Genomic DNA, 72,089 nt, shown 5'->3' with positions numbered 1-72,089 from the left:
TTTTTAGACACGACAGTACAAACAAAACACTCACGTTTTCACCAGTCTCCTTTTAGGTTTGTTCTAACCATTTACAAAGGAATTCCCCATTATAAATCCCAAATATTGCATCTCTGTTTTGGCAAACGCACATTTTCTCAAGTTAGCTGTTCGCCGGGCTACACTTAGAGACAAGGATGGCCGTGATACTAGCCAAATGCTCTCGCCAGGTGGAGCTGTAAATAACTATATCGTCAATATATGCTGCCGCATATTCACGATGTGGATGTAAAACCTGGTTCATCCGTCTCTGAAAGGCAGTGGGCACACCATGAAGCCCAAATGGCATTGTGAAACTGGTGTTGAAAATGTGGTTTTCTCTCGGGATCTGCCAGTATCCCTTCGTCAGGTCCAGAGTAGAGATAAACCTAGCCGTTCCCAGTCTATCGAGAAGCCCGTCGACACGAGGCATGGGGTACGCATCAAACTTGGCAATAGCGTTTACCTTACGGAAATCAACGCAGATGCGGTTGGTGCCGTCCTTTTTGGCCACTATCACAATTTGACTGAACCACTCAATCCTGAAAGGCTCAATCACCCCAAGTTTGAACATCGCTCATACCTCTTTGCTAATGCCACTTCATCGACTTTCTGGGAATGGTAAGGTCTATCTCGCACCGTGACACCTGGGGGATAGACAATGGCATATTCAACAAGCTTAGTTCTACCGGGCAAGTCAGAAAAAACATAATTGAACTCCTCAATTAACTTACGCAGCTCACGTTGCTGATCAGGAAGTAACTGTTCCCCCATCGAAATGTCATTTGTGCTAGAGGTCTCTAGACCGGGGCCTAAATCATCCTCTACTTCGCCTGGGATGATAAATAAGGCCTCCCTTGTCTGCCAGGGCTTTAATACATTTATGTGATCAATTTTTCTTTATTTTGGCGATCGGGCTGTCTAATTTCATAATTCACCTTCCCTATAGCCCGAATCACTTCATATGGCCCCTGCCATTTAGCACATAGTTTCGATTCTGATGAAGGAAGCAGCAACATTACTTTGTCTCCCGGTCGAAAGGTTTGAATTCCTGCATTGTGATTGTAATGCTGCTGTTGCTGGTGCTGAGCCGATTTGAGATTTGTCCTGGGCCAAACGACCGACCAAATCTAGGCGATCTCTAAGTAGGAGCACATGCTGCACTACATTTTTGGACGGGCCTTTGTGCTCCTCCCACCCCTCTCTCAACAGATTAAGAATGCCGTGAGGCTGTCGGCCTTACAAGAGCTCGAAGGGGGAGAACCCTGTCGCCTGTGAGCCAGTGTACCATGTGGTCACAGAGCAGTTGCGCCACCACCCTGGGGCATGTATTCGGGGACCTTTTGTACTCCCTGAGCCTCACCCGGTGGGTTTCTTCCGTGATGTTCAGACGGCGGAGGATGGCTAGCTTCACCAGGTCATATTGAGCAGCGTCGTCATCCGACATAGCCTGGTAAGCTGCCTGTGCCTCTCCAATCAGGCAGGGTCCTAATTGGCTTGCCCAGAACTCTCGAGGCCATGACGCAGTGTTAGCCAACTGCTCAAATGCCACCAAGTATGCTTCTCGCCTTCAGGGCCGTCATGACAGGTACTGCTGCTGTCTGTGAGCCCAGTCCGACCCTCTCAATCAGTGCCGTGTACCTCTCCTCTATCCGTCTTTCCTCAGCCTCCCATCTGCTGTCCAGCTGCTCCAGCACCTCCGACAGTGCTGCGTAGTCCATCCCTCTTCTGACAACCAAGTGTGGCAAAGTGGTGAATGGTTACAGATGTGTGCAGTGCAGAACGGATACAAAATACACAATGATTTCCAGGTGTAAAAGTGTTTATTGTTTTTACAATGTCCAGAACCTTAGGGCAAACACCTGTAAACAATAAATATTGGAAGTGATACAGCGGCGTGTATCACTTCATTTGTAATTCTCGGGTTTGACCCGAAACCAATAACAAAAAGTCCCATTCTTTCCTCACTCACACGTAACACAGAACACAAAACACAGTGTTAATTTAGTGAGTTGAACTAGTGCTTGTGGTGAAAAGACGTTCGTTGTGAAACAGAGAAGTGCTGGTGTCCGGGTTTTTTGCTGGCCTGTGGCTGCAGCTCCGGATAGTGTTAGTAGTCTTTAGAAACAAAACAAACAGTTTTTACTTAGACAAAACAAACAAACACAACACTCACATTTTATTATCACAGCGGCCTCCTTCTAGGTTGTTCAGATCACTTACGCTATGTCCCCTATTTATATTCTCGCTCATGACCCCTAGGTTCCCTCAGATCGGCCCCTATAGGACGACAACGAGCTAGCGGAAGCTCTGCTCCAAGAACGTGAGAAAGAAAACAAAAGAAAAACAAAGAAAAGAGCAGAAAATATTGATAGCAGGGAAACCTTGGGAAAAATTGTATGAAAAGCAGGCTGAGAGAACGGTGGAGTGTAGGACGGAGACCCGGGTCATGCGGGTAGCGACGGTCGGGGAAACGCTGCAGAGTGCAGCAACTTTATTTTGTAGTTTTGTTAATAGTGTTTTATTTTCTCTTTTTCTTTGTACCTTCTGTTTTTGATTATTATTTGTTAGGCACCTGCGAGTGTCTATATAGTTGCCCTCTGTTACCATTGCTGGTATAGGGGAACGGCGGACCCACAGTGCCACCTGCCGGTAAAAAATAAATAGTGCACTCGTGTGGTGTTTGTAACTCCAACTTTCTGTCTCCTGTGTCAGTGAATTCCCCACCCTTCCACACGTGGTGTCAGAGTGGGATTCAGTGGCACTGCTCACAAAAATCAGAAATGGATGCCACCCAGTTTGCGGCGATGATGGACCTCTTACGCCAAACCCTAACTGCTGCCATGCAGGGCGCTGCTAGGCCGGCGGGACCAGATCCAAGGATGCAGAGGCCAACCAAGATGACGGAAGAGTATCGACCAGAAACCTACCTGGAGGTGTTTGAGGCAATGGCGACCTGTGCCGGTTGGGCCCAGACACAATGGGCTAGAACAAGCAGCAGCAACGATGCTGTCTCCCGAGAACATGATGAATTACGCCACGCTGAAGGCAACCATTCTTAATTGCGTTGGGGCCACTCCGGAGCAATACCGCTGAAAGTTTCGGTAGGAGGTCTTCTCGGCGGAGGAGCATCTCAGAACCATCGCGCATTGGCTGAAAGATTACGCCATGGGTTGGCTGAACCCAGATGTGACCACCAAAGCCAGGCTGGTGGAGGTGACCATGGTTGAGTGGTTTGTGGAGTGCTTGGCCCCAGGACCACAGCTATGGGTACAGTGACAGGCACCTGCCACTCTGGAGCAGGCGGTCGAATTGGCAGAGAAGTACCAGGCAGCAGAACCAACACCAGCTAGTTTGCCTGGAAAGAGTGCTACTACCGTATCACCCCCTCTACTGGACCTGGAGAGGGCGAAGGGACTGGGGGGAAGGGGTAGACAGGTTTTTGGACGGGGGGTGATGGCGGTAGCTCCTGGCCCGGTAACCGGGGCAAGGTGGGGTTACCCAAGGGCTGTTGAGGAGTCGGACTGGGGACTCGCGCGGCCACCTTATCATCAAGTCTGTTTGATGGCTCCAGTATTTACACCTCTTGCTGAAGCTCCAGGGCAAGAAACTAGTCCACAGAGGTGTTGGACGTGCAGGGAGCTGGGCCACATCACTCGGGATTGCCCCGTTGTGACGGGTTTTGTTATTCCTGTGTCAGTGGATGGTACACAAACCCAGGCTCTCTTGGATTCAGGGTGTGGTCAGTCCCTAATACAGGACGGGACGGGATTGTGGGCAGTTCAAAGATTAGTTGGCTGCCCTGACAGCCCCATCCTCCCTATTGGCTAAGAAAGAGGAAGTAATTGGAGAGATCTTCCCCTTTCGTGATCCGGAATGGTATTGTCACAAATTTAAACCCCTGATCCGATCCCGAGCTAGAAACCATGGGAGCTGAAATTGCTCGAGATCTCTTGTACCAAGAGAAATTACCCCAGACAGGGGAAGTGCATCACCAGTTGGTCATTCCTCAACCCTTTAGAAGGATTTGTTGCGGTTGACTCACGCTATTCCCCTGTCTGGTCATTTGGCAAGGGACAAGACTGCGCAGATTTATTGCTAGTGATGTGCATTACTGGGACCAGTTGATTCCTCCCCTTCTTTTTGCTATCAGAGAAGTACCCCAGGATTCGAGTTGCTGTATGGGCAGAGACCCCAGGTTGTACTTGATTTGATCAAAGAGATATGGGAGGAGCAGCAGGATAATTCGACCAATATTGTCTGGTATGTGTTAGACCTGCGCAAATGTCTTGAGTCTGTGGGGAAATGGGTGTGTGACAATTTGCAGCAGGGTCAGCAAAAACAGGAGACACACTACAGGAGCTTGGTTACACATTTCAGCCGGGGGATAAAGTGCTTCTATTGTTACCTAGCTCTGAGTCTAAACTTCTGGCGAAGTGGCAAGGACCTCTTGATGTTACACACCGGACTGGGAAGGTGGACTATGAGATCTGCCAGCCGGAGCGACGGAGGGAAAAGCACATTTATCATGTAAACCTCCTGAAGCCCTGGATGCAACAGGAGGCGTTGTTAGTGGTGCAGGCAGATGACGTCACAGACCTGGGACCTGATCTTTCTGTGTTGGCGAAAATAGGGTCGGTACAGATTGCAGACAATCTGACACCAACACAGAAATGTCAGGCTCGGGCACTGGTGATAGAATTTTCTGATGTGTTTTTTCCTGTCCCGGGGCAGACTCCAGTAGCCCACCATCACATTGAAGTTGATCCAGGAGCATCAGTTCGCCAGAGGCCGTACCACATACCTGAACGGAAAAGGCAGGTCATAAAAGCGAAAATTGATGACATGCTCTGGCTAGGGGTAATAGAAGAGTCCCAAAGTGACTGGAACGGTCCCAATGTTTTAGTGGATAAGCCAGACAGGTCCACTCAGTTTTGCATTGACTTCAGGCGAAATAATGAAAAATCGAAGTTTTATGCTTATCCCATGCCCCGGGTAGATGAGTTGCTGGAGCGTCTATGCACGGCTCATTTTATGATGACACTGGATTTAACAAAATGATAATGGCAGATACGGCGTTTTCGACTCCCTTTGGGTTGTACCAATTTAGGACCATGCCCTTTGGTTTGCACGGAGCACCAGCCACGTTCCAGTGGATGATGAATCGCATCTTGAGGCCCCATCAGCAGTACGCTTACATAGATGACGTGATTATCCACAGTGAGGATTGGCCGAGTCATCTGTGTAAGGTAGCGGTGGTGCTGCAATCCTTGCGGGAGGCTTGGCTCACTACTAACCCAAAGAAATGTGCCATTGAGAAGAGTGAGTTGGAATGGCCAGATCAGACCGCTGATTGCTAAGGTGAAAGCCTCTTTCTTGGGACTAGCGGGCTATTATAGGAAGGTCATCCTGAGCTTTGCCACGCTTGCTATGGTACTACCTCCTGGGGTGACACTTCACCCTAGTGAAAGAGCATGGTTTCATAGGATGAAAGATAACAACACCAGAATCACCCGGTGGTACTTGGCCCTGCAGACCTATGCTGTCAGGGCTGTCCACCGAGCAGGGAAACTGCATCAAAATGCAGATTTTTTCTCTCGGGAAGGCATTGGGGTGTAGGATTTTTGAATGGACCGGTGGTACCATTTTAAGGAGGAGGATAGGTAACACGGAGAGGTCTGTGCTGACTGTCTGGCGCATGCCTGGTTCTGTCTCCTCTGTCAGTGAATCCCCCCCCCCCCCTTCCACAGATGGTCTGTATTGTTTAAAGAGCCTACATTAAAGAATAGCTGCATAAGGAGGCCTGCATTCAATACAGATGGAAAACATAACAACGTGACAAGTTCTTATCTGCAAATATACCCTATGGTAGTGCCCATTAAAGGTGAAACTACTTCCTTTGTAAATATTTAATTTCTGGTCATCACTTGTAGGCAAATTTCCCGTCTTATAGACCATTGTTGTTTCAGCAAGTCTATAGGTTGTTGACAAATAGAATGTTGTACATATTATAAAACATGGACAGTACCTAGAATGACAGACTGGCTGTTGAAAAAGTCACTGTGCAGACCTCACTAAGGCATGACACTGTTATCACATACTGTACTGTACTGATCCCAATGACAACTGTAAACAGATCTGCTGATTACATGCAGCATAAGTCACTAAAGTTCAGCAAACATAGTAAACATATGCTTTAGTACAGTGATGGCCAATACACCAAACACTGCGATCCATTTTGGTGGATCTCTACAGGCTCCGCTATCCACCAGTAAACTATGACCAACAATTATTAGTGGGATTTAATATAATAGTGTCCAATATGTAATAGCAATAATAAAACAAAACAACCACAACAACAAAAACGTAACAGTCTACACTTTTTTAGGCACATGTGCGCACCTGAGTTTAAAAAAATAAAAATAAAAAGATAAACGTGCACTGAAACTTTTAGGGGCACACAAAAAAATTATAATAAACATTATTTTAACGTTGTCAAACTTAAGCAAGGGGAAATCTTTTAGCCACTGTTGGTTGAACTTGTATTTTACAACTGTGAACACGCTGTGACTAGCTTGAAGTTCCCTTTCATCTTCTGACACACCTGCACTGCTCATTTCTTGTAAAGACGCCGACATATGAGTTTGTTATTTTCCTCATCTTAGTTTGACAAACTGTCTGGAAACTAGCAGCCAGCGCATGAAATCAGTGAAATTGGCTGTGTATGGGATTTGTAGTTTTTAATGTGCGATTAACAGTGGGCAGTGGACACCAGTAAACTACATTCCCAGAGTACATTACGATTGAGCTATGAGTTTAGATCCGACTGTGAGGTTTTTTTTGTTTTATACTTTTCATCTGAAAAAATAAATCATGTTTACTGTTTATAGTCAACCTTTAGGAATTTCTAGTCGCATACGTGTGCCTAAATTAAAATGTACGTTCACACAAGCATTTTGTTAGTCTCATATGCAGAAACTGTTGGGATATTTTCATCTGTGCTACTGGACGACACAGAAGGCTCTGCCCATCGCCAAGACAAAAACTGTTGCATGCTTATATGCTAGTGCTTGTTCTGATTTGTCCAGAGATCCACCGAAAATCTTTTGCGATCCACGTATTGGCCACCGCTGCTTTAGTAGAATCTTGGTGTATTTCAGGGGGCTGGAGCCAGGACTCCTCCCCTGAGTCATCCCGCTAAAATATCTGTCAGAGCCACACTTGGATTGGGCGCTTGTGGAGTAACCCTAGGTGGGTGGGTGATGAAGCCGAGGACATCAGACCCAATAGTTTTTAACACAACATCAATTATACTGTGAACCCTTGTTGAACAGGGCCAGACAGTTGCAAATTGCAGCTACTCTGTCGTCCGACAGGTAGGCTTGCACTGTGTGGGCACTGCTCCTTCCTGCAACTGGGCAGATCAACCAGTCGTTCAGCTAATTCATCGGGGCCGGCGTTATTGGCTGAGCTAGGGCCACAGCAAGTCTCTTTCTTTTAAACTGCAACATTATTATTATTTTATTTCTTAGCAGACGCCCTTATCTAGGGTGACTTAATAGCAGAGGAAAACAGCAATCGCTGTAAGGCTTTCAGCAGACTGCAATCGCAAAGCGATGTAGGCTGTTACGCAGAAAAAAAAGAGCAAACACAGCGTAGTAACTGGACAGGGGTGTCTAGCCTGGACTACGTGCAGTCACACGACCGGGGCAACGTGTAGCCTACCACGGAGTGGAGCACCTTCTACAGGCAGAAGGCAACGAGGCACCTCATGCATCGAGCACCCGAGGGCGCTACGCGCCCTGATGTACTAAGCACCTGCCTACTGAGCACCATACATCCTGTGGGTATGATGCGTTGCGGGCCGTACAGGGAAGGGACCCTGATATGGTGCTGACTTTGTGCATTAGCACCGAGGCACTGCTCGCACAACGTTGAACACTGGTAAGTGTTAACGTAGTGTGTCCACTCACTAGCGTTACAGCAAGGTATGTTGAGCTCTATGCGCACCGAGTATTCTGTTTTCACAGATACTGTGCAGGACTTTTTTGACCTGAAAAAAGAAACAAGGACCAGGGGTCACAAATGGAGATTAGATAAAGGGGCATTCAGAACAGAAAATAGGAGGCACTTTTTTACACAGAGAATTGTGAGGGTCTGGAACCAACTCCCCAGTAATGTTGTTGAAGCTGACACCCTGGGATCCTTCAAGAAGCTGCTTGATGAGATTCTGGGATCAATAAGCTACTAACAACCAAACAAGCAAGATGGGCTGAATGGCCTCCTCTCGTTTGTAAACTTTCTTATGTTCTTATGTTCTTATGTTAATACCCACAAAGCTGGCCGTCAACTGGACCTCACCTTCTCCAGGGCCTGCTGCCCCTCCACCCTCTCTGTCACCCCCCTGGACCGCTCTGATCACTATTTCATCTCTTTTTCTCTCTCTCCCCTCTCTTCCTGCTCCTTTTACCCCCACTGTTACCTCTAGCCGTAACCTCCGCTCTCTCTCCCCCTCTGTCCTTGCCTCCAGTGCTCTCTCTCACCTCCCTCCTATCGACTCCTTCTCACAACTCTCTGTAGAATCTGCTACCTCCACCCTCTTCTCCTCCCTTAACTCCCTCTGTCGTCTCACCTCCCGACCTGTTCAAACTCTCCCCTCCCCAACCCTGGCTCTCCTTTGTGCTCCGCTCAGCAAGAATCACACTGCGATCTGCTGAAAAGAAATGGAAGAGAACCAAACTCTGTGCTGCCCTAGACCTCTACCACACTCTCCTCTCCTCCTTCTCCTCTACTCTCCTCTGCTAAATGTACTTATTTCCAATCTGTAATCCAAGCCTCCAATAACAACCCACGTAAACTATTCTCTACCTTCTCCTCCCTCCTACACCCTCCCCCATCCTCTTCCATCTCCTCTGATGACTTGCCTCTTCTCTTCTAAAATCTCTAATTTTTAACATCTCTCCCTACCCCGCACCCCCTCCTGCTCCAACCCCTACACACACTGCATCCCCTACTAACTCACCCTCCTTCTCCACCTTCTCTCCCCTCTCAGACTCTGACCTCTCCTCCTTGCTCTAGGGTCACAAACCCACCACGTGTGCCCTGGACCCCCTCCCCACTCACCTCTTTCAAGCTGCTGCTCCTGCTCTACTTCCCTTCATCTCCTCCATTCTCAACACCTCTCTCTTTTCTGGTCTCTTTCCCTCTGCCTTCAAGCCTCTATCACTCCCCTTCTCAGAAAACCTACCCTCGTCCTCACCTCCCTCCAGAGCTACCGTCCTGTCTCCCTCCTACCCTTCCTCTCCAAAACCCTCAAGCAGGCTGTACACCGCCAGCTCTCTGCTTTTTCTGTCCAACCACTCTCTGCTCGACGCTCTCCAATCTGGCTTCCGCTCTGCTCACTCCACTGAAACCGCCCTCCTGTCTGTCACCAACTCACTAAACTCTGCCCGAGCTGCCTCTCTCTCCTCTGTCCTAATTCTCCTCGACCTCTCTGCTGCCTTTGACACTGTCGATCACTCTATTCTACTATCCGCTGACCTGGGAATCTCTGGCACTGCTCTGGCCTGGTTCTCCTCCTACCTCTCCAACTGCACTTACCAGGTAACCTGGCAAGGAGCAACCTCCACACCTTGCCCTCTCTCAAGAGGAGTCCCCTAAGGGTCAGTCTTGGGTCCTCTCCTGTTCTCTCTCTACACCCACTCCCTGGGCCCCCTCATCGCATCCTATAGTTTCTCATACCATTTCTATGCTGATGATGCTCAGATTTTCCTCTCCTTCCCAACCTCTGACTCCACCATCTCCTCCCGTATCTCTACCTATCTGTCTGCTATCTCCTCCTGGATGCACTCGCATCACCTCAAACTCAACCTCTCTAAATCTGACCTCCTGTTCTTTCCCTCCTCCCCCTCCTCTGATCTCTCTATCTCCATTCCTCTGGAATCTACCACACTCTCTCCCTCCTCAGCTAAGAACCTCGGAGTCACCCTGGACCCCTGCCTCTCTTATTCCCAGCACATCTCCACTCTGGCACGCACTTGCCGATTCTTCCTGAGCAACATACGAAGAATCCGACCCTTCCTCACCAACTACGCCACCCAGCTCCTGGTCCAGACCCTGGTACTAAGGGCCAGCACTGAACCTGGAACAGCACTGCACTATTTTGTCACTCTTTAAACTTTATCACCCACCATGAGCACTACAGCATGCACCCAGGACTGGTGACCGTGGTTGTATATTGTGGGAGAGATACTGTGTTTATTGTTTAGGGCTGCAATCCCTGTTACTGTTCTCCGTGTTTTACGCATCGCTGTGTATAACTGGATTTTATTATTTGGTCACCAGACTAGGATTATAAAGAAAATAAAAGAACCCTTTTCCATACCGGATTACACAAATTCATGGCCGGTATGTGATTACTAAAATCCCCGTCTGTACAGAGCAGGGTTTAGGACCCAAGGGAGTCCTGTGGCAGGCATGCATTCAGTGCGCGAGGCAAGTTCACATACTAAGCCATGCACCTGCTCTCGATTTTGTATTTTCGAAAGTTGACAGGTATAAGATTTCAGTTTACCAAAGCTCCAGTATTTTGAAAACTCATGTTGACAGGTATGAGCAGGTTGTTTGAACCGAGGTAGCTGTGCTTGATTGTACATGTAGTGCTGATTTAACTGGGTACAACCAACACAGGAAAACCTTTTTGTCTGCGCTGACTTTCCAATTTGTTTTCTGAAAGCTGTTGTTTGTTTTACGTTCTGTTCAGCAGCCTCTGTAGTAGCCTTTTATTTAATGTGTGATTTTTAAGTTATGGTGATCGATCGTATTTTCTTTAAGTCACATTACAAAATGTGCAAAACAATTACCTCCATCTGCATGTACAGTTTCTTTGGGAAATGCCGAAATATACTTTTCTTGTTTTGTCGTCCATTTTTGGTATTTTACGTCTAGTGCTGAAAACTAGATTTTAGCAACCTAAATGAAAACAATGAAGCACTGACACCTGCTACGTACAGTACAGCGGCTCACAGAAAAGTCAGTACAGATGCACTGATAGGTTGATTAAAACACCATTGTCATCTGAACAGTAAACAAGAAAGTTAACCGCTTTGGAGAAATACGTTTTTGTTTTTGCCTAAGTGCAATGCACACAGGAAGGCGAAGGAATAAACCAATCCTATCTACAGAAGGAAGATACGTAGTTTGCGTCACTTGCGTTGTGCGGTAGTTCATGGGGTTTCTTTCCTCCCCACACCAACTGAAAGTGTCCCGATTTTTCACTCTTGCTATCTGGTCACCCTAACCACTCTCACAGAACTGCAGTCTGAAAAGCAAAGGGAAAATCACTGTGTGAAAAATGTGTCAACAGTACCCTCTAATGTTCATCTGTTACATCATCTAAAATCATGTGCCAGGGATAAAAGAAATAGTTTTTTTTCTAAAAATACTGCAAAAGTTAATCAATTAACAGAATCTGCCCACGTTAAATCAATATAAATTAATCTGTGTTCAGTTGAAACAACCGTGAGTGTTGTATAAAGAATTAATAAATATGTTCCAATAATAATAATTAAACCAACTGCCCAAATTCCAGTTTTAAACAAGAAAGCAACACGGTTAGTGCATCTACATACACCAAAACAGGTTCTGCCCAGAACAGACTGGCTGCTTTCCTTTTATACCCTGCACCTGGCTCTAATTTATAATAATCACCAGGTGCAGGGGATAATCACTAATAAAACAATTCAATTAAACAATTCAATTCAACCCATGTGCATTTGCACATGATTTTCATGCAGGGAAGATATTATATATATATGTATGGAAATCAGCTTGTTTCTTAAAGCACTGTGTCAAGAATTTTTGCAGCGTACTCTTTTTATTTATGTATATGCTGTGAGCACACTCTTAAACTCAGGGGAGTCGTTCAAGAGGACATAAAGATGTTTCGGACTCCGGTAGTGGTTTTGTTCGTGCATTGGGCTTGCAACGTATCCAGATGACTTTAATAATAAAGAAACACAGACTCGTTTAATTTGAAGTTTAACGAATCAGGGCAGTAGTAGTGCCCCTTTGGTTTATTAAATGCTTATGTTAAGAATTGGATTGGTTGGTTTCACAGACCACCGTTAATCCCAAGTAATAAGCAGTCCAGGCAATCTGGTGCCTTTACAGGTTTAACAGCATTAATACTTCAATACAGCAATACAAATATGGTTATTATGTATTTTGCCCTTAGGCTATGCATGCATAAAGCTAAAAATGCCCACCGCTAAATTCTCAAACATTCTATATATATCACTCTCTTAAGACTAAAACATAATTTCTACACCTTATAGCTTAAAGAGATATTAAATTCAAATATATGCTTACCTTCCAGTATATGGAAGTGTAGTGTAGGATATATTGACAAATAAGAACTGTCTTCAAAAGGTAGAGACTTGTGAATACGACCAAGCAGCAATCTTCAGAGCATGGACCACACAACTTGTAGTTAGCAAGTCGCGCGATATTGGACTGGGCTTTTACCTAGGTTTTTATAGGATTTTTCCTCCATTGAATACATCAGGAGCCCCAATTAAATCTAATCATCAATCTATACATCAGGAGTCCCAATTAAATCTAATCATCAATCTGCCTTGACATTTATTATCTTTAAGTTAATTATACATTCTAGAAGGATCTGGTCAACTCCTTTTTCAAAACTGATTGGATATAACTTCTTGCCAAAAAATATTGGAACATGATTTCATCACTCTCTTTTTCCAACTCCTCCTTCTTCTAAAAAGTCAGATGGACCAAAGTTCACAGAATCCTTGCAATAATATAATACAAGTATATGTGTATATATGAGAGATGTTTTTAATATGTAATACCAGCTCTATTTGATTATATTAAGCTGAGTCAAAAAATATATGTCCCTCCTAGCTGCATATTATTATTTATTTCTTAGCAGATGCCCTTATCCAGGGCGACTTACAATTGTTACAAGATATCACATTATTTTTACATACAATTACATTATTTTTTACACACAATTACCCATTTATACAGTTGGGTTTTTACTGCGGCAATCAAGGTAAAGTACCTTGCTGAAGGGTACAGCAGCAGTGTACCCCACCTGGGATTGAACCCACAACCCTTTGGGCAAGAGTCCAGAGCCCTAACCACTACTCCACACTGCTGCCCTATTATTATGTTACCTTTTCAGTGTGTTGTCAATGGGCCAGTTTAACTTCATATACAAATGTTAAAGTATTTGACAAAGACTGCCTTTGAATAAGCATACAGTGGTCAGTTCAATTAGTTTCATTTAAATTTAAGCTATAATAAACAGTATAACAGCCTTATTTAACTGTGCCATTCTCGGACTTTGCCTGACCTCTATCTGTTTCTAAAAGTTGCCTGCTCAAGCAGGATTCAGACACCCTGTTTTCTTGCCAAGACTATTGTTTTGATTAATATGAAACACCATTGTAAGCACTTCTCCAAATTCTGAACTGTGACTGGACACAACTCCCCTAATTCGTGGAATGCTCTCTTCTACTACAAGGTTTTCTTATTATAGAAAGACCTTGGATTCAAAACTGGACTACAAGTAAATCTCACTTTGACTGCCAAAAAGAACCTTCCATATCTAGCACCGCTCTGCTTGCAAGCAGATAAGGGCAAGGCTATTTTTCAGTAGGTTTTTTGTGTACTAAAATTATTGAATACAGTTTACACTTTATTTGTCTAATATTCCAACCGTTCCTGTTTTTTATTGCAGTGAAACCTTTATATATACTTAACATTTATATTCTTTAATGGATATTGTAATGTCTAAAAGATTTTTTGTTTAGTTGGAGAAAGAAAATGAACTAATTCTTAAATTGATTAAATTAAATGCTCGCTCCTGCTTTTACAGTCTATTTGTATTACAGTAGAGCCTTAAACAAGCAAAAACACTTGTTAGTTTAAATATTATGTTTCTTATTAGATCAAAATACTTAAAACATATTATTTCTCTTCAGAGAGTTTTGTCACTTTATTATTAGATCAGAATACTTTTTTTAAAAACCTCTATGCTTAGTAACAACATAATCAAATAAAATCAAATAGGTCTTTTTAGTTTCAAATATCATTCTGTCTAAAAAGGGTTAACCTTTTGTTTTTACTAATTTGAAATACCTAACCTCCTTTCAAGGTTACAGACTTCCATGAGTGTATGTGCACTAATAACAAAGGCACATAGACAAGCTTTCTTTCTAATATTAACACTTGTTCAGTTTTCTTAATTCAAATCTTTGTAACCTGTTCATAATTTGCTGCAATATTATGTATGCTGTTTTTATATTCTTTAAAACACAGTACAATTATTACAATATTCTGACAGTGTCAGTTAGTACTGAACTTCTTTCGTTTTTAACTGTAACAATACTGTTATTTGTATAACAGTTTAACTTTAAACGATTTTATAACATGTATTTCTAATTCAGTTACTTCAGTATAACAGTTGCTATTATTATTTTACTGAATTAAGTCTGACCCCTTTCTCTGTTCATACAAAATCCAGTTGAAGCAGGTGTTAAGACATCCTAGCCTTTTGCCAATTTTTTGGTGTTGATTAATATGAGACATGATGTAATGAAAGTTAAGTATCGAAAGAAGCTACTTTTTCTCATAAAACTGTAATATGTTAACAAGGCCTTATGATAAGAGCCTGACAAGTTTGACTCCTTCCAGCAGGTGCTTTCATAGACTGCACACAACAACTATCCATTGTTTTCTACTGAGTATGCAGATATTTTTTAAAGGAACATATACAGTATTATTGTAATTATTGACAAAGAGTATATCATATTATTTCAATCAATACAGGTCAGTTTAAATCATCCAATTCATGTCTAATAACTCAGCACGTTCCCAACAGGATTCGAACTCTGCACTAGGCTCAGCTCGGACTGGTTCAGCGAACACCACGACAGGCCTGTGCACATCTGCTAAAAATATTTTCTAAAACACATTACAGTCATTACAATATTTGTTGCAGTTTCACAAATGTTCAATTTGTTTCCCAAAGATCAGCCTGCTTCCAGTAGCTGTGACAGTCTTGGGTCAGTTTCTGCTCATAGGTGTGGGTGACAGTCTTTAAAAGCCTGATACCTGCAAAAACTTAAATCTTGTTAGCTGGGCTCCCATCTCTACATTTCCATTCCCATCATTAGTGGGAAGACTTCAAATAAATTAAACTGTTTCTATCAACGAGTTAGACATCTTTGCCGCATATACCTTTCACTCAAAAAAGGTGCTCGCACCTTGTACAAGGGAAGGGTTTTAGGGTCACTCCGTGACAGTTTTCTTTTAGAATCTATTGTTAATAACAATATTTTAATAGTACAGATAAACTCAATATGATGACATTTCCAAATGATAAAAATTGATGCAGTCATAAACTGAAGCAAGCCAAGATATTTCATGTTCCTGTATCATAGCAGGGCTTAATATCGTATATAGGGTGATTACTGGCAGCTCTGACTTTGAGTGGGTGAAAATCAGCCTGTATCTGACACAGCACCCTAAACTATATATACTTTTTATAATAAATAAGAATAATTAAATGGCTAATTTTAATATGATGTCATTTTCATCTGATACAAAGAACTTGCAGTTGGTTGTATAGTGTCAGTATCAGAGTCTAGTATTATCGAATTGTTTCTAAGGTAGTTGTATTGATATGCATACGTATGCATGAAGGGTCTGGCATCGCCGGTGTTCAAATAGAACTTCATGTTTTTAGTGCCAGCTAGTGCCTTGAATGTAATAGAGTGGTGACCCATCACAGGACAGCCTTCAGTGGGGCATGGGAAACACCTCCCCTGGGTGTCACAACAGTAGCATACTTTAGTTTATATCACTGTGTTGCTATTTAACAAATTCGGCTTCTCTAATTGTCTAATACAACCTGCTTTGACAAATGAATTCCAGTATAATTGACCTTATACAAATTACTATCATTTTATAGGGCTCACATGTTACTACATAAAAGATTATTTTCTTAACTTTATAACTAAGCTGTATGCTAAGATGCACTGGTATTTCTCATGCATGATTTATAATAAATACAATGTGTCGTGCTTATCATTGTCTCTGTCCCTGTGAAAATGTTTTTGTTTGCTTTTTCTTTGAATTGTGGCAAGAAATAACATTATAACATCAATGGCAAAAGTAGACAAATCATTAAAACGGGACAAAACACTTAAAACAATCAGAAAAACAGGAATACAACATAAAATCATAAAAATAGAACAATTCCTCCATGTAATTGAACTTTATTGCGAGTATCACAGAATACAGCTAAAGACACTACAAGCAAGTGGTCTGTACTATGAATAACAAATATATAAAATGATTACTTTTCACAAGTTTTTACAAAGGAGGATACGGACAATATGCCCCACATGTCGACTTGTTCCTATCCAGTTTTAAATAACTTCTATTATATGTAAACTTATGGAAACTATAATAAGATCCAAAATGGAAAATTACCTATATGGTAACAATATCCTGGGAGACAGCCAGCATGGTTTTAGGAAAGGGAGATCGTGTCTAACTAACCTGCTTGTTTTTTTTGAGGATGCAACATCGACAATGGATAATTGCAAAGCATACGACATAGTTTATTTAGATTTTCAGAAAGCTTTTGACAAAGTCCCGCATAAAAGATTAATTCTCAAACTGAACGCAGTAGGGATTCAAGGAAATGCATGCACGAGGATTATAGAGTGGATAACATGTAGAAAACAGAAAGTACTGATTAGAGTAGAAACCTCAAAATGGAGCGAGGTAACCAGTGGTGTACCACAGGGATCAGTATTAGGTCCTCTGCTATTCCTAATCTACATTCATGATTTAGATTCTGGTATAGTAAGCAAACTTGTTAAATTTGCAGACGACACAAAAATAGGAGTGGCAAACACTGTTGCAGCAGCAAAGGTCATTCAAAATGATCTAGACAGCATTCACTGGGCAGACACATGGCAAATGGCATTTAACCCTTTCCGGTCCTATGTCAGACCTGGTCCGACATTGCAATTTTCCCTTTCCAGTCTAATGTCGGACCCTGTCCGACATCATCAAAAAGACATAAAGTGGTTAGGGCTCTGGACTCTGGACTGGAGGATCGTGGGTTCAATCCCAGGTGGGGGACACTGCTGCCGTACCCTTGAGCAAGGTACTTTACCTAGATTGCTCCAGTAAAAACCCAACTGTATAAATGGGTAATTGTATGTAAAAATAATGTGTAAAAAATATAATTGTATGTAAAAATAATGTGATATCTTGTAACAATTTTAAGTCGCCCTGGATAAGGGCATCTGCTAAGAAATAAAATAATAATAATAATTCCAAATTCTAAAAGGTATTGACAATGTCGACCCGTGGGACTTTTTCGACCTGAAAAAAGAAACAAGGACCAGAGGTCACAAATGGAGATTAGATAAAGGGGCATTCAGAACAGAAAATAGGAGGCACTTTTTTACACAGAGAATTGTGAGGGTCTGGAACCAACTCCCCAGTAATGTTGTTGAAGCTGACACCCTGGGATCCTTCAAGAAGCTGCTTGATGAGATTCTGGGATCAATAAGTTACTAACAACCAAACGAGCAAGATGGGCCGAATGGCCTCCTCTCGTTTGTAAACTTTCTTATGTTCTTATGTTCTTATGAATATGGTAAGAGGTTTTAACACAAAACACTTTGATATATCTGTTGTATAAAAAACAGTATCAGGGAGAAGTCAAGCAAAATGCTAGTAACATGATTTATAAGTTTGAAATGGAGTGGAGGGGTACAAATGGGAGTCTAAATAGTCATTGATACTATGCAGCAAATAAATAAAGTAGCTGATTAAAATGACAGCTAGAAGAAACTGCTGGGGTCCCGCCCGAATCCTTCGGCACACATTGTGCGTGTGGGTGCAACTACAGTTAAGCCTTGCAGTGTATGTGTGGAAGATTCAATAAGATCATTAGTGGTTTTGTTTTTTAATTGTCCCTTGTGTCCTTGACATTAGGCTGGGAATTGCAAGTGTCACTTACAGAAGTCAGTGAAATGTAAATACCTTTAATGTGTAACAGGTGTGATTATTTCATTATTCAGAGTATACATAACTGCCCTTATCAAACCTGCACAGACAGCACACCTGCCACAAACAAACATAAAAATGTACAGTACCAATCTGTCCTGGAGTCGGACATGCTTGCTTTGATACCTGGACTACAACAGGATGGCGTGTGAGTTATCTTTCTTTTCTTTTTTCAATCAAACACTTGTTCGCTACCAAAAGAAAAAACTGTACCACAATGAAAATAATTTTGATCATTTTGGACAGACCTTAACCCCTTAAGCTACACAATGAATTGAGCGGTTGTTCAAATGGTTTCATTTTAAAATACATTTAAGAGTTACTCGGGCGTGTATCATGAGGAAACTGACCATTTGGATGACCAACAGATCCAACCTGTCATTTTGTATGTCTCATTGCAAAAATACAGCTTGGATAAAAAATAAATAAACACACACTGACCTTCCCAAATGCCATCCAAATCTACAATTTGTGAAATAATATTCTTATTACATCCTGGCATCTGTTCTCCTCCATTTGGATAGAAGTCAAGGTGGCCGACAGCTTGGGACATTCCCAATCCTACAATGCAGTAAGACATGTTACAACTAATGTTTCACAGGGTGTCACTATCAAACAGACAGTGACCCACAGCATGAGCATTGGAATTTGCTGAACAGGTTCCTTATGCCCCAGTGATTTATGGGGATTCATTTACACAGGATGATCTTTAAATACATTTCCAGCAGACTTTACCGTATAGAAATAAATATATTTATGTGACTTGTGGGAGTGAGCAATAACAAACATCCATTTCATAAAGCAGAAGTGATTTTGGAAATGTGTTAATATTTGATAAATGTAAGTATAATAATGAAATGATGCAAAAGATGTTATGATGAAGCTTATGATCCCTTCCCCAAGAAGGATGATGAGCCAATGGACAGAATTTTTGTAATAAAAATTGCTCCACTGAGACAAGTAGGAGACAAGGGCCTCGCATTGATCAGTACTTCTTAAGAAGTCAGTCAAGTCAGTCGAATGAAATCCAGCGACAGGAAGCAAACCACAGTTCGCAGGATAACAGCACCCCTGTCATAGACGTGAGGAGGACTTGCATGGACACAGTTAGTGATGAACCTAATGATCCTTGTGAACCTGGTCAGACAAACCAGCATAAGAGAGAAAAGAACCTGGAGTTAAATGGCCAAGAACTTGTGGGAAAACTGTATGGGACACAGTAAATACAGATCTCTGCTTTGCATTGGAAAGGTTAAGTGGAACAGTTGAAAAGAAGCTGGATAAATTTGGGGACATCATCTACGCATATGGAAGCGAGAGGTTTGGAGTTGAAAAAAAGGAAGGAAAAAGTACAAACTATTCCTGGAAAGTCTAGACGGCAGCAGGAGATTGAACGCTTAGTTAGAGAAAGGAGACAGCTGAGGAAGCAATGGAGAAGAGCAGAACAAAGTCAGAAGGATGGACTCAATCTTTTACAAAGGGTCATAAAAGATAAGCTTGCAACATTGCCCAGAGCTGAGCACCTACGGAAATGCTACAAAAAGAAGGAGCGTGCAAGAACTAACTTTTATAAAGACCCATTCAAATTTGTAAAGAAGTTATTTACCAGTGAGAAGAATGGCACACTAAAAGCATCTAAGTTTGTGCTGGAGAGATATTTGGAGGAAACACATACAGATTCAAAAAGGCAGGAGCCTATGTCAATTCCTTCAGACATCCCACCTATCAATCCACCACAATACCAAATGGGGGACTGTGCACCTAGGTGGAAAGAAGTAGAGCAAGCTGTGAAAAAAGCAAGGGCTTCATCATCACCAGGGCCTAATGGAGTTCCGTACAGAGTGTACAAGAGTGCTTCAGGAGTTCTATGAGTCCTGTGGAAATTGATGAAAGTGGCATGGGAAAAACAGGTTCTACCAAGAGCATGGCGCCGAGCAGGTGGAGTCTTTATACCTAAAGAAAAAGATTCTACAAGCATCAGTCAGTTTCGCCCTATTTCCCTAGTAAACATAGAAGGCAAGAGATTGTCAACTTATCTATTAAAGAACTGCTTCATTGACACTTCAAAACAAAAAGCGGGCATTCCAGGTTTCCCAGGATGCTTAGAACACATCAATGTGATCTGGCAACAAATTCAATCAGCTAAAAAGGAGAGGAAGGAGCTCCATGTGACATTCCTGGATTTGGCTAATGCATATGGTTCAGTGCCACATGAACTTCTTTGGGCAGCATTTAATTTTTTCAGTGTACTGATGACAGTAACAAATTTAGTGAAAGCTTACTTTGGAGATTTGCAATTTAGTTTTTCAACTTCAGAATTCAGCACTACATGGCAATGCCTAGAAGTTGGAATAATGTCAGGGTGCACCATTTCTCCACTGGCTTTTACCATGGCAATGGAAGTAATCATTAGGGCATCAAAATGGGTAGTGGGAGGAGAGCGCTTGGCTTCTGGAATGCGACAACCATCAATTCACACATACATGGATGACATGACAACCATGACTACAACAGTAGCCTGCACTAATCGGTTATTGGGCAAATTAACCAATAACATTGAATGGACACGAATGCAATTCAAGCCCACTAAATCAAGGAGCATCTCTATAATTAAAGGTAAAGTACTAGTAGATAAAACGTTCTTCATTAATGGTGAGGCAATACCAACAGTGTCTGAGAAGCCAGTGAAGAGTCTTGGGAGATGGTATGACGGGGATCTAAAGGACACAGTTTGTGTGGGAGAAGTTAGACAACAAGCAGGGGAAGGGTTGAAGAGCATAGACAGCAGCGCTTTACCAGGCAAACTAAAACTCTGGTGCTTTCAGTTTGGTCTACTGCCAAGGTTGCTGTGGCCACTGACTGTGTATTAGGTTTCTTTGACAACAGTAGAGAAGCTGGAAGCCTTAATCAAGTTCATACATCAGGAAATGGTTGGGTGTTCCACGCTGCCTCAGTAGAGTGGGACTTTATGGTAAAGGAATACTGCAGCTACCAGCATCCGCTCCAACCGAGGAGTTTAAGTGTGCCAAAGTCAGACTGGAAATGACATTAGTAGAGTCATGCAACAAATGCGTAAGGGAGGCAGCACCTGTGCTGAAAACTGGAAGAAAGTGGGTTGCAAAGAAAGCTGTGGAGGATGCAAAGGCTGCCCTTCGAATTGGTGATATCATGGGGCAAGTTCAGCATGGAAGAGGGGGTCTTGGTCTCAGTTCAGCTCCTCCTACATGGCACAAGGCAGCCCCAGCTCAACGGAGGAAGCTGGTAGTCAACAAGGTGCAAAAGCAGGAGGAGAGGATAAGGTGTATAAAGGCCATTTCCCAGGCCAAGCAGGGAGAATGGATGAGATGGGAGAGTGTGAAACAACGCAAGATTGGCTGGCAAGACCTATGGTGATGTTCTCCCATCACCACAGAACCTAAACCTCTGGGTAGGAGAGGATCCCTCATGTCCTTTGTGTTCATCACCTGCAACATTAAGGCACATTTTGACAGGATGTAAAGTGTCTCTTAGCCAAGGACAGTTTACTTGGTGCCATGACCAGGTGCTGCGATGTTTGGCCTTAGCACTGGAAGACAAGCGTAACACGAGCAATAAGTTGCCACCTGTTCCATCAAAACATTACACACAAAAGACAACATTCCTCTGCCCAGGAGAGCAACCACCAAGAAAAGGTGTTAAAACCAATCCTCGCCCAGGAAAACTGGAAGCTGCTAGATACTGGAAAATGCCGGCAGATGTTGGTCAACGGCTTATTTTTCCTCTTGAGGTGTCATGGGCTAGTCGACGAAAACCCGAGGATGGAAGGTCCCACTTGAAGACCCCAGAGATGTACCCTACTTAGCTCAATCCAGACGGTTGTCATGCTGATGCGCTGGGGAGACCGCACTGTGGTTGATCCCCGGAGCCAGCATCGCAGCCGTTGTGTGTGCTGATGCGCTATGGAGGCAAAATAAGCTGATCCCTGGAGCCAGTATTACACTTCAGCCATCAACACCAGACAGAAGGATATCTACATCATCATATGGAAGGAAGCGCAAATGGATGGAGACCCCTATGGATCACATTAGTTTACTGTAAAGATACGTCTTAGTTGGTGCTTATCTTGGTGTGAGCTGAGTTCAAATCAGCATGAAGTTTTAACATCTACTCTCGTGTAATGGAAATCTTAATTCAATAAAAGACAGGAACTGTTAGGTTGGAATATTACACAATAAATCTACAGAAAAATAGCCTTACCCTTATATTTTGTGTTAGATATGAAAGGTTCTTTTTGGCATTCAAAGCGAGATTTAATTGTAGTCCTCAGTTTTGAATCCAAGGCCTTTCTATAATAATAAAACTTGGCAGTCGAAGCGAGCATTTCATTAAATAGAAAAGTTGTCTCCAGTATCAGTTCTTATCAAATAAGTAGCGACTTTCTTTGGGATGTTGTTTAAGATTCAAAAAAGACTTCATGCGGTGAATTTGGAGACGTGCTTACAGTGGAGTTTCACATTAATCAAAACAATGGCCTTGGCAAGAAAACAGGGTGTCTGAATCCTGCTTGAGCAGCAACTTTTAGAAACAGAGAGAGAGGTCGGGTATAATCAGAGAATCACACAGTTAAATAAAGCTATTCTACTTAACATGTTTATTATAGCTTCAATTTAAATGAAAATAACTGAACTGACCACCGTATGCTTAAAGGCCTGTGATAAACCACTACAGTCTTTGTCCCATACTTTATTAACATACCGGTATATGAAAGTGAACTAATTTGAAAAGTTGACGAGATATGCTGCTCAGAGGGAATATATTGTAGACCCAGGTTAATATAATCACACAGAAAGGTGATATATAAAACAGCACCTCTTTTTACACATACAGACATGCTCAAATTTGTTGGTACCCTTATAGCTCATTGAAATATATGCTTCATTCCTCCTGAAAAGTGATGAAATTAAAAGCTATTTTATCATGTATACTTGCATGCCTTTGGTATGTCATAGAATAAAGCAAAGAAGCTGTGAAAAGAGATGAATTATTGTTTATTCTACAAAGATATTCTAAAATGGCCTGGACACATTTGTTGGTACCCCTTAGAAAAGATAATAAATAATTGGATTATAGTGATATTTCAAACTAATTAGTTTCTTTAATTAGTATCACACATGTCTCCAATCTTGTAATCAGTCATTCAGCCTATTTAAAAAAAGGAGAAAAGTAGTCACTGTGCTGTTTGGTATCATTAAGAAGTTTAAGGTCCATGGAACTGTAGCCAACCTCCCTGGGCGCGGCCGCAAGAGGAAAATCGACCCCAGATTGAACAGAAGGATAGTGCGAATGGTAGAAAAAGAACCAAGGATAACTGCCAAAGAGATACAAGCTGAACTCCAAGGTGAAGGTACGTCAGTTTCTGATCGCACCATCCGTTGCTTTTTGAGCGAAAGTGGGCTCCATGGAAGAAGACCCAGGAGGACTCCACTTTTGACAGAAAAACATAAAAATGCCAGACTGGAATTTGCTAAAATGCATATTGACAAGCCACAATCCTTCTGGGAGAATGTCCTTTGGACAGATGAGTCAAAACTGGAGCTTTTTGGCAAGTCACATCAGCTCTATGTTCACAGACGAAAAAATGAAGCTTTCAAATAAAAGAACACCATACCTACAGTGAAACATGGAGGAGGCTCGGTTATGTTTTGGGGCTGCTTTGCTGCGACTGGTACAGGGTGCCTTGAATCTATGCAGGGCACAATGAAATCTGAAGACTATCAAGGCATTCTGGAGCGAAACGTACTGCCCAGTGTCAGAAAGCTCTGTCTCAGTCACAGGTCATGGGTCCTCCAACAGGATAATGACTCAAACAGCTAAAAGCACCCAAGAATGGATAAGAACAAAACATTGGACTATTCTGAAATGGCCTTCTATGAGTCCTGATCTGAATCCTATCGAACATCTATGGAAAGAGCTGAAACTTGCAGTCTGGAGAAGGCACCCATCAAACCTGAGACAGCTGGAGCAGTTTGCTCAGGAAGAGTGGGCCAAACTACCTGTTAACAGGTGCAGAAGTCTCATTGAGAGCTACAGAAAACGTTTGATTGCAGTGATTGCCTCTAAAGGTTGTGCAACAAAATATTAGGTTAGTGGTCCCATCATTTTTGTCCATGCCATTTTCATTTGTTTTCTTATTTACAATATTATGTTGAATAAAAAATCAAAAGCAAAGTCTGATTTCTATTAAATATGGAATAAACAATTATGGATGCCAATTACTTTTGTCAGTTTCAAGTTATTTCAGAGAAAATTGTGCATTCTTCGTTTTTTGTGGAGGGGTACAAACAAATTTGAGCACGTCTGTATATACATTGAAATTTAATTCTGTTTGATATTTTATTTTAAAACACTGAACTCAAAATCAATTATTATAAGGTGACATTGGTTTTATGTTGGGAAATATTTTTAAGAAAAATAAAAAAACATGAATATTTGGTAGAGCCACCTTTCGCTGCAATAACAGCTTTAAGTCTTTTGGGGTAAGTATGTACCAGTTTTGCACACAGTGTCGGAGTGATTTTGGCCCATTCTTCTTGGCAGATTTGCTCCAGGTTGTTCAGGTTGGTTGGACGACACTTGTGGACCGCAATTTTCAAATAGTGCCACAGATTATCAATGGGATTGAGATCAGGACTTTGACTGGGTCACTGTAGGACATTCTCCTTTTTGTTCTTGAGCCACTCCAATGTTGCTTTGGCCTTGTGCTTGGGATCATTGTCCTGCTGAAAGGTGAATTTCCTCCCAAGCTTCAGTTTTTTTAGCGGACTGAAGCAGGTTCTCTTGCAGTATTTCCCTGTATTTTGCTCCATCCATTCTTCCTCCAATTTTAACAAGATGCCCAGTCCCTGCTGATGAGAAGCATCTCCACAGCATGATGCTGCCACCACCATACTTCACTGTAGGGATGGTGTGTCTTGAGGCATGGGCAGTGTTAGGTTTGCTTTGAGTTTTGGCCAAAAAGCTCTATCTTGGTCTCATCTGACCACAAAACCTTTTCCCACATCGCAGCTGGGTCACTCTCATGCTTTCTGGCAAACTCCAGATGTGCTTTCAGATGGTACCTTTTGAGTAACGGCTTCTTTCTTGCCACCCTCCCATACATGCCAGTGTTATGCAGAGCTCTTGATATGGTTGACTGGTGCACCATTACTCCACTCCCAGCCACTGAACTCTGTAGCTCCTTCAAAGTGAGCTGAGTTTTGAGAGATGGCCTTTTCTTGGCAGTGCCTGGGTGGTGTGATGCAGCTTCCACTTCCTGATTATTGATCCAACTGTGCTCACTGGGATATCCAAACACTTGTTATTTTGTACCCTTTCCCTAATCTATGCATTTGTATTACTTTATCTCTAACTTCTGTAGAATGCTCTTTGGTCTTCATTTTCCTTCAGATTCACAGCCTGACCAATGATCCTTCAACAGTGGGGTTTTTATCCAGAAAATGTGACAGCAACTTTAATGGTTCACAGGTGGAGGCCAATGGTAAGGTAATTGTGTCCTCGTTAGGGCAATTTCCCTGACAGTCTGTAGTTCTGTAGAGAGTTTATTTTAGTTTCTGTTCTTTCTTGTAGAGAAACACCCTTATTTTAGCCTATTTTATGTATTGTGTTTAGTGGGAAGGTTTTTAATGATAATATCATGTGAAGGACCTGACTTGATTTGTAATTGCTATAAATACATATTTACTACTGTGATGAGATAGTTAAATATAGTTAAATATTGTCAAGGTCTGCACTGTGCACATTTGTGGTTTTATTGGTTTGTATATCTTTGGTTGAAATTGTGTTTGGTTTATTTTGGGATGTATTATTATTATTGACTTTTTTCTTCTCTTTATCTTTATTAGTAGGCCTGTAAGTAATCTGCACTTGTGTTAGTGGCTCATGTTTTCTGTACCAGTACTATCAAGTACAGCACGCTACGTTAGTAATTAAAAAAATATAGAAATATGCACTAAATTATATTTTTGTTTATGCTTTCAAAGTGTGCCACTTAATCATTCAACCCAACACTTGTGAAAGTAAAGGTACAGTGATATCTAAGACATCTATACCGACGAGGAGGGTGTTTATCATTCAAAAAATATTTCTTAGGGGCAAGCATATTGGTTTAAATCATTTTTAAGATCTTGTGTTACCTGACCTAATATGTATGTGACAAAAATAAATACATTATATATAATATTATTTTTGTTCCCTTACCTTTTCACAATTTACTTGTTTTTTTTATTTTTATATGTCTATAAGGTGCTTTGCTCTTATCCACCATGCGTACATGACTAGGAGTTCAATAGCTCCTCTTCACACTGGGTCCCCCAAAGTGTCTTTATATTAGTAAGCACACACACCTTCTAGTGCACAGTATTAAGGAGAGCCAAATTCTCATTTAGAGATATCTCAAGTTACATTTCAAGATATCATTAAAAATGTCACGCTATCTTTAAATATTTCAAGATATCTCTAAATCATTTATCTTGAAATGAATCGCAGATATCTAGTTGGGAAATGTAAATGCATTTACAGATATCTTGAAATTATATTAGGTACCTCTAAACGTGAACTATGGTAATCCACCAAGCCACATTGTCATTAAAGTATCTTAAAATGAGCATCCTTTTGAGAACAAGAGATTTTGTGTTTTGATGGGTGGGTGATAATTTGCCACTAAAACAATATGTTGGTATCGGCTAAGATTGTTAGACCATTTAATATGATAAGGGTCTTGGCAGGCATCAGGATCATCTCTTAATCCAACACACAGTAGATCACAAATTAGGGCAACAATGCTTCAATTGTTATTTATTAAATATCCAGGCTGTCAACATTAACTCTACACATTTTAGCATGGAACTAGGGACTGCAGGACCTCTTTACGGACCGACCCACTCCCACAGAACTGCAGTCTGAAAAGTAAGGAGAAAATCAGTGTGAAAAATGTGTCAACAGTACCCTCTAGTGTTCATCTGTCACATCATCTAAAATCACATTAAATATAAATTAATGTGTGTTCAGATGAAACAACCATGAGCATTGTATAAAGAATGAATAAATATGTTCCAATAATAATAATAATTAAGAGTTGAGGCAAACCAGCTGCCCAAATCCCAGTTGGTGCAAGTTTAAAACATGAAAGCAACAAGGTTAGTGCAGCTCATGTAAACTATAACTGGTCTACATACATCTGTCTGTCCTTTCCGCTCTGCAAGACCAATAACTGTGCTCCAAACTTTGGCAGGAGTGGGTTGATTTGACTGTTATCCCAGAGGAACTTCACTTTTTGAACTTCTCCAACATCCACCTCTGTATCAATGAAGGCACTGTATGTGCTTCCAGGTTTAAGTTTTGTTCTGTAAGTAAAGACAGAAAAATTAGGACCTATCACAGTTATCCTGATGCAGCAGGTAGCCCACTGGTATTGATCATGATCAACTGGAATATACCATTTTTTGTGTATTAGATGTTAATAACTAAATTTACTAACTTCTAATAAATGTTCACGGCTAGTTTTTTTTTTTACTTTATACTTTTTTATTTTGTATTCTGCTTGAGTTTAGAATCTACTCTTCTGTTCTAGTTGCCTGCTGTAGACACATGTAACACACGCTAGAACAGGGGTGGGCAATTCCTGTCCTGGAGGGCAGGTGTCCCTCCTGATTTTTGTTCCAACTGTACCCTAAATTACTTAATTGGACAAATTAAATGCTAATTAGGAGCTTAATTGGCCCTCCAGGACCGGAATTGCTCATCCCTGGGCTAGAACAACCACGATGACCATTGTTTTTATCAGATCAGATATACAGGTTACTATTTACTAACCAAACCAGTGCTGTTCAAACTTACTGGCTAAAATAATAATAATAATAATAATAATAATAATAATAATAATAATAATAATAATAATAACAATAATAACTACTAATATTGTTATATTGTGGAGCTCATTAACTTGAGATGTCTGTAATTTACAAACATTAATGAAAAAATAAAGTATGTGTTAATATGTTAGCAAACCATTTGTAAATAGTTTAATTGTAATGCCCCTAAAAATGAAGTGTGACCCATACTGGTAATCTACTGCAAGGTTTCCTGAACTTTCTAAGCTCCATTGCTCATTGAAATTGGGCATCTTGACCCAGGACCCCCACCCAATGAATCCATTATCCCAGTGTTATATAATGGTAGAGGGATAACTAAACCAGGGGGACAGGTTAATAGTTACACTCCGGTGTACCATTGTAACGAAACTAATTTGACACCTGTAAATGAGTGTGTACAATACCCATTGCTATGTTAGTAAGTTTCTATTTATCGATTCCAGTATTCACACACAAGTTACACACATATAGCTTAAACATTATCGTTAGCACCTAGTCAATTAATATTGTTCTGGGAGAAGCAGTCTGGTATGGCGATGGTCTGTCATCAGGAGTGGATTTTTAGTTAAGCTTTTTCACTCACACTTTCAAGTGGCTGTCTTAAATATCCTGCCTAACTGTGTGTGTGTGAAGTTGAACTTTGTGAACTCTGCTTACACTCTAAATATATCTAAACACGATCAATTTCATGGCATGAGTTACAATATTATTCCAGACACAGAACATACTTCTCTTCTACACAAGGTCTCAATTCCTTGTTCGTCTGTGTCCCACAACTGCTTACCTTACAGCTGTGCTTGAGCTAATTTGTTTAACCGTCATTAAACTTACATCTGTAGTTAGAGAGAGGACATTCAAGAGCCATTTTGAGACCACGGGTAAAAGTTACCAGGATGCGAGGATTGAACTTGTTACTGAAGTACAATCTTTAATCCTTTAAGCAAATGCAATCCTGTTTCAAATATGACACACTTGGATTTGATAGCCCCAGGTATAAATCAGTAGAGGAATCACTCACTTGGCGATTACATGCTGTCTTGTGTTTCCCTTTGTCCCATACAAGGACACTTTCAGAGTGCCTGACACATCTCGGTCACCGGTTATAGTTACTGTAACCTTGTAGCGCCAGCCTGTGTGGAGAAAAGGGAAAGCTGCAAGTTAACAATGTAAAAACAAGAATCCATCATCCACAACTTCCAAAACACAATCAAGAGGTAACAATCATAACAAACATTTTGACTTGTAAGATTTTAGTTTATAGAAAGGGAGGTGTATCTGGGTCCTGCTACAGTATAATGCATTCTGATTGAGCTGCTTCCAAAGCATTGCTTGAGTAGAACCAGGTGTGCTGTGTCCAGTGCTGGAGGTTTCTAGTGGTTTGGGCAACAAGATGACATGCAAATCAAAAATGTCTATGACAGAGACACTGTGACACACCATTTAGCAACCAGATAGTTGTTCAATGATGTCAATATTTAAATAGAATTTAAAATACAAAACAAATTTTGCACCAATTGTGAATCACCCTGTATATTAGGAACATACTGTATATAATGTTTTTATCCTTTTATATATATTTTTATATATATATATATATATATATATATATATATATATATATATATATATATATATATATATATATATATATATATACACAGTATATAGGATTAAAATATAAGGAAAATAGCTTGTATTTTAAAGCACAGTAGATTGTAGTTTTTTTTAGTATCTATATTACAATTAGATTTAATAGTACAGATAACTTCAATGTAATGACATTTCCAAATGATAAAAACTGTCATAAACTGATACAAGACAAGATCAGCCTGTATCTGACACAGCACCCTAAACTATATATACTTTTTATAATAAATAAGAATAATTAAACAACTATTTTTAATATGATGTCATTTTCATCTGATACAAAGAACTTGCAGTTGGTTGTATAGTGTCAGTATCAGAGTCTAGTATTATCGAATTGTTTCTAAGGTAGTTGTATTGATATGCATACGTACGCATGAAGGGTCTGGCATCGCCGGTGTTGAGATAGAACTTCATGTTTTTAGTGCCAGCACGTGCCTTGAATGTAATAGAGTGGTGACCCATCACAGGACAGCCTTCAGTAGGGCATGGGAAACCCTTCCCCTGGGTGTCACAACAGTAGCATGCTTTAGTTTATATCACTGGGTTGCTATTGAACAAATTCTGCTTCTCTGATTGTCTAATACAACCTGCTTTGACAAATTAATTCCAGTATAACTGACCTAATATGAATTACTATCATTTTATAGGTCTCACATTTTCCTACATAAAATACATTATTTTCTTAACTTTATAACTAAGCTGTATGCTAATATGCACTGGTATTTCTCATGCATGATTTATAATAAATACAATGTGTCGTGCTTATCATTGTCTCTGTCCCTGTGAAGATGTTTTTGTTTGCTTTTTCTTTGAATTGTGGATATGCTCCCCACTATACACTGATTTTTAAAACTATTACTTTCAAATCCTTTATCATTTGCTGTGCTGAAAGTCAGCTCCATGATGATAAAACTTACAGCCACAAAATCCTCAGTTGAATTACATTTGTATCCAACAAAGCCTCCGGGGTTTAAGATGCTATCGGCGTAATACTTATAAGCTCTCATATGATTGCAGGCCACAAAATCCCGGGTTCCTATTAAATCAAAACAATATTAATAACAAAGAAAAAACACTATGGACAAGAATTCTGTCAACAAGTCATTCCACTTGAAACTGGCAGTTCAAAGCTAAACTAGAATTGAAAGCAAAAACAAAGCATACTCAAGGGGTATGTCTTCAAATCGAACTGTTTGTTAGCATGAAGTAAAATGGAAATGTGTATTTATTTAACCAAGATAGATCCCTTGAGATATTCATCTCATATTCAAAGGGGTCCTGGCAGGAGAAGGCAGCAAAAAATAACAGGAATACAAAATAAAAGCATAAAAATAGAATAATTCCGATCTGTATCATTTATATATCAAGAGGTTATAAACAATGTGGCAGTCATGAGGTCCACTTCTAGTACTCTCCACCGTATAATGGAATCATAGAATACAGCTAAAGACACTGAAAGCAAGTGGTCTGTACTATGAATATGGTAAGAGGCTTTAACACGAAACACTTTGAATGCTAACAACCTTGATCTGTTGTATAAAAACAGTATCAGGGGAAGTGTAAATACGAAGTCAAGCAAAATGCTAGTAACATGATTTTTAAGTTTGAAATGGGGTGGAGGGGTACAAATGGGAGTCTAAATATTTGTTGTCATTTTGCAGCAAATAAAATTGTAATCATTGAGCGTTTAATCATAAATGCCTTTAATGTGTAACAGCTGTGATCATTTCATTATTCAGATTATACATAAATGCCCTTATCAAACCTGCACAAAGAATTGAGCGGTTGTTCAAATGGTTTGTTTTTAAAATACATTTGAGAGTTACTCAGGTACGTATCAGGAGGAAACTCACCATTTGGATGACCAGATCCAACCTGTCAGTAAATTTTAAACCGTGTTTCGTGCACCTCATTGCAAAAGTAAGAAAGTTAGCCTAAAGGGCCACCTGATAAAGGGGCTACACTGTTCAGGCTTCAAATATAATTTTTAAGGAAAATAATTCTAACAGCGATAGTGCCCTCTCAATGAAGGCTTAGGACTCCCATCACAGTCATCTACCAGATGGTACAGCCTATATCCACAGGCACTATCGCTTGAGAAAACTCACTTAAGATTCTGATTCTGAAAAAGATACAGCTTGGATAAATAATAAATAAATACAAACTGACCTTCCCATATGCCATCCAAACCTATAATTTTTGAAATAACATTCTTATTACATCCCGGCATCTGTTCTCCTCCATTTGGATAGAAGTCAAGGTGGCCAACAGCCTGGGACATTCCGAATCCTATAATGCAGTAAGGCATGTTACAGCTAATGTTTCACAAGGTGTCACTATCAAACCAAATCCCTTCATTTTCTCCTTATTGGGTTTTCCCCTTTTTGTGCACATTTTAAGGGGTGTTTAGCCCTCTATGCCACCACTAACTACAGGTTGGGGGAAGGGGGGGGGGGTTATTAAGTGGTTTGAATCTCTTACTTCCATACCTTACTTGTCAGGGGCGTAGCATACACTGAGACAGCCCGCCTTGGTAAAAATCAGATAGGTACATTTTTGAAAGAAAAAAAAAAAAGTACAAAATTATATTTAAAGATTTTTTTTTTTTTAAATGATGTGCCCACTTACATTTTTAATAGTGGCATATAATCGACATGTTTTCATATTATTTTTTTATTTTCCATTTCTTTGTAACATTATTGTGATCTTAGGCTGTATATAAATTTTGCACCACAGACATGCTCGCTTCTTGTTCTCATTGGTCAGTTTCCCTAATTATGCCGCATGTAGCTCCAGAATTGGATCCAACATCCAGTGAAATCAGATTCAATCCCATTTTTAGTTCTCATTAGTGCAACCAGCCCCTGGAGCAGCGGGTAGTCCCGTATATAAGGCTATTTAGAACACAAGAACATAAGAAAGTTTACAAACGAGAGGAGGCCATTCAGCACATTTTGCTCATTTGGTTGTTAGTAGCTTATTGATTCCAGAATCTCATCAAGCAACTTCTTGAAGGATCCCAGGGTGTTAGCTTCAACAACATTACTGGGGAGTTGGTTCCAGACCCTCACAATTCTCTGTGTAAAAAAAGTGCCTCCTATTTTCTGTTCTGAATGCCCCTTTATCTAATCTCCATTTGTGACCCCTGGTCCTTGTTTCTTTTTTCAGGTCAAAAAAGTCCCCTGGGTCAACATTGTCTATACCTTTTAGGATTTTGAATGCTTGAATCAGATCACCGCGTAGTCTTCTTTGTTCAAGACTGAATAGATCCAAATCTTTTAGCCTGCATACGACATGTCTTTTAAACCTGGGATAATTCTGGTTGCTCTTCTTTGCACTCTTTCTAGAGCAGCAATATCCTTTTTGTAACAAGGTGACCAGAACTGAACACAATATTCCAGATGGGGTTTTACTAATGCATTGTAAAGTTTTAACATTACTTACCTTAATTTAAATTCAACACTTCTCACAATATATCCAAGCATCTTGTTGGCCTTTTTTATAGCTTCCTCACATTGTCTAGATGAAGACATTTCTGAGTCTACATAAACTCCTAGGTCTTTCATAGTTCCCTTCTTCAATTTCAGTATCTCTCATATGATATTTATAATGCACATTTTTATTGCCTGCGTGCAATACTTTACACTTTTCTCTATTAAATGTCATTTGCCATGCGTCTGCCCAGTTCTAAATGTTGTCTAGATCATTTTGTATGACCTTTGCTGCTGCAACAGTGTTTGCCACTCCTCCTATTTTTGTGTCGTCTGCAAATTTAACAAGTTTGCTTACTATACCAGAATCTAAATCATTAATAGATTCAGTAGATTCAGTGGACGGTTCGGTACTGTACATACTCATTTATGAAACAAAGAAGCCAGTCTGTAAAATATTTCTTTCAGAAGAAGCCAACTCTGGGTAAGAATGTTTAGTGGTTCTATTTCTTATATTGATATTGTTTTTCTGGTAACAGTCCCGTGCAATGTGATGTTTAGCTGCGATACGTTTTTATAAATCAGAGTTAATTCTATTTATAAATTCACAGCAGTTTAAAAAAAGTTATTTTCCTAATTTTTTCGTTAGAGAAAGAAATCCAAGGAAGTACTGTTTTTAATACCAGTGATTATTTAAAAAATTGTTTTCAGCATCTTTAAACAGCTTGTTCAGTGGTAACAACGCGCTGGATACTGAAGTAAACTGCAGCAACATTCCAGCATGAATGTGACAGCGCGCCTCGTTCAACCCTGACCTCTGTACACCAGAAGCAGTTTAAAGTATATTTACGTAAAATTTAAAGCAACATTGCCTTTGTTGATGATTATATATGATAAATGTATTGGTTTGCTTATCAAACAAACAGACAAAAAACCCTTGCATGTTTTTTGTCCCGCCCTAAGTGTAAAACTAAAATAAAACTAAAAATTCTCTGACTGCATATAGACAATCCGTGTTTTCGCAGCAAACGAATTCCACGGGTCCCTGTTCATGACAAGAAAGAGTTTAACTGAGTGCCTCCTTTCAATATGTTTGATTGGTCTCGCAGCAGTATGGATGAAAACAGATGGAATGGCCTTGCCCTGCTATAGGCCCACAAAGACATGTCCCAGGAGGGTTACAGCATTTTGATAGATCAGGCCATAGGAGGATTGGCAAACTCTAATTTAAAGTAAAGCCTTCTAAATCAGTGTTTTTAATCATGGCCTCATACAGTCTCAGCAGTCTGATCAGTCTTAGCACTAGTATCAGCAATCTTACCAGTCCCAGCAGTGTCAGCACCAGTCCAGCAGTAGCAGCACCAGTCTTACCAGTTCCAGCAGCAGCACTAGTCCCAGCAGTGTCATCACCAGTTCCAGCAGAAGCAACACCAGTCTTACCAGTCCCAGCAGTAGCAGCAGCAGTTCCAGCAGTAGCAGCACCAGTCTTACCAGTTCCAAGTGTAGCACCAGTCTCAGCATTAACTTCAGTAGCAGTGAACCAAACGCATGTCTCTCAATGAAGGTATAAACCCATCTACTTATTCATTTATAAGTTATATTCTTCTTGTCCTTTTAATATCACATATTTCTAACAGCGTGAATAGAGTAATATGTGTCATGAAATCTCAAACATCATCCAAGGTGGGTTACTGGCTAAAGAGTTAGCGACATATATTGCTTTGCAGTTTGCATTAATAATCTCCAGGCTCCATAAGATGATAACTTTCACCTTCGTAACATGAGCAGGATATGCTAGTCCTAGCTATGCCCCTGCTTGTGGTTTGAGCAGTTTAACTCAGACGGTCTAACTAATGCATCCTCCTCAAAACAGAGGATTAATCTATATTTATAAGTCAAGTCCCTATTGAAACCTACTGTATTAGCAGCAACTACACACCATTTTGCAGAGGTTAGATTTAAAGAATGTCAATATCTGCTTTTCTCAATTGTTTTCTAAACTGATATTAGGGGAATACTAGTCTGTATAAACACATGTTTAAGATGTCCCTAGTTTAAACTAAGGGGAGAGTTTTTTTGAGTGGCAAATTAATGGAAAAAGAAGATTTTAAGGGATATACGCACCGTGCTGAGAAAAAAAAAAAAAAAAAAAAAAACACAAAAGAAAAAAACCTTACCAAGATTAGGGACCATGGGTGCTGAATCAGTATGGATGGCATCAACAAAAACTGCATCACTGGCATCCAATCGGACTAAAGGCGATGCATTCTGAAAATAAGGCTGTGCAGGGTCTAGGCCTGAGGGTTTAAAAAATATTTAAAGTTAGTTAGCATATAATTATAACCCCTACAGTCCCAGTATAGGCTGAAAAAAACTTAGTATTTAACACTTAATTGGAATGTCCTCATTGATGGACACAGGGTTCGAAGGAGCAATGCTACTTCAGTTAGAAGACACAGACACTGCTTTAAGACACAGGTAAACCACTTAATGGTAGCTTATTGCAGTTCTCTATAACTAACTGTCTGTAACCAAGCTATAGTGAATCAGGGCTTAAATCATCACTAACAAGGACCCACAAATACATTCAGATGTCAAAATGTTGGCCCTTTACATTCACAGCCACCCAGCCCCCAATCAACCTGAACAGTTAATAATTCACATTTTACAAAAACACGAGAGCTGTCTTAGCAAAGCAGGTTAAATGGAAGCCTGTTTATAGTATTGAAAACTGCAATGGCTCATCTGAGGATCTACATGAGAAAACACCTAAACCAGCAAGTAGAACTCTTAACTGTATAAAACACACATTAGAAATCACCTTTCTTCCAATGTGTTATTTACATGTGAGCGCAATTAGGATTTAACAGCATTGCTTCCCATGTGTCACCCAACAAGTGGGTAAATACTGAATGCTGCTACTAAACATTTATGAAATAATCTTATGCAATGCCTGGGTTCAAGCACATGGCTTACTGATTCATGCACTTTGTTTATTTTCTATAGTTATTTCACTATGTGTATCTGTTTGCAAATAATAAGGACCCTTAGACATGTACAAGCATAGCAAAGTTTAATAAAGCACAGAGAAAGCATGGTAAAGCATAGGTAAGGACCATAAAGTCTAGAGGAGGAACAGTAAATATATATAAAAAATAAAATAAAAAAAACACATTGCAAACCATGGTAAACAATGGTAAATACACAGTATAACCACTGGACAAAACTGCTAAATTACTGTGCAAATGAACTGTGGTAAACTTTCATAAGTTTTTGTTTATTAATTATTGTGTTCTTTCGTTATACCTACATCTTTTTTGGTTTAGCATAAGTGCATTAGATTGCTTTGTGACAAAATGATTGCTCCAGTTGTACTATAGATTGATGTCTTTTTAAACTATGTTACTACTGCGTTTATCTTTGTGAATGGTAACCACTGGTTGTACATATACAAGAGCTCAGAAAAACATGGCTTCTCATAGACTTACTGTACCTGTTATTCTTCCAAGACCTTTGATTTTCCTGCCGACCTCTCCCGCACAGTGGGCCCCTAAACTATGGCCAATAACATGGAAATCAGCAGGTGCCTGGTTGTAGTTGCTCTGTTTGATAAACAAACAAGTCATTTTTAACAAACATTAGTAACAGCAGCGAATAATCGGTTTAACTGAATTACTTTTTATTGATCTGTGAAGAAGAATAAGTAATTCATGGGCTGCAAGTGCATTGTTGTGCTGTTGATCTTTTGCTACGACAGCTAGCCACCCTCTGTATTCACCTGTAAGTATTTGATCAAGTAGACAATTTCCGCCGCGACGACTCGGATGTTATGGGAACTCTGAAGGTAGCCGGTTCTCGACCCTCCTTGCCAGTCAACACAGATACAGTTCACATCTTCTATTTGCATCATCAGCTGTGGAGTAAAGGAAGTCAGTTAGGATTTAGCCTGCCAAATAAGCATTTTAAAAACAGTAGAAAACAGAAAAGAATGGTCTGATATACAAAACAGTTTATTAATACTGTTCTATTTTTTACAAGAATTCAGAAAACTAAGGTCACGTTTCCAAATGTTTGCTTGCACAGCCTCAGTGACTGTAGCCAGTGCCATTGTTCTGACCGTAGTCAGTCTCATTGTTCTGACTGTAGCCAGTGCCATTGTTCTGACTGTAGCCAGTGCTATTGTTCTGACTGTAGCCAGTGCCATTGTCCCTCACCTTTCATATGCATCAAATTGAGATAGACCTGATCTTAAACCTGACCTTTACTTGCTCTTGATGAATATGCTTATACCAGCTTTAAAAAGCAATGATCAGTGTGTGTCCTACCGTGCACATGTCCTTGAGCCAGTTTTCATCTCCTTGGTCAATAAAACCATGGACAATAAAGCGTGTGTTTTTGTTTCCTTTGTAGTTTGATGCCAAAATGGATGATGGATTTAGTGCTGAGATTTCCTGAGCAAATGACAAAGAAAAAAATGACCATTTTGTCTTAACGAGCAATTAAGTTATTTTATTAAAAGTCTAAGTTAAGTATCACTTAAGTTTGCAGTAGATTAGTAGTATTATTATTGATGACAACAAAGAATCAAAGGGAGAGAAACCAGGAAAGTGTTTTGGCATCATCCTAACCTTATTTTAGCGTGACAGTGGTTAAAGTTTGTGTATGTACAGATAGGGATTTTGATTAACACACAGTTATCGTTCTAAATATATACGTTTTTATGTTTGTTTTATTGAGTTACTTTTTTTCTAAGCTAGAAATTTCTGCTGCAATGTGGAGAAAAGGATCAAGGTGTGCTATCTTTGAAATGAAGGAAGATGAATTACTACTGTTTTGCACTACAGCAATTTTATTAAATCTAGTCCATGTTTGTTTACCGCTTATCAAACTATCAAACACATTTTCATTGAAAAAGTAATCCTTATTTGCTATTTATAGTCATCTTTACATTTTTTCTTAAGTAGAATTTCATTTTTTACCTGGATTTTCAGTCCAGTGGTTTACACTGCATCAAGATACTAGAAATGATGAAGCGTTTAGAAAAAATGTAAAAAATTAAATAACATAAGAAATCTTGGTTAATATGGATGTGCACCAAGTTTACGTTTCATTGCCTAAATGTTTAAAGGTATTGAACATGTGTATATGTTAACATAGTAGGGATGTTCATAACCAATCAGAATAGCCACCAAAAAACAATGTATTTGTGTAAAACACTGTATGCGTGCAAAGTTTAATTACGTATGGAAAATATTGTGATGAAAAAGGTTATCAGTTTAATTGAAAGCTTATTAAGCATTTATATATTAAAGCCACAAATGTAATTTTTACAGGTTTCCTGGTAAATGCTTTATATATCCTGTCTTCCATACATAACATATTAGTAATTATCCCTACATCAATTATCCTATTTATCTAATTAATTATTTTAAGTGTCCTTATAGCAATGGCCTGGTTCTACTTTAATTGATTATCTATGTCTCATTAAGCCACTTGGCAATTTCTTCATTACAGGCACCTGACTGGTTGAAAGCAGGGTGTGGTGGATGTGTGTGTGTTTGTTAGAAAAAAAGTTTTTTCAAAGCTACTACTTTTAAAGCATTAATAAAAAAAAAAAATGTAGGACAGAAGTTTATATCAAAAAGCTGGAATCTATGCTACAATTAACTTATTTAGCTGAGTCTGAACTTTGCTTTAGCAAATTAATAAAGATTTATTGAAGTCTTTATGTCCATCCTCTGGATTACTGTTTATTGTCTCACCAAGCCATTCTTGTTTTACCCTGGGACTTAAAAGGATTATTCATCAGAGCTACCTCTTTGTTGGGAAATGGTTTGTTGGATGGACATTTCCAGACCAGGGTGATTTTGCTGCTGTATTGTTTCCTGAATGCTGGGTGAGATCTAACCAATTCATTCTTTTTCTGCTGCTGGATTACTTTTTTTGGAAAGTCAACTTTTCCTTTTTGTGTTTTTTTTTTCCATTTTCACCTGGATTGGTCATACACCTTTGTTCTGGTTAAATAGTTTTTATTGTTGTTGTTGTTGTTTCATTGAGGTTCAGCTAGCGCCTCAGGACATTTATTAGTTTGTTTTCTTTATTATTCCCTGTGCATGGACAGTTTAAGCCAGGGGACATCTTGGTTTCTGTTTTTTATTTTTTATTTTTTGGGACCCTGCCCATTTGGTGATCAAGGACTCAAATTGGACTGTCTTATTTTTTGGGCTAATTGATCAGGTTTATTGTTCTGTAATTGTGAGATGCGATTTATTTTTGTTCACTCTTATCTTATTGCTCAACCAGTTTTAGTTATCCAGTATTTCTATTCTTACTTGGTGGTTTGGTTTTATTGCCTCCATGCATACTTATTGTAAGGATTACAGTCTTGCCCTACGTTTATTTCTTGGATTGGGCACTCTGCTCACCTACCTTTTTTAATATATAGCTTATTGCGGGTGGTAATACAATTGTGATCAGGTCATTTTAAATTATTTTGATTGACATCTAGAGCTGAGTTTGTTACAATTGTACACTTCTATGTTGCTGCTTTTTAAATGTTTTTAATATTTTTAGAACAAAATTCTACCCTTTTACGACTTGGCTAGCGTTTTAAACGCTAAACTAATACTGCTAGTTATTTCTGTTACCACAAGATCTTTAAAGCTGACACTAATGTAACGGGCTGAAAGTCTGCACTCCTTTGCTTTACCTGGAAGGTGTTGGGGTTTTGCTTGGTGAAGAGAAGAAAGGTGGTCTTGATTCTTTCTGGAGGCCAAGGCAGTTTGCCAAGAGGCCTCTGTAGAGTCCCAGCCCATGGCATGGTGTCTACGAAGCACCCCAGCCTGTCATAACAGACCTGAGCAGCTATAAGAGCACAATTCAGAGACTCAGAGACTCGAGGAGTAAGTAGCTTAAAATGTAATTAATAGCTTAATTATTATGTACATTTCCTTATTATCCCTTATGAAAAAAAAACATATATTTAATATATGTAGAATTATTATTATGTTAAATATATGATGCACCATATTTTCATTTGTCTGTAATCCATATAAAATATATGGATTGTAGACTAAAATATATTAAATATATCCCATATATAATCTGGCAATGAGTTTTGACACGAGCAATGCCATTGTCATTTTTCACAATGTACAAGATCCTTCTCACCCCATCATTCTAAGATGGCAGCACCCTCTGTCAGTGGGACTGTACAGAATTAATTTTTTAAAAAGCAAGATGATTTAAGCATTCTACAAAATGACAAGGGTCTAAGGTGGGAATTTTGCTTACAAGCGACGGCCAAAAATGAAATGCTTACTATGGGAGTTGATTCATGTTTTAATAGGCATAGCACAAGGTATATCTGAAGACATTAAAAGTCTATTGACACATCATTTTAACCCATGTGTATCTAATTCAATGTAGGACCACAATGTGGTTAATTAAGTACATTTTTCCTGCTTTGCAGTCATTTTTTTTTTGTGAACCTTCAGTATGGTTATCATTATGATGTGACTAATATTAAAATGAGTAACAATTACACACATGGGCCTACATAGGATTCAGTACACCTTAAAAAAATTAATGTGGAACTAGACAAGTTCATTACTTCTAATAGTACTTCCCAAGTAAATAGTTCATTTTTGACCATCACTTATAAGCAAAATTCCTATCTTTAGAACCTTGTCCTTCCCTTAAAAACACTTTTGTAACGTCACAGGCGTGTCAACAGGCACAACACACCTTGGGTTTCATGGTGATACAGCGGCTAGAGTAAAAGTTAATTTTATAATAATTGACTTACTGTAGACTGTGCCGAACAGGAAAACTGCTGCTATCCAGAAGGAAAACATCTGCAACACAAAATAATCAAGATGAAAGCGTGACTATAACATGGGGACAGTCTTTCACTGAGACGATGGAATAGTTACTCACCTTGGATACGATTTGTAGAATTAAACTCCCAGGTGCCCCTTTTATACAATGTCTTTCCATTAGCCACACAAGGGATTATGTATAGCTGAGAAGTGACCAGGTGGTAAGTAGAATGTGTACATTCCATAAATTAATATAAAGGCTATTAAACTCCTGACTAGCTACTCAGCTTTGGCACAGACCATGTTCTCCGGTAAAGATGCCAGTTACTCAAGGCAATAATTGCTAGAATACATTTCCATTAAATTGCTAATATGCAAATCGATTTGCCTATCATAAAATAGGCAAATCGATTTGCTGGCAATTTTTCAAGCATTTAATTTTTTCACCATCATTCTATGATGTCAGGACCCTCTGAGACATTTTAATGTCTTTTGCACTGTACGCCTACAGAATATTTAATGAAAAGCAAGATTTGTGTATTCTTAAGGTGCCACAAAAGATGAGGATCTAGGAAATTTTGGAAGTTTGACCTCAACTTGTCTAATGACACGTTTCCCCCACATGTCTATTGAATCCAACAGCAGGTAGGAGCACTTGCAATTGTGATCATTTAATTTTTTCGTACTTTGCATCAATGTTTCGTGTGAACTTCTTCAGTTTGCAATATGTTAAGGATTATGAAATGTGATTTCATATTAAAATGGTGGGTCAATCGCCCTCAAAACTGAAATTTCATAGATTTTGATGCTGTTTGGCAGGGATGTTCGTGCCACAGAGATAAAAGATTTACCCAAGTTTCACATCTCAAGGTCAAAAGGTTTTTGTGAGAGGCCACCAAATATGTTTACCTCCTGTGGTGCACGCCCCTTTCGATATCTTTGGAACTCTCTTCCCAGAGACATCAGGAGTGTCCCAACAATCTCTCTGTTTTAAAATTAGACTGAAGACTTTTTTTGTTAAGTTTTTTTTTGTTTTTTTTGTTCGACCAGGCTTCTAAGTAGATGAAGCAGATTTTGTGAAGCACCTGGAGATTTTATTATGTATATAGGGCACTACAGAAAAAAATGTGATTGATTGATTTGACCCAAAATGGCTACCAGACCAATGACATAAGGCATATGGCATGAGCATCCCTGCCAAACGGCATCAAAATTGGAAGAGGTCAGGTCAGAAACCTTGAAGTGATTGATTTGATATGGAATGACTCTGATCTGTATTGTTTAAAAAGCTCACTTAAAGAATGGATGCACGAGGAGGCCTGCATTCAATACAGATGGAAAACATAACAATGTGGCTAGTTCTTATCTGCAAATGCACCCTATGGTAGTTTTTGATGACCATTTCTGGTCATCACTTGTAGGCAAAATTCCCATCTATAGACCGTTGTTCTTTCAACTCTTCAGCTTAACATAAAAAACATATTTGTATTATATTGGCAGCAGTATTACATTTTAAAAGTTAAATGATGGAAAGTAGTCTATAGAATGTTGTACATATTATAAAACATGGATAGTACCTAGAATGGCAGACTAGCCATTGAAAAAGTTACAAGTCATATGATCGAGCCCCCCCCCCCCCCCCCCCTAAAAATAAAAGGTGGTTTCTGAAGTTTTACTGACTTCAAGAGGTTATTTTTATTTATTTTATTTATTTATTTAGTACATTGGGACCTTCTGTAAAATTTAAAACTTGGATATCCTGTGTTTTTTTTTTTTTTTTTCACTTCCATGCCAATCGACCATGTCAGTGTTATTTTCAGAATTGATATAGCATTTCCGGGGTATTCGCATCAAAGCAACACCAGACTTTACAATAAACCATAATATAATATTAAAATCGATACGATCTGTCCCGATTTATTCTACCGTTAACTAAAATGCAACGATTGGGCAGAACCAAATTGGTGATCGGGGGGGAAAATACAAAACATAATGGGCAACCTATTAGAAAATGGATGCTGGGGGGCTCCTGACTGGCACATCCTGTAAAGGCACTCCGTCCAATAGCCTGGAGAGCACAGGTTCAAATCCAGGCTATGCCATTGCTGACCGTGACTGGAAGTTCCCAGGGGGCGGCACACAATTGGCCGAGCGCCGCCCGGGTAGGGAGGGCTTAGGTCGGCAGGGCAATCCACGGTTTACCACACACCAGCAACTCCTGTGGGTCTGCTGTGGAGCATTCAGATCTGTGTTGTCCTCCGGCACTATAGGTCTGATGACTTTAATTAATTGTAAAACTGATTCAAATATATAATGGGGAAGACTAGTGAACATTAAGGTCTCCATGAATTTATATAACAAACATGCACATACAGCGCTAAAGTGTACATACTGTAAGTTACATCCCTGCTATTTATTTGTTAATAAATACATTATTGTACACTACTATGGAAATTTAACTTATCGGTGTGTTTTTAGGCTTCTTGTTAGACAAAAGTAAGATGGTATCCCTCTACTCTTTTTATCAAACATTACAGATATGTAGATACAAATCAAAAGAAAAAAAAGCTGTCTTTTCCAATGAGCATGCAGAGAGTTTGACTGTCAGTGACGCGAGTCCATGACCACGTCAGGCAGCGTGAGTTTGCTGTCGCAACATCCAGAAGAAGGCAACGGTGACATTTTTTGATACATTTTTACATGTGTGTTGTCAAATTCTAACATGGTTTGCTGGAAAGTATTTATATTTATTGTCAAAGTGCCGGAACTCTGTTCCGGGCATGCTGGCAGGACTTGAGCACTTCTAAGGCATGACTCACTGTTATATTGTACTGTATTGATCCCAAGGACAATTGTAAACCGCTGATTTACATGCAGCATAAATCGCTAAAGTTCAGCAAACATAGTAAACATATGCTTTACAGCTTCCTTGACCACTCAGTCCAACACTGTTAAAACATCTGTTCAAAACATACTTTTAAAACAAATACGATATGCTTTGTTATACAACTACACTTAGTTACAATGTACCTTAGACATTAAGACATGCACTTATAATGATCAGGGGAAAAAACATTTTGAATATACCCTGTTAATGTACAGTATGGAGTTTTAAAGTCACAGAATTGTCACTTTTAGATATCCAAAAAAATGTAAAGGCACAATTCAAAATAATTGTATATAACAGTGTATTCATGTTAGTTTTATGCAAAAAGTTTTTTAAACTTCGATTATCTAACTAGAGCCGAATCAATAAAGCAGATTGCACAATATACATGAGAGCTTAACAGCAGGGGTATGTGCTGCCTGATTTACCTCTGACTCTGTAAGTTTGGATATTGTAGATAGTTGCCCACCACACAGCAATCTCCCTAGTGCTGTGGTACCCCATAAATGTTCTAGGAATGACAAAGAATGGGGCGAGACATTTTCATTGTCCATTTAACCACAACCGTACCCCATTTTGCACTAAATATCTTGACATCCTTAAATATATAACCATACCCCACCATAACAAATCATAATAATAAGCAAGATGTCTGGGAAGGAGAAGCAAGGCAATAATGCAAGTTTAGCAAAGAGAGTAGCATGAGAGAGCATAAATGGAAGCAGAGTTAAAGCTCATTAAACATTATTTATTCCGATTTTGTCCTATGAAATTTGATCCGTTAGTATGTGTAAGGATTATGGTTTAATTGATTATATTTATTCATTACGTCTTACTCCTGCAATATTTATTCTCAAACATAACAATTAAAGTATAATCACGATCCACATGACTTTTGATTGACATACACTTTAATAAACAGACTTGACAGAATATTTAACAGTTTAGACAGAATTCATTGGTTCCAAATAATACAGATTAACATACACTTTGCAAACCTGAACTCTCTATGAATTAAAACAGTTAAACTAGCTTTTCGGAAACCCTGTTGACTCGCCTGTCAGTCATGGTGATGACACAAAGAGGTTGAGCGAGGGTGTGTCGCTCGGACCAGTTTGATTGGTTGAGGGGCGGGTCTTGATGGGACTGTTGACCACATTAAAATGACTCTCTCCTACCAGGATACAATTGTGCGGAAGCTCAGGCTGGACGAATGGAATAACACAGAGAGCGAAAGTCTACAGACGCAGAGAAAAGAAGTAAAAAAAAGAAACTGCCGGTTCCTGATCCAGCAGCGGGCAGCAGTGGAGAACCAAAAATAGGCAGCCAAGACAGCTGAAGACTAATAGTTCCCACATAGCCAAACTAGTAAAATACAGTCCCTGGGACATTATTTATTTTATTTTAGGAAATCTGGGCAACCCTATTACAGTATTGAGGAAATAGGAAAACGTCATTGTGTATCATGCCTCGCAGGCTAGAAGAGGCTGCAAGACCCTGCTTAAAGCAGCACTTTGTAGTTTTTATTCACAGTGTGCTTCCTTTTTTATTTTGCCTTTTGATTAACTATTGTTTCTAAATGTACAGTACCTCAGGGCAATGCCATTGCTGGTAGCAAACCTGAGAGTGTCCACAATAACAAGCACTTGTGTGCTGAGAATAAATCCTGTGTGTGTGAATCCTGTGCGTATGGGTGGCGTCTCAAAGAAACTGTCTGACTCCTGTGCGTTCAGTGAATCCCCACGCCCATCTCACAGAGCTGGATATTTACCCTGTCATTTGGGAGTCAACTGGGTAGTCTGTTCACAGAGCAGCAGCACCAGGGTCTGGAGATTAGGATGACTAACTTCAGCTGTCCAGAAACTATCACAAGATTTCACCTATACCCTTCTCACTCCCATCCCTCTTGCTTTAGGTTATACAAACAGTTTTGTACAGCACTTGCCCCCTGTGTGATCTTCAGATGTTTTCTGTTCCCACAAGAGTTCAAAGATTTTTATTGCTCTTTACTAGTCTCTGATTTCCATTTGCTGCTTCTTTTAATCGGATAGTCTCACCTTTTGATTTAAGTTCAGGGGTTATTAATTTTCTCTACATTGGGGCAAATAGTGTGGTAGGAAACTTTGATGGGCCAAATGGCCTCTTCTTTTCCCAAAACCTTTTCTCATGTTATATTCCAAAAGAGGGCTTCTTCAATACAAGATAACACACTGTAGTAATTAAAAAGCTTATGTTGAAAAGTAACGTGAGTGAAAAATAAAGTAGATGGTAAAATAAAGAAGTCCATTGATACGGTCATCGTTTTTACATTATACAGGAGACACACAAGCACCTGAGTCGGTGCTCCCAGATACATGAATTCTATAAAGCTTATCTAGTTTGCACATAGCAGTCAGACATCCCCCTTCATCCCCTCCTGGCTGCTCCAATAAAAAAAGGACAGTTCCCTGTTAACCCCCTCTTCTGGAATGTTACTTTATTGAACTTGTCTATCCTTTCAAGATTATATTACTTCCAGGGGCTTTTTATAGTTGTGCATTACGGGCTTTTGCCAATTTTCTTTTAAGTTTTAACTGTGGGAAGGGAATGTTTAGCCAAAGGTGCCATTTCCCTAAAAACACAAGAGTGCAATCATCTTTCAAGTTGTCATAAAATTTATGGTGCAGTAAAGCTTTCCTACCATCTGGTTGCTACACTAACATTGCTTCTTAATAGCAGTCTATGAAACCTAGCTAATTTTTAATCTATCCAGTATCTCTGAAGTTTGTTTATCGAACACACACATGTCCAACCCAAGAGTAGAAATGATCAATCCATGAGTAAGGCAGTAATCAAGTGGTCTGAGTATATACTGGCCATACATTATACAGTAAATCAGGCTCATGAAAAACATGCTATTATACTGAGACCTCTGTCCTTTTCATTTTAACCAGATTACTCATACCTGTTTAGATTCTTAAGACCGCAAGCACAGCGGCTCATCTGACACCAACAGGAAGCTAATCTATTCAAACCAGGAGGCAGTGTGATTGGATCATCAGCACAGGCAGGTCCAGCTCTTCACCTCTTTTTATTTAAATCGGGAGTGGCCAAAGTTGGCCCTTCCACTCCTGGTCTGAGTTCCAAACCTGTTCTAAATTGTTTAATTGAATCAAATAAACCTCCATCCAGACCCTGAAGTAGTTAATTATATTCTACCTTGTTAAATTGTGAGTGGAATGGCCCTCCAGGACCATGATTGGACAGCCCTGATTTAAACACACCTGCAAATAAGATTATTTGATTGACAAAGTAATCCTCTCAACCATCACCAAAGTCAAGCAGCTTTTGGACTAAGGAGGTAACCACCACATTCATATCAACCGCCAGCAGCCAATAGTATTAAAGCCCGGTAAACCATTTAACTGTTTAAACCTACCTCTGAATCTGTGCTGACCTCCTTCTATCTAGATTTCCACCTCATTGATGGCTTCACCAGGGGGATTATCAGTCAAACTGCCTGTCTTTGTATCTGTCTGTCAGCACTGGTGTTAATCGCCACATGCCAAAACCAAGCAAGTAAAGCTGTGATACATGTTTATATACACAGTTTTTTCTTTTTGGTGAAATCTGTTGGTACAACTTTGTAAACTGGTCCAGACTCTATACGTCCACACTGATTGCTCTGGATGTTTAAGGAAGTAGCGTATGAGCAGTGTTCTGACATCAGTATCAGAGACTGTAACATGCAAAAAAGAATTTTGGGACTATACAACTGAGCTGTAGGAACAAAGAAATTGTGTCCCTTTGAATTTTTCGTACATAGTTGCATGTACAATAAAATGATAGTTTGGGTGTTATTCATGATGTCTTCCCAAACTGTTTTGGACTTTGTTGGTGCACTACATACCAGGATGTGGAGTTCCAAATTATCTGGCAAGGCTTGGTTTGGCGGGGGCAGTTTGCTCAGTGTCTCCTGAAGATTTGGCTGTTTGTGAGTAAATGACATGTAATGTAATTTCCTGTTTTGTTTGTTTGTTTGTTTAGCTGTTGGTCCCAATGATGTTGCTGCTCTTGGGGGTCTGGCCTGTGGCTCATTTCAGTTGTGCGACAGTATTCCTCAACGTGATGTGTTTGGTCTGGAGATGTTACTTTGACAGTTGCATGACGGTATTCCTCAATGGGCGGATTTTGTTCTGAATATTTTACATTGGCAGGTGCACGATAACTCAACAGGCTGTGGTTGGCCAGGAGATGCTACATGGACAGTTGCACGATAGTAACTCTCAACGTGTGATTGGTCTGGAGATTGCTGAAATGGTGGTTGTGTCTATGTCTCTGGATTCTGATGTGTTATTGAAGTTGTTGTGAGTGGGCTGCATATTTGTTGATCCTTATCCTTTTCATGTAGTATTTGTTGTTTTCTTCAGTGTTTTAGGCTGGCTATAAGACCCCTGTATGAAATAAATTGTTATTAATATTATTGTAGGAGTATCCATAAGCATAATGTGATATAAACAAACATGGGGTCAAATGCATTTAGATTTAAATGCAAATGACTGCATGTATTTGAAATTCTGAATTTGCTCAATGCAAATGTGATACATTTACTACCAAACTAAATGCAAATGTGTGACACATGCTAAATGCATTTCCCATACAACATATGTTAATTGACTGATTTATTATCATGAATTTGGCAGAGGCTTTTATCCAAGGTGACCTACAAGGAAAACAGTTTATACAACATACACAGTAATCATGTAGTTAATAATAATTAACAGGTATGTACCAATATAGGAAGCAAGTTACATAAAACAGTGTCTCCCAATCTTGGTCCTGTGGACCCAATGTTTGCTGGTTTTTGTTCCAACTGACCTCTGAATTACTTAATTGAACAAATAATTTGTCTAATCAGAGCATTTGAATGATTTTGGCTCTTAAAAATGGATGGCTCTTCAGGCCTCAATTAGCACTAATCTAGGACTACCTAATGTTAACTCAGGTAAGGTAGTCCAAGATTTGTGCTGATCAGGGTTTGTGAAAGTAGCCAAAAAAAGTTGGATATTTCAAGTTATGTCTAACATTGCATTAAGTAACCAATTGTTAGTTAAATTGGAGGATCAATTTTAATAATTGAGAACTTGGTTGGAACACAAACAGCAGACACAGTGGGTCCCCAGGAACAGATTTGTGAAAAACTGACAAAGAATGATATATATGTATATATTTTTATATGTGTGCATTGCAGTTTATTCTTTTTACTTGTTTTGATTTGTTATGTTTAATAAAAATTAAGTTGAAGTGTCCATTTAGTTTGCATCTTTCAGGTTGATCAACTTTACCAGCAATACTGAAAAGTCTCTACTTTATTATGAGCATTATTATAGAAAAATATTTAAATGCATTTGAAATTGAATTATTTTTTAAGCTTTCCCATGATTTTAAATTCAAATGCAAATTCTTATTTCAAAATATACAAGTAAATATAAGTCAAATGCAATTATTATTATTATTGCATGTAATTGTACTTTAAATGGATAACATCCGATAATGTCCAACTGTGCTTATTTGCACAGTTTGCAGTAAAACGACTGAAATGGGTACATTTTTCCATCAATAAATATTTGCGCTTCTACATCGATTACACGATCACAACTTCACAATAAATATGGCACGTTACTAATGCAGACTTATAATAAATGCAAAAAAGCAAAATGCTTTGCTGGTAAAATTGTCTTGTTTTACAGCAATATAACAGAGCAATATCAGAATAAAATTGAACACAGTAAATAATGAGAAATATTTGAACTTACTGTGTGTTGCTGCTCATGATAAACAACTTTTGTTTTCATAGCAAATCCAACAAAACAATCCAGGCATTGCAGGTCATTTGTTATCAAGAATATTTCTTGGAGGCAAAATGAAGAGTATATTGATTCCTTTGGGGCCATAACTAATTAAAATAAATATATTCCCACCAAGATATACACTGTATAGGCCTATTCTCAAAACAGCACGGCTAAATATTAGTTTCAAAATATTCAAAATAAGTAGGCAACTATTACTTATTCATTTATTTATTTTTTTTATCAAAAGAGCCACCTCCACAATATTAGGAATATGCCTCCCTTATATAACAGATGTGTCCATTTTCTTTTTTTTTTTTTTATTAACCAACGGTGGATAATGCATTGCTGAATTTATTGCGCTCACGTATCAGGTGCTGTCTGGAATGACAGTGTGTCTCAGGAGCCTTTATAGAAAAGTGAAAAAGCAGCACGCTGCACCGGCATGGTGTGCTGTAATGGAATCGGAGATAAAGTTCTGCTAGGAGAGAATAGTAGTGAGTAGCTAGAATTTTGTTCAGCAAAATACCAACAAATGCACCAAATTTCAGTCATGATACAATGATAAGGAAGAAACATGCTTATAACTCATTTCAGAAATTAATGAGGACATTTAATAAGTAAAAGAAGGTTTAGTGTCTTGAGGAAGCTAATGTCTTTGATATCTTCATTACTGGTTACTGTGCTTTCTTCCCTGTAAGTGTCTAGAACTGTATTCTCAAAACAGATGCAAAGGTTTATGGGTATCCATTATACTCTCACATGGTTGGTAAGAGTGTGGTGGCCATTTCCCTATTCAAAACGTGTTAGAGGACAACAATGACTTAATATTACTTATATACAGACTCCAAACTACAGTTATTGCAAATTTTCCCCAATAAGATCCTTTGTTCACTAAATATGTTAGTATCCTCCCGTGTGTGTGTGTGGGTGGATGTGTGTGTATGTATGTGTGTATATGTGTATATATATATATATATATAGATACATACACAGTCACCACCAAAATTATTGACATCCTTGATAAAGATGAGCAAAAAAGACCATAACTGAACACAATATTCTAGGTGAGGTCTTACTAATGCATTGTAAAGTTTTAACATTACTTCCCTTGATTTAAATTCAACACTTCTCACAATGTATCCAAGCATCTTGTTGGCCTTTTTTATAGCTTCCCCACATTGTCTAGATGAAGACATTTCTGAGTCAACGTAAACTCCTAGGTCTTTTTCATAGTTCCCTTCTTCAATTTCAGTATCTCCCATATGATATTTATAATGCACATTTTTATTGCCTGCATGCAATACTTTACACTTTTCTCTATTAAATTCATTTGCCATGTGTCTGCCCAGTTCTGAATGTTGTCTAGATCATTTTGAATGACCTTTACTGCTGCAACAGTGTTTGCCACTCCTCCTATTTTTGTGTCGTCTGCAAATTTAATGAGTTTGCTTACTATACCAGAATCTAAATCATTAATGTAGATTAGGAATAGCAGAGGACCTAATACTGATCCCTGTGGTACACCACTGGTTACTTCGCTCCATTTTGAGGTTTCTCCTCTAATCAGTACTTTCTGTTTTCTACATGTTAACCACTCCCTAATCCATGTGCATGCATTTCCTTGAATCCCTACTGCGTTCAGTTTGAGAATTAATCTTTTATGCGGGACTTTGTCAACAGCTTTCTGGAAATCTAAATAAACCATGTTGTATGCTTTGCAATTATCCATTGTCAATGTTGCATCCTCAAAAAAGTCAAACAGGTTAGTTAGACACAATCTCTCTTTCCTAAAACCACGCTGACTGTCTCCCAGGATATTGTTACCATATAGGTAATTTTCCATTTTGGATCTTATTATAGTTTCCATAAGTTTACATACAATAGAAGTCAGGCTTATTGGTCTGTATTTACCTGGTTCGGTTTTGTCTCCCTTTTTGTGGATCGGTATTACGTTTGCTATTTTCCAGTCTGTCGGTACAACCCCTGTTTCAAGAGACAGTTGCATAATCTTGGTTAGCTGTTTGTAAATAATTTCTTTCATTTCTTTGAGTACTATTGGGAGGATCTCATCCGGCACAGGGGATTTGTTTATTTTAAGAGTTCCTGGTCCCTTTAACACTTCTGCCTCTGTTATGCTAAAGTTATTTAAAATTGAATAGGAACAGGTCGACATGTGGGGCATGTTGTCCGTGTCCTCCTTTGTAAAAACCTGTGAAAAGTAATAATTTAATATATTTGCTATTTTTTTTTCTTCATCTATGATTTTGCCATTTGTGTCGCTTAGACATTTAACCTCCTCTTTGAATGTTCTCTTGCTGTTATAATATTGGAAAAACATTTTGGAATTGGTTTTAGCCCCCTTAGCAATGTTGATTTCTATCTCTCTTGGCCTTTCTAACTTCCTTTTTGACTTGTGTTTGCAGTTCCAAGTACTATTTCTGTGTACTTTGTTTTTGGTCCCTTTTAAACGCTCTTTTAAGTGCCTTTTTTCGCTGAATATTTTTTTTAATTGATCTATTAATCCATTTTGGTCATTTTGTTTTAGATTTAGATTTGTCTACTTTTGGGATGTAATTGTTTTGCACATCTAGTACTACATTTTTAAAAAACAGCCATCCTTTATCTGTGGATGTTTTCCCTATTTTACTCCAATCTACTTCCGTTAGTCTCTGTTTCATACCTTCAAGTTTGCCTTTCTAAAATTGTAAACCTTAGCTTTAGTCATTACTTTGGGGGTTTTAAAATGCATTTCAAATGAGACCATGTTGTGGTCTGAGTTTGCCAGTGGTTCTCTGATCTCTGTTTTAGTTATTTTGTCTTCGTTATTTTAAAAGACTAAAATCAAGGCATGCCTCCCCTCTAGTTGGTGCTTTGACAAATTGCGTTAGAAAGCAGTCATTTGTCATTTCCACCATTTCAATTTTGTCTGTCGTGCTTCCCACCAGGTTTTCCCATTTTACAGTGGCTCTCAAAAGTATTTACCCCCCTTGGACTTTTCCACATTTTATTGCGTTACAGCATGGAATCAAAATGGATGTAATCAGGAGTTTTTGCCACTGATCAACACAAAAAAGTCCATAATGTCAAAGTGAAAAATAAAATCTACAAATTGTTCTAAATTAATTACAAATATAAAACAGAAAATAATTGATTGCATAAGTATTCACCCCCTTTGCTATGACACACCTAAATAAGCTCTGGTTAAACCAATTCTCTTTAGAAGTCACTTAATCAGTTGAATGGAGTCCACCTGTGTGCAATTAAGGTGTTTCACATGATTTCAGGTTAAATGCACCTGTCTCTGGGAGGTCCCACAGTTGGTTAGTACATTTCCTAACAAAAACTACATCATGAAGACGAAGGAACGTTCAAAGCAAATGTAGCTTGGATGACCCGAAATGTTTCAATCCATTGTTCTTCAGAGAAAGACTCGTGAAGCACAATCACAAAAAGAGTGACGATGATGCACCCGCATTAGTCTTTCCTGCCGATGCACAAATAGAGGTCTGTACATAGGGACGAAGTGGAAGAGGGTGTCTGCTAGAAAGAAAGCTCTAGATAAGAAAGCAATAGATGCACGATTCCTTTCCTGCAAACCCATTGTATGGGACTGAAGGAGTTCTTCCCTTACAAGGCTTAATCTAGCCAGTGTTTGTCTGTGTCTTCCCCATCCATCCATCCATTTTTGATTTTATATACCCCTATAACAAATTAGCAAATACCCACAAATTATGTATTTATTATATTAACAGCGTTTGTGTAAGTTTCCACATTTTCTGCATAATTAATTTTAATATTTCAACAAAATACCAGTGTTTGAAACCAACACATCATGATTTGTTTTTAATATATTTGTTCCACATTAACGCATATTTGTGATTATTGAACGCATAATCCTTTTGTTTAGCACATTAACAGTTACGCAGTTGGCTAAGACTAATATATATGGGTGTGTGAAAGGACATCAGTAGCCTAAGAAGCATAAGAAAAGCAGTAATGGGAATTGGTGAGTGCTGTTGGTTTTTGTACACATGACACTTCTACCATTTCTAGAACAACTAATTCTAAACAATAATAGTAATAACTATTATTATTTTCTTCTTCTTGGCAACATGAACCGTTTTAACTGCAAGTCTTTTGCATTCTAGACAGATGGGGGGTAACCTTCTCTTCATCTCTGCCTAGCACGTAAAGCCTCATGTAAACCCCTATGCATTATTTGAACGATATCCTTTATCGCGCAGCATCTCATTTCAGTGCGTTTGGTGATATTTAAATAAACCTTCCCATTATTATATTATTAATGAGGTTGTTTGCATTTGGACGACTACATTCTCTCTCTAAAATAAACTCTCATGTAAATGTGGAAGCAGAACTGTCATGACCATAAAAGCGCTAGAGATCTGTTGTCACGCTTTTCAGTTTTTGCTTGTAAACTGCCCCACTGTCTGGCACAGACCATGCAGACTAGGTCAGCCACAGCGGCTTTATATTAACAAGCCCCAGCACCATCTAGTGCACAGCAGAGTATTACTAAAGGAAACGTGTGGTAGCGCACTAAGCAATTACATTTCAATTGCTCAATATTTGGGTGATTGAAATTTAGAACGACTCTGTGGTACATCTGGTGAACTGGAAACACATGTATTGTTTTAATGTGTATAGACTTGATACTGGCTCTAGTGAAAGGGACAGAAGAGCCATTCAAAGGATTGCCAAAAACACCAACAGTATTTGGAATTTGGAAATGTCTGTACTGGTGTCTTTTTTATATTGACTGTAAATATTTAGTATTTTAATAAACTGTAGAACATTGATACAATGAAGGCATAAGTAATTGTGGTGTTATTCAGGGTGGTTTCATAATTCACCATCTATAATGGTGATATAGGAGAGACCTGCGAGGAGAGGCTGTTGGAGAAAATCCTAACCTAGCAGCGCTCTGGAAGACGCCAACTACTAGACATGTCTGTATCCTCCCCCCCACCGCTCCTGCTCCCACTACTACTGTACCTATCTGTCTCACCTGTCCTGCTATGACTCGCATCCCTGTATTCTGTCCTCTCTCTGCTGCTGCTCCCTTAACCCCCCTAACCTTATCCTTCCCCCCCCCACACACACTCTCTCTGGTTCCCTCTGGAACTGTCACTCTTCTGCTAACAAAGATGATTTCATCTCTGCCTCTGCCTCCCACCTCTCTCTTGATTTCTTGCTCTCACTGAAACCTGTCTCTCTCCTGATAACACTGTAACTCCTGCTGCCCTCTCCTCTCTCCACATCTCACTAGATGGGAAGGTGGGACTGGTCTTCTCCTCTCTCCCTCCTTACTCTTTTCTGTCCCCTCTGACATTTCCTCACTCTCTGTTAACACCTTTTGAATTTTACGCTGTCCAACTAACCTCTCCCTGTCAACTCCTCTCCTCCCTCCCCTCTCTGTCTACCCCAACTGTCCTGTTAGGTGGTTTCAATATCCATCTCTCCAACCCCAGCCACTGTGCCAGATTCTTTCCTCTCCTTCACTCCTTCGACTTTTCTCCCTCTCTCTCTCCATCCCCTCCTACCCACAAAGCTCAACTGGACCTCACCTTCTCCAGGGCCTGCCACCCCTCCACCCTCTGTCACATCTCTGGACTTCTCTGATCACTATTTCATCTCTTTTTCTCTGTCTCGCCCCTCTCTCCCTACTCCACCTACCCCCACTGTCACTTCTCTCCATAACCTCTGCTCTCTCTCCCCCTCTGTCCTTACCTCCACCGCTCTCTCACCTCCCTCCTATTGACTCCTTCTCCCAACTCTCTGTAGAATCTGCTACCTCCACCCTCTTCTCCTCCCTTAACTCCCTCTGTCGTCTCACCTCCCGACCTGTTCAAACTCTCCCCTCCCCAACCCTGGCTCTCCTTTGTGCTCCGCTCAGCAAGAACCAAACTGCGCTCTCCTGAAAAGAAATGGAAGAGAACCAAACTCCCTGCTGTGCTAGACCTCTACCGCTCCCTCCTCTCCTCCTTCACCTCTACTCTCTCCTCTGCTAAACACTCCTATTTCCAATCTATTATCCAATCCTCCACTAACAACCCCCGGAAACTATTGTCTCCCTCCTCAACCCTCCCCGCCCTCCTCTATCTCCTCTGACAACTTTGCCTCTTTCTTCTCCTCTAATATCTGATATCTGCAAACTTTAACACCTCTGTCTCTCATACTAACTCACTCTCCTTCTCCTCCTTTTCTCCCCTCAGACTCTGACTTCTCCTCTCTCCTCCAGAGCCACAAACCCACCACTTGCGCCCTGAACCCCCTCCCCACTTACCTCTTTCAAGCTGCTGCTCCTGCTCTACTCCCCTTCATCTCCTCCCTTCTCAACACCTCTCTCCTCTCTGGCCTCTTTTCCTATGCCTTCAAACAAGCCTCTATCACCCCCCACCCTCAACCCCACCTCCCTCCAGAACTACCATCCTGTCTCCTTCTTACCCTTCGTCTCTAAAACCCTTGAAGGGCAGTACACCACCAGCTCTCTGCTTTCCTGTCTAACCACTGTCTGCTCGACCCTCTCCAATCTGGTTTCCGCTCTGCTCACTCCACTGAAACTGCTGTCCTGTTTGTCACTAACTCGCTAAACTCTCCCCGTGCTGCCTCTCTCTCCTCTGTTATAATTCTCCTTGGTCTCTCTGCTGTCTTTAACACTGTCGATCACTCTATTCTCCTATCCTCTCTCACTGACCTGGAAATCTCTGGCACTGCTCTGGCCTGGTTCTCCTCCTACCTCTCCAACCACACCTACCAGGTAACCTGGCGCGGCTCAACCTCCACACCTCACCCTCTCTCAACAGGAGTCCCCCAAGGATCAGTCTTGGGTCCTCTCCTGTTCTCTCTCTAGACCCGCTCCCTGGGCCTCATCGCATCCTATGGTTTCTCATACCATTTCTATGCTGATGAGCTCATATCTTCCTCTCCTTCCCCCCCTCTGACCCCACCATCCCCTCCCGTATCTCTACCTGTCTGTCTGCTATCTCCTCCTGGATGCACTCGCATCACCTCAAACTCAACCTCTCTAAATTTGACCTCCTTTTCTTCCCTTCCTGATATTCCCCCTCCTCTGATCTCTCTATCCCCATTCTTATTGAATCTACCATGCTCTCTCCCTCCTCCTCAGCCAAGAACCTCGGTGTAACCCTGGACCCCTGCCTCTCCTACTCCCAGCACATCTCCTCTAGCATGCACGTGCCGTTTTCTTCCTGAGCAACATACAAAGAATCCGACCCTTCCTCACCAACTACTCCATGCAACTCCTCGTCCAGGCCCTGGTACTTTCCCACCTAGACTACTGCAACTCACTCCTGGCTGGCCTCCCTTCATCCACCACCCGTCTGCTCCAGCTCATCCAGAACTCCTGTGCTTGCCCGGTGTTCTCTCTGCCTCGCTTCTCCCATGCTACTCCACTACTCCACTCACTCCATTGGCTCCCGATCACCACTCGCATCCAGTTCAAGACTCTTGTACTCGCCTACCGATGCCTTGACCAGACTGCACCCAGCTACCTCAACTCTCCCTACACCCCCACTTGACCTCTCTGCTCCACCTGGACTTGAAGACTGGCTGTACCTCCTCTACGCTTCCCTGCCTCCAGAGCCCGCTACTTCTCCACCCTCGCCCCGCAGTGGTGGAACGACCTTCCTATGAATGTCAGGACTGCCCAGTCCCTAACCACCTTCTAGCACTTCCTCAAGACACACCTCTTCAGACAACACCTGTAAAACTCAACTCTTCCCTTCTGGACTATATGGCGCTCAGCCTTTAATGCACTTTAACTTGCACTTATCTGCTCCCTATGTTACTGTATTTAATCCTGCACTTAACCCAATCTGTAATATTTTGTATTTCACTTGCACTCGTATCTAACCCTGATGTAACTGTCAACACTGTTATCTGCTCTTGAACTGCCCCGGTATCAAATCGTGCAGTGTTTTGCTCTTATTAGGACTGAAGTAATTGTGTTTTGTACCTTGCTCTTAATTCTACTGTAATTCTTGATATGTATTTTTTGTCTACAACTGTAAGTCGCTGTGGGTAAGGGCGTCTGCTAAGAAATTAATAATAATAATTTCCACTAGGAGTATTGTGAAGGTCATTTTTACAAAGTGTTTTGTTATTGAATGATGCAAATGGCTACCAATGACTTAACAGTTAGTGTGCCTGTAAATAGTACAGTGTAATTCAATAAAATACAAGACGAAGATTACCTGTAATATTGTTTCTTCACTGGATGATGAACTCCACACACAGCATGAACTCCCGGTCTCCATGTCGCTTGGGTCAGGAGAAAGAACCAGATGTCTCTCCAAGAGATCCTTTTTATAATTCTCATTGGCACCAAATACATACTCCTCCTCCATAAAACCCCCCGTACCCAAGTCAGGTTGTCCAAATTTCACCACAACAAACCAAACCAAAAAACAAGGAAAAATAGTAATGAAGAGAGAAGGGGGACAGGAGGGTGGTATATAGGTGTGTGGAGTTCATCATCCAAATGAAGAAAACATATTACAGATAATCTTCGTCATCTACCTCGTCTGATGAACTCCACACAACGTGAACTATACCAAAGTATGTAGACTGAAGGGTGTAGGTTAGATGCTGGTAGAAGAAACCACAGATAAAACCAAACGAGCAAAGTTAGGTTAAGAGCAAGAGGCATTACAGATATAGTGTTTGATAAAAGTATCGAAAGATGCCCAAGTGGCGGTATTGCAGATGTCCTGAATCGAAAGATTTTAATTTTGCCCAAGTAGTAGCCACTCCCCTTACTGAGTGGGCTTTGATGGGTTTTGGAACTGTGTTGCTGTGAAGCCTGTAACAGAACTCAATGCATGATGTTATCCAGCAAGAAATGGTCTGTTTCGAGACAGATTTCCCATTGTCTGGTGAGTTGAAGGAGATCAAAAGTTGCCCTGATGATCTGCAACCGATTGTCCTGTGGATGTAGAAGTTTAGGGCTCTTCTAACATCTATAAGATGAAGTCAGATAAATTTTGGGTAGAAATCTGGAAATGTTATGGTTTAATTTATATGGAATTCTGTTACCACCTTTGGTAAGAATTGAGGATTCATTTTGCAAACAATCCTGTCCTTAACAGAGTGAGCTTGATTACCCTTCTTGCCGATGTCACTGCCATCAAGAATGCCATTTTTACATCTCACAAGTTGTCATGGGCTCAAATTATGGTCCTAAGAGCTTAAGTATCAGACTGAGGCTCCATTGTGGAATAACACATTTCCTCTAGGGTTTTAGATGGTTCTCTCCCTTAATAAATCTGGTAACCAATGGATGGGAGCCCATCCGGTGATTATCCCAGTAAGGTAAAATGCTGGAGATTGCAGCAACATGTACATTAATGGGTCCTGACCCGGTTAGTTGTAGTAGCTCCGAGAACCAATACCTCTTTGGCCAGTAGGGGACTACTAATATGAGACTAGACCTGTCTCTTCTTACCTTCCTGAGTCCCTCTGATCATTTGACCATGAAATGGACAGATTGTCTATTGCTATTGCTGTATCCTGGTGAACACGGGAGCTAAAGAGTGGCAGCTGGGTATTTTCTGCTGTTGCAGATAGGTCTATTGGGTGACCTAGTTCGTTGAATACCCACTCTAGGATGTCTGGTCAAATCCACCATTCGTGGGGTGCCATTACTCTGCTGAGTAGGTCTGCAACAGCATTTGTTGAGTCCTTGTAAATAAGTTGCTTTTATAGAGATGTCCTGTTGTTTCAATATTGGGGTGAAGTGCTTTAGTGCCAGGGAGATTGCTAAGAGCTCCAAATAATTTCTGGTGAAATTTCTGTTTGGGTGACCATGTGCCCTAGACCTGAGCATCTGCTAGGTGTGCTCCCCACCCCAACAGGGAGGCATCTGTATATAGACGGAGAGTAGGCGGATTTATCATGGCATTCTTCAAGGTTTACTGCCATAGGAGGCTGTGTGGTCCAGTGGTTAAAGAAATGGGCTTCGAACCAGGAGGTGCCCGGTTCAAATCCCACCTCAGGCACTGACTCATTGTGTGACCCTGAGCAAGTCATTTAACCTCCTTGTGCTCCGTCTTTCAGGTGAGCCGTAATTGTAAGTGACTCTGCAGCTGATGCATAGTTCACACACCCTAGTCTCTGTAAGTCGCCTTGGGTAAAGGCGTCTGCTAAATAAACAAATAACAAATTCAGTACATTTGACTTGTAATGCCCACATAATAGCACTTGCCAGCAATATCTGGGCAAATAATAGTTTTCCTAAACCAGACAAGCTGGTTGCAGCCGTGTGGCAGTGTGCCCACCCCTTGTGTGTATTTTATTATTTATGTATGTATTTGTTTGTTATTATTATTGTGTTTTATGTGTGGGTGGTCGAGTACCGTCCGTCTTTGTGGTTTGTAGTCGTGGTGATGGGGTTAAAACCCCTTCCCTAGAAAACTCGTGGGAATGTGGCTGGAGCCTTAAGGTAATTTATTATTAGGTAATTAAGGCTCCAGCCATGAATATAAAAGACCCACTCTCGGCTCAGAAGGCAGAGAGTGTCAGAGGCGAGACGTAGATGAGTGGAAAGAACAGTTGGTTTAATCGAGAATATACTTGTTTAGGTTTGTGTGTTTTCTGTTTTGGCCAGAGTGCCTCTTTGCTTTGTTTTGTGTGTGTTCTTTTTGTTTACACTGTTTATTTAGTTTGATTATTAAATATGAGCACAGCAACTCAGTTTTCCCGTACAAACTTTGTTATTGTTTTATTACCCACACGCCGCACAAAGCCATCTGTCACAAACCATTAAAAAAATTGTTTAAACATAGCCCAAGCAGAAAACTACATTTTAAAGACCACCTGACAGAAGCAATCCAACAAGAAGGCTGTACTTTACCCATAAGGTTGCCACCTGAGCCATGCATAACACTATGGGGCACTTTGTATTCTGCTGCTAAATATCATTCTAAATACATCCCTTTTTACACAGACTTTGTGGAAAAGGAAATGCACATTTCACCAAACACTGTAGTGTTAAAGGACTGCCAGAAATTGCTTAAAGATAAAATTGCAACTCTCCCTAATTGCGACGCATGCCAAGGGGCTTTGAATGAATTTTGGATTAAAGCTGAAGAATTATTTCCCAATTTAACACGAAAGGCTAAAATATATTTGTCAGTTGTTACCAGTTCTGTAGATGCTGAAAGAAGTGTTTCTTCTTAGGGCCAAGTTTTTACAGAACAACTTCAATCTATGAAGGAAGGCAGGGTTAACCAACTGAGGATGCTTAAGTTTAATAGCAATATTTAATGCATGGGACATTTTCTTTCATGAAACTGTGACAATGTGCTGCTTGCGAACAACCTTGCATTATTATTATTATTATTATTATTATTATTATTATTATTATTATTATGTTTGTAATAATATGTTACATCATTAATGTTATGATTTCAGTATTTTATATAAATTGTTCTAGGAATCAGTGCTGTTTTTTAAAAATATTTTGTTGACAAATTATGTGCTCCTTCTAGTAAACTGAAACATTTAAATTATTTATTTACACATTCTAAGATATAATATTGAATAAGACGTATTAGTAATAAAGGGATGCATGACTAAATAAATGTCCATAGCTCCTGCTGCCGCCTAATCAACGCGCCAATGCACGGTAATAAAATGACTAATTGAGATGATAAAAGGAATTGGGAGATTATTAATCAATAAGTGGTTTAATTAAGCAGACTACATGACCACCTTGTGGTGGGAGGAATGAAGTGCAGCCTAAGAAAGCAGGTCGTGTAAAACACAGGGCCCTACCTAAATATCATGCAGCCTTGAGCTATATTACGAATTCAAGTTACAGTACTAATTATTGTGTGTTATACAGTTTGTCTGGCTGGACTTCCTTGGCTTTGTGAAGGCTGCAGCACTGGTATATTCTGTTATATAAGGCTATTCTTTGTAAATGACCTCCATATAAATGAATACTTTATAGTCGCTTTTTGTAACTACAATATTAGATTGCACACATTTTTGAATTTCACGGTTCCTAAAGTGCATACAGAGGCTGCTAAAAGATCATTTGCCTGTTTTGCTCCTTGGTCTTGGAGTGATTTACAATCTAAACTTAAGTTGCAGTCCCGAATAACTTTAGTACAATTTAAGAGTAAGCTGCACGATTATCTACTTGAGAGTTGTGCATGTTTTAAGTAGTTGAGTAGACTTGTTACTGTTTGTTGCTATTTGATTGTTGACTGTATTATTATGATTTGTATTTTATTTTTGTATCTGTGTTTTTGTACCGTGTTTTATTGTGTTGCTGCTGCCTTTCTTGGCTAGGTCGCACTTGTAAAAGAGATTTTTATCTCAATGTGTTTACCTGGTAAAATAAAGTTGTTGTTGTTTTTTTTTTTAAATATCCAGTAGATGGTGCTATACTCCTTTTTAGGTATAAGACACAACACACCTAAAGTATTATTTAACCTATTTGAATGCTGCATTAAGAACTATTGCCATTATTTTGAGATATGCGCATATGTCAGTGGTTCATTGCATTTTGTCTGTGTGATTACTTATGCCATTATTAATGTATTTTTAAAATGTAAACTTTTGGTATTATAAATGAGATGCACTTAAAAAACATCAAAACACATCTCAAAATAATGCAAAATTCAGCATGACACCATACTTAATACTTTAAATTAAAGTGTATCTTGCAGGTCAAACACACCAATACATTACTATATATATTTCATCAATAGAAATAAAATTGTTTTTATGCGGTTAAAAAATATTAAAAAACAACAAAGACATGATGGATTTTGTGTGGTGTATGGCCACACCCACCCAAAAATCGTGCTGGCCAGAATAAAACTGTAAGTTACGCACGAAAAGGTAAACGCACATGGCGACTGAAAACATAGAAGATGAAGTCCAGTTTCGGGCAACTGCGTTGGGGCTGGATTACCCAAACCAGCTCCCCTGCCCGAAACGGCCTCCCCTTCACCCGAGTGTCATAGTTCCGTTTCTGGTGGCAAGCTGCTGCCTGGTGTTGCACTCGGGTAAAGTTGTGGGCAGTGTCCAGCTGGTCCTGGAGCCTCCGGACATACTCGGGTCCAGGGGGAAGTACCTCTGTGTCAGGTGGCCGGCCAAACACCAACGTGGCTGCGCTCCTTCAGCCGACGGACCCAATGTTCTAGGTCCAACCAGGGTAAGGGCTGGACCTCCAGAAATACGCAACACCCACGCCCATAAGTCCACATGGGCCCCGATGCGACGGAGGGACTTGGGCAAGCGTCCTTGACTGGGGCAATCCACACTGGGTGCTTTAGCAACTGCCCCCCAATGCGGATTGTCACTTTTCCTTTTCCCTCCATCGGCACCAGCTCCCCTGTTACAGTCCATACCCGGGCAGTGGTTCCCTCCATCAGCCACAGTCTCCTTTGACGCCTTTTCAAGACGTCTGACCGCACAATGGTTACTGTTGAACCAGTATCCACCAAGGCGGTGCAGGTCACTCCCTTCACAGAGACCATGCCGTGGCAATGGTCGTCCACGGTGGTCCTCCTGACCACTATCACCAAGGGATCCTGCTCCGCCATGACGGGGTTTCTTTGCGGGGTCCACTTTCCCCCAGTTAAGCGGACCCCTGGGCGTTTCCCGACGCTGGCCGAGGGTTGCTGGTGTTCACAGCACGGCGACTCTCCGGACACTGAGCGTGCCAATGGCCAGGCTGTCCACATTTCCAGCACAAGAGGGGTGGTCGCAGACTGACTCCCGAGCTCTGGGTCGCTACCGCCCTGAGAAGAGTGACGACCTTGGGGAGCCAGTCAGGTGGCCCCTCACATGGCACAGCCTCCTCTATCTCTAGCTGCGCAGTCCGGACTCATGGTGGACCCCGCCTCTCGGGTTCCCGCCACTCCATGGCCCAGACCAGGCCCGCAGTTCTCCAGTCCCGATGGCCTCCACGAACTGGTTCCTGGCCAGCTCTTCCTGCACTGCGGGAGGCATGTGGGCAAAGGCACGGCGTGTCAAGACCTCTATCGTCGCGGCTAGCTCACGGAGGGTCTCGCCCGGCTTCAGAGTCCTTCCCTGGAGCTCGTTGCTCAGCAGCCCTGGCTGTTGGCTGCTGCCAAACTGGCTCCGGAGCGCCTCACTCCCCGAAGTCCCCCCCCTAAGTTCGCCTGCTGTTCCGGAGCCAGAGTGAGCAGGCAGGGTAGCACATCCTCCGCCAAAAACACCCGGCGAGTTGGAGAGCCTTCACCTCCTCGGTCCATCTTTCCAGGCGGGCCACAAGATGGAACTGGGCAAGGAATGCGTCCCAGTCCACTTTCCCATTGAACCGGGGGGTCTTTACAGCGCTCCGCCTGCCGCAATGTGGTGCTGGGATTGCCGCCGCCGGTCCCCCTTCGGATGCGCTCCCAGGGTCTGATGGCTTACTGCCCTCTGCCTGTTCGGCCAGCAGTCCCCATCTTTCCAGTGGGGGCAGATCCAACTTCTAACACCAATGTAGCGATCTTGGTTCCCGCAGGCAGGCGCATCACACAGGGCGAGGCAGTGTGGAGTATATATATACAGCAGTGTGTAGTAGTGGTTAGGGGTCTGGACTCTTGACCGAAGGGTCGTGGGTTCAATCCCCGGTGGGGGACACTGCTGCTGTACACTTGAGCAAGGCACTCTACCTAGATTGCGCCAGTAAAAACCTAACTGTATAAATTGGAAGTTGTATGTAAAAATAATGTGATATCTTGTAACAATTGTAAGTTGCCCTGGATAAGGGCGTCTGCTAAGAAATAAATAATATATATATACAGAGCAACACTTTGGTAGTACAAACAATACTGCCACCGATACATGTTTTATACTTTTTTTACAACAACTTTTTTTAAAACCATTAAAATGCCTGAAAATGGCAAATTTCCATTGTTATTTTGATTTGGACCCCAATTTCCTTAAGCTTGAGTTTAGTCAAGAAATGCCAGTTACCAATATGCCTGCATCTGACTTATCCAAAAAGCTTGTAGCCCCTTAATACGCGTCAAAGAATAGTCTGTTGAAAAGGAAACTAATGATTTCCATTACACGAGAGTAGATGTTAAAACTTCATGCTGATTTGAACTCGGCTCTCGCCAAGATGAGCACCAACTAAGATGTAGCTTTACAGTAAACTAATGTGATCCATCTGTGTCTCCATCCATTTGCGTTTCCTTCCATCTGATGATGTAGATATCCTTCTGTCTGGTGTTGATGGCTGAAATGCAATGCTGGCTCTAGTAACAAAACCATAACAGTGCTGAAACTGATGCATTCCTAGCAGTCAATGACCACTGAAAAGTGAAAAGGGCTATGTTATAGAAAACCCTGCAGTGTTTACAAGAAACACGCAACTTTACCTTTGCTGTATACTGTGTTGTCTCTATCGCAGCAATATACTTTAACATAATTCCCAAAGCCTGGGTTTTCAACTTTTACTCAGGAACGTTCACCATGAGAAAGATTTTTTTTTTCTCCATAAACATTGCAGTGTATCCAGATCATGCTTCCTCCTGAAAAAATACTGGTGCTCTGGTTAAAATGTTGCTGGAGAGAGCATGAACTGGATATGCTGCAATGCTGTAAGAGAAATGATCTTCCTCCTGGCAAACGTTCAGAAATGTAATCTCAAGGTGATTTATTAAAAAAATTCAAGAGAGTCGATATATTTGAAAAATCGAATGTGTTTCTTATAAGAACTGCAGGGTGTAATGTAAAGCATTCAGAGGACATTGGCAATAATGCAGGATGTATTATGCAGGACCAGATTGTTTCAGCAAGGTGCTCTCTATTGATTGAACACTTTAATCCCCAGAGCACAGTGTTACAAAGTCAAAACATCCAAGCAATGGGGAGAAGAAAATTGTTCCAAAATCTGTTTATTCTACTGGCTGTGTTCGAGATTATTACAGTAAACAGTGGAGCATGCTTCTATTTGAAGCCTCAGTGAACATACCTCTTGAAGGACACAATCTTAAATTGCTATTTAATTGGGAGTGAAGTCAGTGCGTGTGGTGGAGGGTTTTCTAAAGCAGCTTAGAGCTGCGCTGCCTGGAGGGGGAGTGCAGCAGTTAAGCCGGTTTTTATAGAAAAAGTACGCTGGAGTTAGAATCTCCAGAACTGGACCTGCAAATTGGACCGGCTATAGAGCAAACCAATGACAATCTGGGACAGATTCTGCAGGATGGGAAATTGTACAGGGTGCAGTTTGCATCAATGGATAAAAAGGAGATACACAGGGTATGTGTGAAAGTGCTGCATTTTCAAAGTTTAAAGGGCATGCCCGATGCACACTGCCGACAGAGGCAGCAAGTAGAGGAATCCATGACACCTACACGGAGGAATCTGTACAGGGCACCAACACCAAAAAAAGTGGGTGATTTACAGTGGAGAGAATTGCACACCATTGTGGCCACAAACTCTTTTCTCGCCACCATTCAGCCAGGAGTGGATGATAACTGTTTATTCTGCTTGAAAAGGGAGACAGTATTTCATTACTTTCTGTTTTGTCCCCGCTTATAGCCTTTGTTTGAGGTATTAACCCTTTGTGGTCCATTTATTCAGCGCGTCTCAGGCATGTCAGGTCCAATTTATTTTCACATGTGCAGTTTATTTTCGACGCGCTATTTAAAAGTATTTTTTTTCACAGTAAAACAAGTTTAAAAGGCACTGCATATCAACAGGACACTCAGTACTGCACCTCCAGCCCCGCCCCACCCTATAAGCTATAAAAAGCTATAAAAAAGGCCAACAAGATGCTCTGATATATTGTGAGATGTGTTGAATTTAAATCAAGGGAAGTAATGTTAAAACTTTACAATGCATTAGTAAGACCTCATCTAGAATATTGTGTCCAGTTCTGGTCACCTCGTTACAAAAAGGATATTGCTGCTCTAGAAAGAGTGCAAAGAAGAACAACCAGAATTATCCCAGGTTTAAAAGGCATTTCATATGCAGACAGACTAAAATAATTGAATCTATTCAGTCTTGAACAAAGAAGACTACGCGGCGATCTGATTCAAATATTCAAAATCCTAAAAGTTATAGACAATGTCGACCCAGGGGACTTCTTTGACCTGAAAAAAGAAACAAGGACCAGGGGTCACAAATGGAGATTAGATAAAGGGGCATTCAGAACAGAAAATAGGAAGCACTTTTTTACACAGAGAATTGTGAGGGTCTGGAACCAACTCTCCAGTAATGTTGTTGAAGCTGACACCCTGGGATCTTTCAAGAAGCTGCTTGATGAGATTCTGGGATCAATACGCTACGAACAACCAAATGAGCAAGATGGGTTGAATGGCCTCCTCTCGTTTGTAAACTTTCTTATGTTCTTAAGAACCTTTCAGGCTTACCTTGCTACTCTTCCCAGAGTGTAGATTTCTCTTGTCAGGAGTAAATGTGAGTTTTTATGGCCCTCCTGCAGTCACCGCAGACCACTGTTCACACCGAACACGACAGGGGAAAGTCAGTGGGTGGTCTGTTGTTATGTCACGGCTGCATCTACAAGCAACAAACAGTAAATGCCAGTTGGAAGGGAAAACTCTTTTTATACAGAAGACACAAAGCTTAGTAAGAAAATATGTATTTCCAGTAATGATAGCGAAACATTATATATTTTTTTTATAAAACCTAATTTTAACCCCCCACACACCATCATATATCCCCCCACAATTACCCCAAATATCAGACAATTGTTTTGTCTGGTTTGCTGGATATAGGCAAAGAGAGTGTGAGTTAAAGGCATCATTACATTGATATTATTGAACATTATCGTATACACATGATTAAAAAATGCAACTACTACCATCCCATCATATCAAACTTTTGGGGGGGAAATGTAAAAGTGTCAACACTCAGTGGTACTGTGCATCTGACAACAAAATACCTGGAACAATGAACAGCAAACAAAAAGAGATCATTGCGATCGCCCTGCTCTAAATGTAAGATCGCAGATTTCAAACCTATTTAATGTTGTATTATACAACTCTGGAAAATCTGAAATAAGAACCACAAGCTTTTCCTCCAAAGGAGCCTCCTACTTTCCCCTGATTGGCTGCTGGTAGTTTACGCCACGGTGCGGCGCAGCGAAAGTTGAAAATATTTTATCTCCTGCGCACCGCTCTGCGGTGCCACTTGAGTGCCGCTTCCTCTGACTGCCTTCATTGAAAACAATTGCTTTTGCTGCGCCGCGTCCGGTGTGAACGCCCCTTCAAACTCCTCAGAGTCCCAAGTTAGAGCACCCAGAAGCACTCGGCTTCATCCCCCAGTCCTCTCACCAAAACTGCTCGAGATCATTTCTCTTATAGATAAGAAACTCCCTACAAGCGAAGTGTTAACTACATCCAAAAGGATTCAGACCGCATGCAGGACTGGTCAGTAATGTGGCAAGTGAAATTGCATGTCAACAAATGTAAAGCGTTACACTCTGATAACAAAAATGTAGGGTCCAAATAACAAATGGGTGGCATGGAACTTGAACGGGCTAACCAAGGGAAAGACCTTGGTGTTTGTAATAGACATGTCACTGTCAGCAACCAGACAGTGCAATTAAAAAGGCATACAGAAAGCTTGGGTATACAGCCAGAAGTGTAGAGTACAACCAATGGATGAGGTTGTATAATGCACTGGTGATACCGCACTTAGTGTACTGTGTCCAATTCTGGTCACCACAACACCAATTGGACATTGTGGCCGTGGAGAGTCCATTGAAGAGCAACCAGACTAATTCCAGGGCTTAAAGGAATGAGTTATGAAGATGCTAAAAGAACTGAATCTAAAACAAAGAAGAAATAGAGGGGGACTTGATTGAAGTCTTTAAAAATGTTAAAAGGAGTCAAACCTAATCAATACATTAAGAGCAGAACTGAAAACAGGCCCAGAGGACACAGTTGGAAATTAAGATTAAATAGACTTAGGACAGAGGGAAAGAGACACTTCTCCATACACTGTGCGGTGAGGATATGGAATCGGTTACCTAGTCATGCTGTTGATGCTGAATCACCTGGATCTTTTAAGACCCAGTCTTGAGATGAAACAGTTACTGCGATAGATGGGCCGAATGGCCTCCTCTCATCCTGTAAACTTTCTTATACTATAACTATAATTATGCATTTACAGCTTCCAGGTGTGGGGGTATGTATGATATTTTATGTTTATAATATGAATGGGTTTATACACATTTAATTTTTTTAATTTATTTTATTTTTTTATTAAAAAGCGCATCTTAAATTCGAAGGAATATGGTATTTATGAGCACCACTGTATGTACTTTAGAAGATACAAAATCAAAATACCATTTCAAATGTTAAATTTTATATTCTTTAATCTGCACTGGTTGCACAGTGCCTCAAAATCCATTTGCAGTCAAATGTGTCGGTGTAATTTCCTGTGTTCATTGACTTAAAGCCAACATTTTCAGGAGGAAGGCGCTTGTCACTGAAATATGCTCTGGGATGGCACTATTCATTTATGTATTATGTTCTGCTCATGCTGTTCATTTATCAATTTCAGCAAAATGAATGCGCTGCTATTTTTGGTCCCTCTGGTACCAACATGTTAGTTACAAAGTGATTATTTAAACAATTAATCTTGAGTATAGAACTGCATGGGCTAGCAAAAGGCCGTTTCTGTTTTTTATTCCAGAATGTGGTGAATATGTTTTAAAAACCTCTAAAGCCTGAATATATTTGATACAGATTGCCCAATAAAGCATCAACCTATGTGAGGAATTAACATTTAGTTTACAATGACATTCACTTAATTGAAAAAAAGAAAACAAGTCAAGTTACTTAACAGTGCCAAACTATTTCACAGAACTATGTGTTGAATTAGTTTTAAAAAATAAATTAAACCAATTTTTTTTCTCAAAAATGGCCTGCATCTTAAATTTGACTATAGTGATGTGTGTATTACTCGCCAACAAAAGAATGAATAACAGAGTACACAAACAGCAACGTGACTGGATCCAGGAAAAGACGAACAAAGACATCACTGCCCGATCTCGAATCATCCATGACATACAGGCAGCCAGTTTCAAAGAAGCACCATTAGCTTCCCGAGGAATTAGAAGAGAAGCTTTTACAATTTCAGTGTTTCATTATTCGGCTCTGTTCTAATAAACAGTACCAGCTTGGACAGATCGGAAATGCTGATCAGACTCCCGTATTTTTCGACATGCCAAGCAATACCACAGTTCACAAAAAGTCAGAACAGGTGTGTGAACAGGATGGCTTCAGTGATGACGTCAGACCAGAAACACAGACTCGGGAAGTAGCAGGTGAGAGCTGAAACGCTACGGCGTTCAGGTTCTTTTATTAAATAATAAACAAAAACAAAAAGGTTTAAACAAAACAAACACCAAACAAACAAAAGGGCACGTTGGCCAAACAAATAAGTATCGTGCTGGTGAAAACCAGCACGCTTAGCAGTTGTTGTTTTTAAATAACGTTCTCCTTGCTCACTCTCCATACTCTCCTCTGTACACTCCCCGAGGGTAAAAAGCTGCAGGTTTATACAGTGACCCTCTCCCGATTACCAACAATTAATCAATGAATTAACTCGGGAGATGGTCACCGTCTGCACGAGTTTAATAATGATGTGTGACTGTCAGCTAGCTAAATAAATCACAAGCTAATCAGTCACGCATCCTCACGAGTTTTTTAAAATATAAAAACAATAGCAAATACGCGGCGCTTTTATCCACGCCGCAAACAATGATTAAACAGTGCACATATATATAGGGGCGGGACACTCCGCCACAAGGTGTGAGTAATCATGATTGGAAATGAGAAGCAGCACATAACTGTAATGCTCTGTGTGACAGCATATGGCCGCAAACTGCCTCCATACATTGTTTTCTTATATGCGTAATTGAGGTTGTATCTTTGTAAATGCAGCGTTATTTGATGTTTTATTTTATCCTCAAATTGAAATTTGGGCCGCAGGGGCGTAGCTAGGATTAGATTTTTACTGAGGCAAAAAAAAAAAAGTTGAACAAACCTCTTGCAGATCCTGTTTATGTTACAAAGGTAAAAGTTATCATCTTATAAAGCCTGGAGACTGTTCATGCAAACTGCAAAGCAATATTAAGTCCCTTTGATGATGATGTTAATGTTAAAATTTGATGACCCATATTATTTCAAAGATTAAAACTAACTGTCTCCCAGCAAAACCACAGCAACCTAAAATGACGATATTCACACTGTCAAAAATATGTGATTTTTAAAAGGACAAGAATATAACATCAGTATTAATAAGTAGATGGGTTCATACCTTTATTGACTTGCATTTGGTTCACTGCTACTTACAGTGCCTTGCAAAAGTATTCACCCCCCTTGGACTTTTCCACATTTTGTAGTGTTACAACCTGGAATTAAAATGGATTTAATTAGGATTTTTTGTCACTGATCTACACAAAATAGTCCATAATTTCGAAGTGGGGAAAGAAATCTACATATTTTTCAAAATTATTTACAAATAAAAAACTGAAAAGTCTTGATTGCATAAGTATTCACCCCCTTTGCTGTGACACCCCTAAATAAGCTCTGGTGCCTTCAGAAGTCACATAACTAGTTGAATGGAGTCCACCTGTGTGCAATTAAAGTGTCACATGATCTCAGATTAAATACACCTGTTTCTGGAAGGCCCCAGAGTTTGTTAAAGAGCATATCTAAACAAACAGCATCATGAAGACCAAGAAGCTATCAAAACAAGTCCGGGATAAAGTTCTGGAGAAGCACCAATCAGGGTTGGGTTATAAAAAAATATTCCAAACTTCGAACATCCCCTGGAGCACTGTTAAATCCATTATTAAAAAATGGAAAGAATATGGCACAACCGCGACTCTGCCTAGAGAAGGGCGTCCACCAAAACTCAGTGACCAGGTAAGGAGGTGTGATAGAGAGAGAAAGGATCAATGCTGTAAATCTCCCTCCCAATTAGAAATGGTGCTGTGTAAGGGGGAAGGTAAGCTGCCTCCTAGATCTGCCACCTCGGTGGTAGGTGGAAACTGGAAGGTAACCATATTAGGAGGGGCTCGTAGCTGCAACTACTCAGGACGATTCCATTGCAGTCAGCTGCGGGGCAGCCCTCTATTGGAGAAACCAGGCGACGCGTTGATTGCAGGGAGGAGTTTTCTGGGTACAAAGGGGAACCAGCTACGTCAGTACCTCCCCTTGCGCTGAGACAATAATTGACCGGCCGGAGCTGGTGTATGTTTGTTTTTGTTACGTGTTGTTTTTGTGTTTTCGTAGAGGAGCAGGAGGACGGGAGGCTGTCGCTACAGAGCCAGCACTAACCCCAGAGCACGCCCCTCATCGCACAGCACAACACAGCACAGCGCATGCACCACAGTCCCCTTTGTAAAGAGCACAGTTTCGTGCACGGAGGATTGTGGT

At 40.3% G+C, this 72,089-nt stretch overlaps 1 protein-coding gene across 1 annotated transcript; it reads right to left on the bottom strand.

Moving 5' to 3' along the window:
- Nucleotides 1-26,987: 26,987 nt before the first annotated feature.
- On the bottom strand, nucleotides 26,988-63,401 carry LOC117415986 (pancreatic triacylglycerol lipase-like). Its single transcript, XM_059027823.1, has 12 exons — nucleotides 62,820-63,401; nucleotides 39,834-40,034; nucleotides 37,450-37,575; nucleotides 36,903-37,037; nucleotides 36,618-36,726; nucleotides 35,302-35,421; nucleotides 31,863-31,982; nucleotides 30,611-30,729; nucleotides 30,065-30,194; nucleotides 29,065-29,176; nucleotides 27,351-27,518; nucleotides 26,988-27,074 (listed from the first exon to the last, which is right to left on the bottom strand). Exons 1-12 carry the CDS (start codon nucleotides 63,399-63,401, stop codon nucleotides 27,011-27,013), a joined length of 1,986 nt encoding a protein of 661 aa, XP_058883806.1. The 3' UTR covers nucleotides 26,988-27,010.
- Nucleotides 63,402-72,089: the final 8,688 nt, after the last annotated feature.

Source organism: Acipenser ruthenus, chromosome 7, assembly GCF_902713425.1.
Source record: "Acipenser ruthenus chromosome 7, fAciRut3.2 maternal haplotype, whole genome shotgun sequence".
In the NCBI taxonomy this organism is placed as follows: domain Eukaryota; kingdom Metazoa; phylum Chordata; class Actinopteri; order Acipenseriformes; family Acipenseridae; genus Acipenser; species Acipenser ruthenus.
Note: the sequence above shows the minus strand (reverse complement) of the source record. Positions and strands in the feature narration are given on the sequence as shown.

Bases quoted from the DNA above. Each gene is read 5' to 3' on its own strand.
- LOC117415986 (XM_059027823.1), bottom strand. From the start codon at position 63,401: ATGTGGACAGCCTGGCCATTGGCACGCTCAGTGTCCGGAGAGTCGCCG. The intron at 37,576-39,833 runs GTAAAGCAAAGG...TCATTTGCTCAG, and splicing joins AAAACCCCAACACCTTCCAG to GAAATCTCAGCACTAAATCC. The intron at 30,195-30,610 runs GTAAGTTTTATC...TGTGACACCCAG, and splicing joins CAACTGAGGATTTTGTGGCT to GGGAAGGGTTTCCCATGCCC.